General features: G+C 46.8%; 1 pseudogene; it reads right to left on the bottom strand.

The window, feature by feature from the left end:
* Nucleotides 1-16,561: 16,561 nt before the first annotated feature.
* Nucleotides 16,562-44,589, bottom strand: LOC122899211 (annotated as a pseudogene).
* Nucleotides 44,590-72,089: the final 27,500 nt, after the last annotated feature.

Below are 72,089 nucleotides of genomic sequence, written 5' to 3'. Positions count from 1 at the left end.
AGTAGCAGGCTGAGACTACATCAGCTAGCAGGAGATCAGCTAGAGAGCTTATCTAAAGATTGCAAACACCTGCAAATACATCGGCAGATCGAAGAGAAGAAGAACAGCAATTCTAGAAACAGAAAAACAACCACTTTCTGAAAGGTAGGACTGGTGGAGAAGTGAATCCAAAGCGACGGGAAGATAGACCCCGGGGAGAGGGGCCGGCTCCCGGCAAGCGGCGGAGCAATGGAGCACAAAATCAGGACTTTTAAAAGTCTGTTCCACTGAGGGACATCGCTCCGGAGGCTAAACTGGGGCGAAGCCCACACGGGGTCGGCGTGACCTCAGGTCCCGCAGGGTCACAGAAGGATCGGGGGGTGTCTGAGTGTCGCAGAGCTTGCGGATATTGGAACGGGAAAGCCGGCTGCAGAGACAGAGCCGACAGTAAGCTCACAGCTCGGTGTTGCCTTGAACCAGTCGCGGGCTCAGTGAGCTCGGAGCGCGGCCAGAGGTTAGGCAGACGCGAGTTACTAGGAGCTGTTCGCTGAGGGCGCACAGGGGAGTGGGGCCCTGGGCTCTTGGCTCCTCCGGGCCGGAGACCAGGAGGCTGCCATTTGTATTCCCATCCTCTGGAACTCTACGGAAAGCGCTCAGGGAACAAAAGCTCCTGAAAGCAAAGCCGAGCAGATCACTCAGCCAGGCCCCTGGTAAGAGCGGTGTAATTCCGCCTGGGGCAAAGACACTTGAGAATCACTACACCAGGCCCCTCCCCCAGAAGATCAACAAGAAATGCAGGCAAGACCAAGTTCACCTACCAAGGAGTGCAGTTTCAATACCAAGGAGAACAGCAGAATTCCAGAGGAGGAGAAAACCAACCACGGAACTCATGGCTTTCTGCCTGTGATTTTTTAGTCTTGCAGTTAATTTAATTTTTTTCTTTTTCATTTTTTTTTCTCTTCTTCTGCTAAAATTTTTTATAATTTTACCCTTTTCTTTTTTAACGTTTTTTAACTAGATTATCTAATATATATATATTTTTCTTTTTTATACTTTTGTTTATTCATTTTCTTTTTTTTAATTCTTTTTTTTATTTTTTTCTTTCTTTCTTTTTGAACCTCTTTTTATCTCCAAATTAGAAGAGATCCTAATCTCTTCAATCTTTTTTTTCTTAATTATTTTTTAAATTCTTGATTGAATTTTTAATTCAATCTCTTTTTTAAATTCTTTTTTTTTTCTTTTTTTTCTTTCTTTCTTTTTGAACCTCTTTTTATCCCCAAATCAGAAGAGATCCCAATCAGAAGAGATTGGGAGATCCCAATCAAAGGAGATCCCAATCAGAGGAGATCCCTCACACAATAGTGAGGGGGGAGAAATCCCCCCTCACGATTTGGGATCTCTTCTGATTTGGTTAAAGCATATTTTCCTGGGATTGTTGCCACCCTTTTAGTATTTTACTTGCTCCTTCATATACTCTTAGCTGGACAAAATGACAAGGCGGAAAAATTCACAACAAAAAAAAAGAACAAGAGGCAGTACCGAAGGCTACGGACCTAATCAATACAGACATTGGTAATATGTCAGATCTAGAGTTCAAAATGACAATTCTCAAGGTTATAGCTGGGCTTGATAAAGGCATGGAAGATATTAGAGAAACCCTCTCCAGAGATATAAAAGCCCTTTCTGGAGAAATAAAAGAACTAAAATCTAACCAAGTTGAAATCAAAAAAGCTATTAATGAAGTTCAATCAAAAATGGAGGCTCTCACTGCTAGGATAAATGAGGCAGAAGAAAGAATTAGCGATATAGAAGACCAAATGACAGAGAATAAAGAAGCTGAGCAAAAGAGAGACAAACAGCTGGACCATGAGGGGAGAATTCGAGAGATAAGTGACACCATAAGACGAAACAACATTAGAATAATTGGGATTCCAGAAGAAGAAGAAAGAGAGAGGGGAGCAGAAGGTATACTGGAGAGAATTATTGGGGAGAATTTCCCCAATATGGCAAAGGGAACGAGCATCAAAATTCAGGAGGTTCAGAGAACACCCCTCAAAATCAATAAGAATAGGCCCACAACCCGTCACCTAATAGTAAAATTTACAAGCCTTAGTGACAAAGAGAAAATCCTGAAAGCAGCCCGGGAAAAGAAGTCTGTAACATACAATGGTAAAAGTATTAGATTGGCAGCTGACTTATCCACAGAGACCTGGCAGGCCAGAAAGAGCTGGCATGATATTTTCAGAGCACTAAACGAGAAAAACATGCAGCCAAGAATACTATATCCAGCTAGGCTATCATTGAAAATAGAAGGAGAGATTAAAAGCTTCCAGGACAAACAAAAACTGAAAGAATTTGCAAACACCAAACCAGCTCTACAGGAAATACTGAAAGGGGTCCTCTAAGCAAAGAGAGAGCCTACAAGTGGTAGATCAGAAAGGAACAGAGACAATATACAGTAACAGTCACCTTACAGGCAATACAATGGCACTAAAATCATATCTCTCAATAGTTAGCCTTAATGTTAATGGGCTAAATGCCCCAATCAAAAGACACAGGGTATCAGAATGGATAAAAAAACAAAACCCATCTATATGTTGCCTCCAAGAAACTCATTTTAAACCCGAAGACACCTCCAGACTTAAAGTGAGGGGGTGGAAAAGAATTTACCATGCTAATGGACATCAGAAAAAATGCAGGAGTGGCAATCCTTATATCAGATCAATTAGATTTTAAGCCAAAGACTATAATAAGAGATGAGGAAGGACACTATATCATACTCAAAGGGTCTGTCCAACAAGAAGATCTAACAATATTAAATATCTATGCCCCCAACGTGGGCACAGCAAACTATATAAACCAATTAATAACAAAATCAAAGAAACACATCAACAATAATACAATAATAGTAGGGGACTTTAACACTCCCCTCACTGAAATGGGCAGATCATCCAAGCAAAAGATCAACAGGGAAATAAAAGCCTTAAATGATACACTACATGAGATGGACATCACAGATATATTCAGAACATTTCATCCCAAAGCAACAGAATACACATTCTTCTCTAGTGCACATGGAACATTCTCCAGAATAGATCACATCCTCGGTCCTAAATCAGGACTCAACCAGTATCAAAAGATTGGGATCATTCCCTGCATATTTTCAGACCACAATGCTCTGAAGCTAGAACTCAACCACAAGAGGAAGTTTGGAAAGAACACAAATACATGGAGACTAAACAACATCCTTCTAAAGAATGAATGGGTCAACCGGGAAATTAAAGAAGAATTGAAAAAAATCATGGAAACAAATAATAATGAAAATAAAACGGTTCAAAATCTGTGGGACACAACAAAGGCAGTCCTGAGAGGAAAATATATAGCGGTACAAGCTTTTCTCAAGAAACAAGAAAGGTCTCAGGTACACAACCTAACGCTACACCTAAAGGAGCTGGAGAAAGAACAAGAAAGAAACCCTAAGCCCAGCAGGAGAAGAGAAATCATAAAGATCAGAGTAGAAATCAATGAACTAGAAACCAAAAAAACAATAGAAGAAATCAACCAAACTAGGAGCTGGTTCTTTGAAAGAATTAATAAAATTGATAAACCCTTGGCCAGACTTATCAAAAAGAAAATAGAAAGGACCCAAATAAATAAAATCATGAATGAAAGAGGAGAGATCACAACTAATACCAAAGAAATACAAACTATTATAAGAACATACTATGAGCAACTCTACGCCAACAAATTTGACAATCTGGAAGAAATGGACGCATTCCTAGAAACATATAAACTACCAAAATTGAACCAGGAAGAAATAGAAAGCCTGAACAGACCCATAACCAGTAAGGAGATTGAAACAGTCATTAAAAATCTCCAAACAAACAAAAGTCCAGGGCCAGATGGCTTCCTGGGGGAATTCTACCAAACATTTAAAGAAGAACTAATTCCTATTCTCCTGAAACTGTTCCAAAAAATAGAAATGGAAGGAAAACTCCCAAACTCATTTTATGAGGCCAGCATCACCTTGATCCCAAAACCAGACAAGGATCCCATCAAAAAAGAGAGCTATAGGCCAATATCCTTGAAGAACACAGATGCAAAAATTCTCACCAAAATACTAGCCAATAGGATTCAACAGTACATTAAAAGGATTATTCACCACGACCAAGTGGGATTTATCCCAGGGCTGCAAGGTTGGTTCAACATCCGCAAATCAGTCAATGTGATACAACACATCAATAAAAGAAAGAACAAGAACCATATGATACTCTCAATAAATGCTGAAAAAGCATTTGACAAAGTACAGCATCCCTTCCTGATCAAAACCCTTCAAAGTGCAGGGATAGAGGGCACATACCTCAATATCATCAAAGCCATCTATGAAAAACCCACTGCAAATATCACTCTCAATGGAGAAAAACTGAAAGCTTTTCCACTAAGGTCAGGAACACGGCAGGGATGTCCATTATCACCACTGCTATTCAACATAGTACTAGAAGTCCTAGCCTCAGCAATCAGACAACAAAAGGAAATTAAAGGCATCCAAATCGGCAAAGAAGAAGTCAAATTATCACTCTTCGCAGATGATATGATACTCTATGTGGAAAACCCAAAAGACTCCACTCCAAAACTGCTAGAACTTATACAGGAATTCAGTAAAGTGTCAGGATATAAAATCAATGCACAGAAGTCAGTTGCATTTCTCTACACCAACAACAAGAAAGAAGAAAGAGAAATTAAGGAGTCAATCCCATTTACAATTGCACCCCAAACCATAAGATACCTAGGAATAAACCTAACCAAAGAGGCTAAGAATCTATACTCAGAAAACTATAAAGTACTCATGAAAGAAATTGAGGAAGACACAAAGAAATGGAAAAAAGTTCCATGCTCCTGGATTGGAAGAATAAATATTGTGAAAATGTCTATGCTACCTAGAGCAATCTACACATTTAATGCAATTCCTATCAAAGTACCATCCATCTTTTTCAAAGAAATGGAACAAATAATTTTAAAATTTATATGAAACTAGAAAAGACCTCGAATAGCCAAAGGGATATTGAAAAACAAAGCCAAAGTTGGTGGCATCACAAGTCCGGACTTCAAGCTCTATTACAAAGCTGTCTTCATCAAGACAGCATGGTACTGGCACAAAAACAGACACATAGACCAATGGAACAGAATAGAGAGCCCAGAAATAGACCCTCAACTCTATGGTCAACTAATCTTCGACAAAGCAGGAAAGAATGTCCAATGGAAAAAAGACAGCCTCTTCAATAAATGGTGTTGGGAAAATTGGACAGCCACGTGCAGAAAAATGAAATTGGACCATTTCCTTACACCACACACAAAAATAGATTCAAAATGGATGAAGGACCTCAATGTGAGAAAGGAATCCATCAAAATCCTTGAGGAGAACATAGGCAGCAACCTCTTCGACCTCAGCCGCAGCAACATCTTCCTAGGAACATCGCCAAAGGCAAGGGTAGCAAGGGCAAAAATGAACTTTTGGGATTTCATCAAAATCAAAAGCTTTTGCACAGCAAAGGAAACAGTTAACAAAACCAAAAGACAACTGACAGAATGGGAGAAGATATTTGCAAACGACATATCAGATAAAGGACTAGTGTCCAAAATCTATAAAGGACTTAGCAAACTCAACACCCAAAGAACAAATAATCCAATCAAGAAATGGGCAGATGACATGAACAGACGTTTCTTCAAAGAAGACATCCAGATGGCCAACAGACACATGAAAAAGTGCTCCATATCACTCGGCATCAGGGAAATACAAATCAAAACCACAATGAGATATCACCTCACACCAGTCAGAATGGCTAAAATCAACAAGTCAGGAAATGACAGATGCTGGCGAGGATGCGGAGAAAGGGGAACCCTCGTACACTGTTGGTGGGAATGCAAGCTGGTGCAACCACTCTGGAAAACAGCATGGAGGTTCCTCAAAATGTTGAAACTAGAACTGCCCTATGACCCAGCAAATGCACTACTGGGAATTTACCCTAAAGATACAAACGTAGTGATCCAAAGGGGCACATGCACCCGAATGTTTATAGCAGCAATGTCCACAATAGCCAAACTATGGAAAGAACCTAGATGTCCATCAACAGATGAATGGATCAAGAAGAAGTGGTATATATACACAATGGAATACTATGCAGCCATCAAAAGAAACGAAATCTTGCCATTTGCGACAACATGGATGGAACTAGAGCGTACCATGCTTAGCGAATTAATTCAAGCGGAGAAAGACAACTATCATATGATCTCCCTGATATGAGGAAGTGGTGATGCAACATGGGGGCTTAAGTGGGTAGGAGAAGAATCCATGAAACCAGATGGGATAGGGAGGGAGACAAACCATAAGTGACTCTTAATCTCACGAAACAAACTGTGGGTTGCTGGGGGGAGGGGGTTTGGGAGAAGGGGGGTAGTGTTATGGACATTGGGGAGGATATGTGCTTTTGGGTAAATTGGAAGGGGAGATGAACCATGAGAGACTTTGGACTCTGAAAAACAATCTGAGGGGTTTGAAGTGTCGGGGGGGTGGGAGGTTGGGGTACCAGGTGGTGGGTATTATGGAGGTTACGGCTTGCATGGAGCACTGGCTGTGGTGAAAAAAAAATGAATACTGTTTTTCTGAAAATAAATAAATTGGAAGAAAAAAAATAAAGGCATATTGGTTTCAAAAAAAAAAAAAGACATTTTCTGGGGCTCCTGGGGGACTCAGCTGATTCAGTGTCTGACTTGATTTCAGCTCAGGTCCTGACCTCGGGGTCTTGTGGTCAAAGTTGAGCTGCACACTCAGGGGAGAGTCTGATTGTCCCTCTCCCTGCCCCTCCCCCCTGCTCTCTCTCTCTCCCTTGCTCTCGCTTTCTCAAATAAATAAATAAAATCTTAGAGAGAGAGACGTTTTCTTATTTGGCCGTGATGGCATTTTGACACCTATGAAAATTTACCACAGTTTCTTTGTATCAGTTTGTGCCTATTTCAAAACAAAACTTGCCATATTGTCTGAAAAAGAAAAATGTTCTTTCATGGTTGGTTTTATTCCCATCGGGACTCAGACATGGAGTACACACTGTATTTTGTTCCTGTGTCTGCTAACCCTCTTCTTTACCACAGCCCTCTCTCTCCACCCACCCTCTGTGGGAGTGGACGGATCCGGCTTGTCCCTGCCACGTCTGGTGGCTGAGCCATTTTTCCGCAACTGGTGAGTTCAGACTGTGCCTCCAGCCCCGTGGACTGCTGTTCCATTCATCCTTCTGCCATTTGTTTCCTGCACAGTAGAAGTTAGCTCTAAGTGTTTGACTAGAGGCAGGAACCATTTTAAAAAAAAATATTTAAATCACTAAATATTTTTAAAAATAAACAAAAAGAATGGTACTTCTGATGGTGAATTTTGCACCAACTTCACTAGGCCTTTCTGTGAAGGCACATGTGAGATGTGATTAACATTTAAATCGTTAGACTTTGAGTAAAGCAGGTGACACTCTCTAGGGTGATGAAGGTCTTTGTGGAGATGAGCCTGACCTTCCTGGGAAAGAAAGATTTCTGAGAGAAGATGGCCTTCAGTCTCGAACTCTGGCATGAGTCTCCTGGGTCTCCAGCCTGTGGGAAAGAGGACACTAATCCACGTATGCGGATCTTGATGTCCAGAATAAAGATACAGGAGATGTAGGTCGGTGTAGAAATAGAGAGATGATAGAGGTACAGGCACAGAAATCCTATTGGTTTTGCTTCTTGGGAGAATCCTGAAAAATACAGTACTTTTTAAGGGAGAATATTTCAACAAATATAGCTCCCCAAAATATGAAAAGGGCAACATGAAACATCAAACTAATAAGAAATAAGGCGGAAATATTGAGGTTATGCTTGTCTCTATTTTCCTTCTTCTGTGTTCAGACTGAACTTTGATGAATTTTGGAGGTGAGTGATTGTCCTTCGATGGAAAAGAGAGTAGACTGCTGAAGGCTCCGGTGTGTTTTCCCAGGGAGTTATTTATTTTGGAAATCATTTAATATTAATTATGTTCTAGCACATTAAAAAAACAAATACTCTTATTCCGGTTAAGGCTTCACTCAAACTCTACTTTTATGTGTTTTTGAACATGTAGCCCATTTCCGTTTTGTAAACTTGGCTGTCTTACCTCCTTCAAGATGCTGCATAAGTCATAACCCCCATAAATGTCCATGGTCATCGTTATCACCAGCATCACCACAACCGATTCACTCTGAGTACGTGCGGAGCTCCTCGCACGGCAGAAAACACTTTCACTTCCCAAGTGAGTTTATGAACTACCATTTCATAATGAGTTTTTAAAACGGGACTCATTGCCCAGGCCACACTTAACAGTACCCTCAGCTGATGTGGCCAGTCTTCCCAAGAGCCAACCCTTTGCTTTCCCCAGAGGTCGCGGTTCCTCCTGCATTACTCACGGCCCTCTGGGCTGGGTACAGTGGAGCAGAACAGCTCCAACAAGATCCATGCATTAGGGAGAAAGCAAGGGCTGCAGAGCAATGAAGAAGGCAGCCCATCCCCAGCCCCTCCCAGCCCACAAGGGGCCTTCCCTTCACACACCCGAAATCACCATCTGTCACGCCAGTGCCTGTCACAACAATGGGGTTGTAGAAGAGGGTTAGTGAGGCTCTCATGGATCTATGAGTACCCGAGTTCCTGAGTGTGAATGCGGCTGACTCCAACAAAGAAAGCTTGACAAAGGCAGATGAATAGACAGACGGATGCATGGGCAAGACAGAGGGTTGGGTGGACAAGTGGACAGATGAATGGTTGGATGGAGTGTATCCCTTGCCTTGCAGATTCCCATGCATTTCCATATACCTGACCCTCAGCACACCCTCGTGACATGGGCAGGGAACATGAAGTCCTCTTGAAAATAAGACAACCGTCCCAAGCCTCTGGCAGGAATGGAAGGGGCTGAGGGTTTTCACAGTAAAGTGGACTGTATCCTGCTTACCTCTCACCATGTCGCCAAGCTGAGGACATGTGTCTTGTGTCAGGTCAGTATTTCTTGCATGGATAATGTATGGACAATTTCTAAAGAAAAAAAAATTCTATCTCACTATGTCAACCTAAATTATCTTTATCGTGTAACTTAAAGGTTTGTCGATACTAACTTGGAACACAAGCCTGTTGAATACCAGTAACATGCAGTCCCCGGGCCTCCGGGTTGCCTCGAGCTGCAGGGGAGGGTTCTGGAGATGAGCTGTTCAGCTCCGAGGTTCTTCCCTCCTTGCTCAGGACCAGGTCAGGACTACCAGGCCTTTGTAGGGGCTTCACTCTGTGTGTTCTCACTTCCTGCGAAAGTGGAGTGGCCACAGTCACAGGCTGGACGCCAGGACATGGCGTCTGTCCCAGACGGGCTTCTCTCAACGCGCTGGGTCATCACAAAGATGATGTCGTGATCTCAACTTCCCAGGAGAGAGCTATGGACAGGTGCAGGTAGTGTCTAACCCAAGAGCCACCCTGGCCCAGCCCAGCCCTCATGAGGGCAGAGCCCTGCGGACACCCTCTGACTTTCCTCCCCTACAACTGTCCTCCCACCTGCCCCTTCTCATTCCTGGGGAGGGGTGCTTCCTTAAGTCTCCTCCTCCCACGCAGCCAGGCAAAGGGTGCACACAGGCCCTCCTCAGGGCATCAGCCATGCCATGCCCACTGGGGGCTCCCACCGAGCCTGTGCCTGTTGGGATGCAGGTGTGGGGGAAGAGCTGAGCCTCACCAGAAAGGGCTGCTGAGTTCCTCCGGCTGGGCCAGTTTCAACCAGCAAGGTGCTTTGCACTTGTCCTCTCCCACTGCAGGCTGACATGTGGGGACGGCACCAGTAGTCCCTGGTCCTCAGCTTCGAGTGTCTGGACACCAGCTCTGTTTTTCTCTCCTGCGTGGCCCCACAGCTGCTTGTAAGTTTCCTTATGGACTCTCCACAGGACCCTCTTTGTAGAGACCACAGTGTTTGCTTGGGTCACAGTCCAGGGAACCCAGGACCTAGACGCCCTCCTCTCCTCTCACCAGCTGCTGGCGCGAATGTCAGCCTTGGCAGGGAGAAAGGCCAGAGTTCACTGGCTCTCCTCACTTTGGGGGAGGAATATAAACCCTAAGGGGCCCAGCCCGATGAAGCCTGAGGAGCACTCGAAGCAGTGTCCCAAAGGGGGGAGCTGAGGAAGCACCTCTGGGCCCACCAGATAAGGTTGCATGCCCATCCTGGTGGCACACAGGGCTAGAGCCCCTCAGCCATGGCTCCCTGTTCCAGTCCCTGCCATCCACAGCCCAGGGTGACCCCGCTCAGGTGGGGATACTGGGCTGAAGGCCACAAATTCCACTCCCCCAAAAAAGCCCATGAAAGAGGAGGTCCACGCAGGGTCAGTGTGAGTAAAAGAAGGGCCCTAGTTTGCATGGGAGGGTTGGTCAACATTTTATCTGCTCTTCCTACTTAAATTGCTCCAAAGAGACTGGGCACAGCTGATGGACACAGAGACCTGTAGGCCAGGGAGCACAGCAGTTGCCCTGAGACACGAAGAGCATCCGAGGGCCATGGAATTCCAGGCAATAAGGCCAACAGCATTTGAGGCACAGTTGAGAGTGGGAGAGTGACACAAAGTTGGACTTGACGCGAGTGACCTCTAAGTCTCCTTCCAGGCTCTACACATTGAAGGAATCTCCAAGAGCCTCCTACTTAAAGGAAAACTGCACCAGGTACTTCCACGGGTGGACAACCCACTGGCTCTAACAGGTGGCAAGAGAGCCACACAATGTACCAGAGTGAGGTTGTCTATGGTCCCTGTCCTCTGCTGATAAACAGAGGCTCTGGGTCCCCCAGAGGTTGGTCCTCAGGTCCCCCTGCTTTGGCACCAACCATCTTCCATACTCAGGTGATGCCTGTGCTGCCCCAGGACCCACCTCAGCTGCTTAGTGGGGAGGGAGTCCCTGCCCCTGGTGCTGGCTGGGGGTGGGGAGCGACTCTTGTGGACGACTCAGCCCCACAGAGCTGAAAACCCCAGTGAGACATGGGGCCTCTCGTGCCCCATGCTGAGCAGGACTGTCCACACCCAGAGAACCTGTAGTGCACGGATCGGCCAGAATGAGGCAAACCCTCAGAGGGCTGCAGCCCAGGCCCAAGACAGGACTTGTGACCCCCCCAGCCAGCGTCGGCCCAAGGCAAGGCAGAGCCGAGAACCTTAATGGCCGTGCAGAGAGCACCTGCTGGCTGGTGGTCCTGCAGCCTGGGGTCTCGTCTGCACTCACGCGGATGCACACGCATTAGCCAGCTCCCCGCTGGATGACAGGCTGCCGGCGCAGTTGGCAGCTGAGTTCCAGAGCAAGAAGCCCACACGCACGGTCTAAACCCCTGGGGCGCCATCTGCAGGTGCACAGAACAGGTTTGTAAAGAACTGGCCAAACACATCTCGCACGAGTTCCTCCTGTCACAGCACTGAGGCAGCTCTGCAGCCTCAAGGGTCTGATGCTCACAGCAGTCAGCTTGCGGAGGCAGAGGACTTGGGGAGGCAGGGAACCAGGACCAGTGGGCAGACAAGTATTCCTACACACAACCCTGCCCCAAGCAAAGGCCAGCTGCTTGTCTGCTTAGCTTCAGAGCCAGAAGGGACTCCAGAGGAGGGCTGGGAATCAGAGCATTGGAAAGCTATTCACACTCTGACCAACAAAGGATGGAACTTTTAAATTTTCGTCTGTAGCTGGAGACTTCAAGGGGCTGAGGTGGGAAAGGCACCAGGAGGATGGGTGCCCAGAGGCTGCCAGATGCCTCCACCCCAGGGCCTTTGCTGCTACCCTTTGCCTGCAGTGCTCTCTTTCCTCAGGACACCTCCTCAAAACACCTCTTCTAACACCCTCTGTGAACTGCACCCAGACTGACAGCTTCTGTTGCTCTTGTGTGTGTGTGTATTTGCCTTTTTTCCTTTTTTTAACATCTTAATTTTATTTTTTTTTCAGTATTCCAGCAATCATTGTTGATGCACTACACCCAGTGTTCCATGCAATCCACGTCCACCTTAATACCCACCACCAGGCTCACCCGTCCCCTCCAAAACCCTGTTTGCTTCTCAGAGTCCCCAGTTTTTTATGGTTTATCTCCCCCTCCAATTTCCCACAACTCACTTTTCCTTTCCTTCTCCTAATGTTCTCCATGTTATTCCTTATGCTCCACAAATAAATGAAACCATATAACTGACTTTCTCTGCTTGATTTAATTCACTCAGCATAAACTCTTCCAGTCCCATCCACGTTGCTACAAAAGTTAGATATCCATCCTTTCTGATGGAGGCATACTACTCCATAGTGTATATGGACCACATCTTCCTTATCTATTCATCCATTGAAGGGCATCTTGGTTCTTTCCACAGTTTGAGAACTGTGGCCATTGCTGCTATGAACACTGGGGTACAGATGTCCCTTCTTTTCACTGCATCTGTATCTTTGGGGCAAATACCCAGTAGTGGAACTGAAGGGTCATAGGGAAGCTCTATTTTTATTTTCTTCAAAGTGGCTGTACCAATGTGCATTCCCACCAACCATGTAAGAAGATTCCCCTTTCTCCACATCCTCTCCAACACATGTTGTCTCCTGCCATGTTAATTTTGGCCATTCTAACTAGTATAAGATGGTATCTCCATGTGGTTTTGATTTGAATCTCCCTGATGACCAGTGATGATGAACACTTTTTCATGTGTCTGTTACCCATTTGTAGGCCTTCATTAGAGAAGTGTCTGTAAATGTCTTCTGCCCATTTTTTGACATGATTATTTGTTTTTTGGGTGTTGAGTTTGAGGAGTTCTTTATAGATTATGGACATCAGCCCTTTGTCTGTAGTGTCATTTGCCTAATCAAAGAGGTAAAGGATCTGTACTCATGGAACACTCATGAGAGAAATTGAAGAAGACACAAAAAGATGAGAAAGTATTCCAAGCTCATGGATCAGAAGAATAAACATTGTTAAAATGTCTATACTGCCCAGAGCAATCTCCACTTTCAATGCCATCCCGATTAAAATTCCGCCAGCGTTTTTCAAATTGCTGGAACAAACAATCCTAAGATTTCTTTGGAACTAGAAAAGACCCTGAATTACTAGAAAATGTTGGGGAAAAAACAATAACAACAAAGCTGGGGGCATCACGCTACCTGATGTCAAGCTTTACTACAAAGCTGTGATCACCAAGACACCATGGTACTGGCATAAAAACAGACACATAGACCAGTGGAACAGAGTAGAGAGCCCAGATATGGACCCTTAACTCTATGGTCAATTAATCTTCGACAAAATAGGAAAAAATATACAGTGGGAAAAAAAAAACAGTCTCTTCAATAAATGGTGCTGGGAAAATTGGTCAGCTATATGTAGAAGAATAAATTTGACCATTTGCTTACACTGTATGCAAAGATAAGCTCAAAATGGATGAAAGACCTCAATGTGAGGCAGGAATCCATCAGAGTCCTAGAGGAGAACAGAGGCAGTAACCTCTTCACATCAACCACAGCAACTTCTTTCAAGACATGTCTCCAAAGGGAACGGAAACAAAAGTGAAAATGAACTTTTGGGACTTCGTCAAGATAAAAGCTTCTGCACAGCAAAGGAAACAGTCCATAAAACGAAGAGGCAACCCACGGAACAGGAGATGTTGCTCTTGATATAAGCATACAGAACATTCTCTTCACAGCTCTACCATCACCCAACCTTCCGGGTTTGTTGATTTTCTTCTCCCAGAGTGCAGAAGTCCTCTTACAGTTGCTTTATTTTCTCAGTAGATATGGAAAGCACAGTCATCTGATGAGAGTAGGGGCTTCAGGGAGGAAAGGTGTACAAGGTGACCACCATGTTCTGAGGCTTTGGACACCGCTGAGGGGTCCCAGCCTAACTGTGACAGAAGGACACAGAAACGTGTTTGGTGTGGGCTACCATGATTCTAGACACATTTGAAAATCCAACTTTGTATAAAATGAGTATCTCTTCTAAGTCTTTTTTTAATTTCATTTTTAGAAATCAAATATTTAGAAATCAAATATTTCATCTATTATTGTCTAATTAAAACATATTATACCCATACATGTGTTCCATCCTCACCTTTAGGATCATAAATATTTACACACGTTCCCATTGAAGACAAAAAGGTCATTTTAAATCTAGATAAGCAGTAACATTTTTAACCAAAGAAGGAGGGGTGTTTCATTTGGCTACTTTTCCAAGGCCTGTGAGGAGAGCTCCACAGGTTTTCCACATCACTGCCAGATGCACTGCAGAGAGACCCCGGCTGGATTCCTGATGTGCTGCAGAGAGAGAGAGAGAGAGCCCCAGCTGCACTCCAGATGTGCTGCAGAGTGAGTGAGTCCTGGCTGGACTCCAGATGTGCTACAGAGAGAGGGTTCCCCTTCTGGACAGCAGATGTGCTACAGAAAGTGAGCCCCAGCTGGACTTTGATGTACTGCAGAGAAAGTGAGCCCCAAGCTGGACTCTAGATGTGTTGCAGAGAGAGAGAGAGAGAGCCCTGGCTGGATTCCAGATGTGCTGCAGAATGAGTGAGTCCTGGCTGGACTCCAGATGTGCTACAGAGAAAAACCCTGGCTGGACTCCAGATGGGCTTCAGAGAGGGAGTCCCTTCTGGAATGAAGATGTGCTACAGAGAGAGAGCCCCAGGCTGGACTCCAGATGTCCTGGAGAGAGAGTGAGCCCCTGGCTGGACTCCAGATGTACCACAGAGGGTGAGCCCCAGTATGAGAAGGGATATCCAGGTTTACAGAGCCCCCTTGCATCCAGCCTGGGCTTCTGCCTGGCACAGAGCCTGCATAGTCTGTGCCCCTGGGAGCAAGGGCTTCTGGTGAGCACTGCCCCTGCTCTAGCATCTTCAGTGAGATGGAGACCTTGAGTCATGGGACCAGCCAGAGAGACACTCTTTCCAAGTTTCCCCAGCACTTCAGACCCATTGCTGTCCATTTAGGTGCCGGATGTGGGGAGGGTCAGGTGGTGAGAGAGGGACTCCTGATTCCATGTTGCCATGGCCAGCTCTCTGGTAAACCAGCTGAAAACATAGCTGCGCCCCTCCCTGCAAGGCATGGGGCAGGGGTCACTGCTCTGGAGCCGGACCCTCTAGGCTTCCCCACAGGACAGACATACCCCAGCCTGACATCGCGGACGGCCTCTGTGGGGACAGGGACTGAGTTACGACCCAAGGCGGCAGCAGCTCCTGAACACGGCACAGATTCCGGGCAGGGGAGTGCAGCTGGCACTGGTGGCTCAGAGCACACACAGCCAGGCCCAGACCCCTCATTCCTTGTGACAGCCCCACACATCCCCAAAGTCCCCTGCTTGATCACTGAGCCTCCAGTGCTGGAGTCCCCGTTTCTGCAGCTCAACAAGTCGTCATTCCCATGCAAGCCCAGTGGAAGGTGAGCGGGACAGCCGTAACATCGGAGAGACACAGTCACACTCCCAAGCTCCTCAGGTCTTACCGGCTCAGACAGCTTGGCCTGACCACCCACTGACGCCTCAGCCCCACACCTGGCATGCAGCCCACGGTCCCACTTACCGGCCCACCCTCCCTCCTGCCTCAACCACTGGAAGGGTCTCTCTCCACCCTCACAGAGCGCCCGTCCTGTGTATGCACCCTGCAAGCCTACACCGCCTGTGTGTGGACGCACTGGGGGAAGACCACCTGGGCACACGACCGTACCCTGCTTGACTGCCATGGTCCTACCCTCACCGCGCATCTGTGCTCGTGGGACCTGGATGGAAAGCTGGCCAGAGTCCCAGCCCTGCTTCCTCCATAGGACACTCAGGGCGCACAGCCCCTCGCCTCTGCCCCCACATTCCAGAAGGGCATCTGGGATCCTCCTGGGCTCACTGCCATAGCTGGCATCTAACCAGGTGTTGCCACAACCCTCCCTGGCCCAGATAAGTTACCGAACAGGACAAGAAAAACACCAGAGGGAGGCAGCATCCACACAGGGGCTGCTGTCGACCACTGAAGCTTCCCAGTGTGTCGAGCAAGTGAGTGGCATCACGTTACTGTGTGAAAAGTTGTCTCAAGGGGCACCTGCGGGGCTCAGTATGTGAAGCCTCTGCCTTCGGCTCAGGTCATTGTCCCATGGACCTGGGATTGAGTCCCACATTGGGCTCCCTGGCCCAGTGGGGAGCCTGCTTCCTCCCTCTGGCTGTCACTCCCCCTGCTTGTGCTTTCTCTGACAAATAAATAAATAAAATCTCTTTTTAAGAAATTGTCTCAAGAAGCACTGACTTTCCCCTGGACAGTCGGAGTGGAAAGCCTCTAGAGCTCTATGAGACCATGGGACGCTAAAGCAGCTTCCAAGGCCAAGACCAAGTCTGTTCCTCCTAGTCATGCAGGGGTCAGAGGGCAGCTCAGGGGAGCCCAGCACAGGGATGGGTGGGGCCCAGCCCTGACTTGCCCACCCAAGGCCCGCACACCATGCTCCACGGCCCAGGACTGCTGGGTCTTGGCCAGAGGGCTGACCACCCAAAGGCAGGCCAGCCACGTCAGCTCCTCCTGGGGCTGCTTGTGGGGCCCCCGCAGGAGACATACACTCACGGGTGGAAGGGGCCTATGCGCAACACCAGGTGGGGCTTGTCCTCCTCCAGACTCTGGAACCGCATGCTGAACCAGGCCATGAACCCGTGCAGCACGCAGGCTTTCCTGATCTCGAAGTGCAGCTCGCCTTTCAGCGACTGATCAAGCGGATGGTAAGAAGGGGACACAGGTTTTGTAAGCATAGGACTGGGCCACGAGGGTCTCCCCGAGCAAGAACTAGCAACTGTCGGCCCGGGCCTGCCCCACAAATCCCACCACCCTGCACTGCCCTCAGAACCATCTAGTTCAGCAACGGTGAACAGGACTTGCTGGTTTTGCTGAACACCTCCAACACCACGTAAAATTTCCTCCTCCTGAAACTACTAAAACTGGCATCATAAATCCAAATGCTGCAGATAATGACAAAAGGTTTCAAGCAATCTGGGCCTCATCCACCCACACATGAGTGGAACCGAATTTCCTCTCAATTCTTTACATAAATGAAGTTCCAGGCCCAGTCTCTATTCTGGAAAGCTACATGCAGAGTCAAGAGTTCAGTCTCCACGTTGTTCTGCCCATCGGAACCCCATAGGGGCTGCCCAGGACCCCCACAATCGCTCGCTGCTCCTGCACCTACCCACACACCACCAAATGAGGTCCCGTGGCCACACGCACCACCTCGTGGCAACAGGGGGAAGTAAAAGTAAGAACTAAGAATTCTGTCATCAATGGTAGTGAAAACAATTTTAATTCAGTCCTTGGAGAAACTGGATATGATGTATTAGAATCCAAAGATGCTGAAAATATTAAACATAAATCTGAAAAGAACGGATGATGTTGAAGAAGCCAGCAGTAAAGAAAATAACTTAAAAATATAAAATGCAAAACCAAACATAAAGAAGCAAAGACTCTGGGAAAATCAAAGCAAGGTTCATGATATCCGCAGAGAAGTCTCGGTGTGCGAGCGCCGCTGACAACATGAGAGGGAAGTGCGCATCTGGTCTCACCTCCTGGTCGGTGATCTGCACAGTCCTCATGTCCAGCTGTAATATGGTGCATGGCTCTGAGAGATAGTCTTCTGATTTCAAAATGTGGTTATACTTGGGCTTCGAAAAAAACTCCTTAATTGCTAAAGATCTAGGGAAAAAGTCAAAGATATTGCTCAGAGGCGTCAGACTGACATCTTGGGCTCTGACACATGCACACATGCACGACCACAGCACTCGTGGCATCTCTCCAACATTCGAAGGAGTTTCAAGCCATGGCCTGCGGCACAAGGACACCAAGACGGGCTGGAGGTCCCCACAGGCGGCCTGGGGAGACCACAGTGCAAGCGCCTCCCACCTCCACCCTCTGTGCAGGGCCTAAGCTCCTGGAAACCAACCATTCCCTCACAGGCAGCGCCCAGAGTCATCCTACCGCCCTCTTCCTGTCACGTGGACAGAGACCATGGGAGCCCAGTGGGGCTCCCTCGCCTGACCCAAACTCATCCCGTGGACACGTCCTCTTACAGCACAAGAAGGGCGAGTACAGGACAGTAAGTATTCACAGTAAATAAGACACTCCTGTTCTAGGTGACTCTCTCTGACCCGCATCAGCCCGACTCTCAGGAGGGGTCCCCACACACAGGGGCTGAGCCCCCGCACCATCCCTCCTCATCACTGTGCCTGACCCCACTGCGGAACGTGGTGTTTGCCCAGTCGCAACGTACCCCGGGAAATTGTTCAAAAACTGAGCACAGCACTAACTTCTAAAATAACAATTGAAAGTCAACATTTTAATGATGCCACGATATGGTCACATTTTTAAAAATATTTTTCTGATACAAATAATTATGCACATATAAAGAATTTGGAAAATATAGAAAAGTCCAAAGAAAAACCTTGAGTCTCCCATGCCCTTGCCTCAGCACTCTGCTACAGTCATTTTCTCCCCTGGAGCTCTATTTGTGTGTTTTTATGCAAGCAGAAGCCATTCTGCGTATGTGGTCTGTGTCCCCCAGGTGTCACCATCTCGTAATCCATTGGACGGGTGTACAGCCATCCAGCCACGCTCTACGGGACCGTCTGTTCCTTGTGCTGTGTGTTTGGGAGCAGGCCGTGGCGGCACCAATGGGGAAGGGGGTGGATGTCCCCCGCACCCACAGCTCTGGACACACGGGCGCGTCTCCTCCACCTCACCTATAGCTCAGAGAGCACCAACTGCCATTTTAATGTGATCTTCATCCATCCAATTGGCAAAAATGGCATTTAATTTGCATTTCAATCACTAATAATGCTGGGATTTCTTTCAAATATTTATTGGTGACTTTAGTTTTTGTGACTTGATTATTCCTATAAGCAAGGAATAAGGCTATAATTTCACTGGACACTCAGCTTTTCCTAACTGACTCTAAAGTCTGCCAGCTGGCACCTCCCTCCAAGCCGCGGCTGCCTTTTAAACCATGTTCAGCTGCCGACACACAGAGGCTGTCCGTTTGTACAGACTCAAGTCCAGCAGTGCTTTTCTTCTTTCTGTTCACTTTCTTTCCATCCAAAACCTGACACATGGTCCCCCACTGATTCTGAGAGTTAATGCAGATGCTTTAACACAAAGCTCTTAAATCCATGTGAAATTAAATTTCAGTGCACAGTATGAGAGAAGGAAAGTAGTTTCAAGGTGCTCATCCGTGGCCCAGAACACTCTGCCACCTGTGCCCTTCATGCACCACGTCTCCCACACACACTGCGTGGGCCCATCCTGTGCCACTGCTCTGTCCTTTCCTTTCTCAGGAACACTCTGCATTCATCACTGGGCCCCCAGCTTAGAACTCACACCTGGCCCTAGCTGAATTATGGGCCAGCTCTGTCGGGGACCTCTCCTCCCCATCCTCTTTATGGTTTGGGTTGAGAGTGCAGTGGTCCAACATGTTAACTGGGGAAGGCGTCTTCCCGTGGCTTTATGGTCTCTTTTTCTGAGTTGCTTAATAAAGGCCAAAAGGGCCCAGAGACTCCCTTCTTCTGTACCCAGCAGACATCCATGCTCACTGGGCCCTCACGGCATACTTGAGACGTCCTGCAGTACTGAGCCGTGGGACCCCCTACTTCCCAGGGCTGATGCTGGCATCCCCAGACAACCAAGGCACACCAGCTTCCATCATCATCTTCTTATGAGCAGCAACAGTGAGAACATGAAGGCCTCATCAGCCAATCATTTTAGATTACAACCTAGTTCAGCTGTGCAAGTGCATCCCTGTCTACAACGAGGAAAGCGAGCACTGTGGGACGTCGCTTCCTCTGCAAACTGCCAAGGATGATTTCACAAATAACATTTTCTGATCCTTTAAAACTGAATAGCTCTTAGTAGGAGCACATATTTGAGTGTTAACAGACCATGTACTGATAAAGGCCTCATCTGTAACCGTGACGACATTTTCCCACTATATTTGAGCCTTGCTAACTCCCGTCACACCTGCTACCAGCATAAAGGCTTGAGGGTCGACCTGCCAAGTTCTCAGGCCTGGCGTGAATCCCCTTCAGTGCCGTGGTGGGCTCCGCACTTGGGGTCTCCCCAGCCCGCGCAGCAGAACACACTGGCACACAGCCCACTGCACTCACTTGAGGGCACTGAGGTTGAATTCGTAGGCATTGTCTCAGAAGAGCACCTTGCTGTGGTAGTCCCGGTCGGCGCTGCAGGGCACCAGGTGCAGTGCGGCTGTGGTTGGCCAGATGACCCTGCCCTCCTTCAGCCACGCGTCCCAGGCATACAGGATCGACTAGATCATGAACTCAAACTGCACAGGAGGGAGACACAGAGGGGACACGGTAGCAGAGGCTGTGTCTGTGACAAGTTGTCTGGGGGGCTGACCTGTACCCACAGCAGCGGTGGTGCTGACCCTTGCCACGGCCTCGGCCAGAGTCCCACCAGCTCCCGTGAGACTGAGTCTACAGCCAGGCAGCCGCCATTCGGGAGACAGCTTCACCCTGTCCCCCGCCACCCCACATCAGCTGCTACCCTGTTTCTAACAGCCCCAAAGGGTCACGGAGTTTTCACTGTCAGACTGTGTAAACTCGGCCTGGGGTATTGTCAAAATTTTCACAATCCTGTAAGTTCACTGAAATCACCTAGTAAAAACACGAGACATTAAAAACAGGCACACCATGGAGGTTCACATGGTACTTAATTCGTTAAGAGCAGCCTAACAGTTCCCGTCACCCTCAGAGCTCCCCCGACAGACAGGAGTGATGCCTCAGCCTGAGACAGCAGTGGCAGGAAGCCAGCCTTTGTGTCAGAACCAGGGAGTGTGAAGAGTGTGCGGGGAGTGTGCGGGGAGCGAGTGGGGACTGTGCCAGGAGTGCGCTGCCAGTATGTGGGGAGCATGTGGGGAGCATGCAGGGAAGGCTAGAGGCACTTCATTCTGTAGCTGAAGGGAAGACACTAAGGGTTTTTTCTCAAATAATTTCAGGCAGTTTTCATTTCAGAAGTAGTGGATGTTCTGTATGGAAACATTCAGAAATGTCAGAAAAGCACAAACCTAAACAAAATCATGAGTAAAGCCAGCACCAAAGGAACCACTGCTCACTTGGAACTTTATCCCAAGGACTTTTCTTCACATACACAGACATGCACGCAGGTGAAAACCATATACAGATAATTTTTTTTTCTTTTTTTTTTTCTTTTTATTTTTTATTTTTTTTTCCCAATTTATTTATTTTCAGAAAAACAGTATTCATTATTTTTTCACCACACCCAGTGCTCCATGCAAGCTGTGCCCTCTATAATACCCACCACCTGGTACCCCAACCTCCCACCCCCCCGCCACTTCAAACCCCTCAGACTGTTTTTCAGAGTCCATAGTCTCTCATGGTTCACCTCCCCTTCCAATTTACCCAAATTCCCTACTACTCTCTAACGCCCCTTGTCCTCCATGCTATTGGTTATGCTCCACAAATGAGTGAAACCATATGATAATTGACTCTCTCTGCTTGACTGATTTCACTCAGCATAATCTCTTCCAGTCCCGTCCATGTTGCTACAAAAGTTGGATATTCGTCCTTTCTGATGGAGGCATAATACTCCATAGTGTATATGGACCACATCTTCCTTATCCATTCATCCGTTGAAGGGCACCTTGGTTCTTTCCATAGTTTGGCGACTGTGGCCATTGCTGCTATAAACATTGGGGTACAGATGGCCCTTCTTTTCACGACATCTGTATCTTTGGGGTAAATACCCAGGAGTGCAATTGCAGGGTCGTAGGGAAGCTCTATTTTTAATTTCTTGAGGAATCTCCACACTGTTCTCCAAAGAGGCTGCACCAACTTGCATTCCCACCAACAGTGTAAGAGGGTTCCCCTTTCTCCACATCCTCTCCAACACATGTTGTTTCCTGTTTTGTTAATTTTGGCCATTCTAACTGGTGTAAGGTGATATCTCAATGTGGTTTTAATTTGAATCTCCCTGAGGGCTAATGATGATGAGCATTTTTTCATGTGTCTGATAGCCATTTGTATTTCTTGATTGGAGAAGTGTCTGTTCATATCTTCTGCCCATTTTTTGATGTGTTTGTCTGTTTCGTGTGGGTTGAGTTTGAGGAGTTCATTATAGATCCTGGATATCAACCTTTTGTCTGTACTGTCATTTGCAAATATCTTCTCCCATTCCGTGGGTTGCCTCTTTGTTTTTTTGACTGTTTCCTTTGCTGTGCAGAAGCTTTTGATTTTGATGAAGTCCCAGAAGTCTATTTTCGCTTTTGTTTCCTTTGCCTTTGGAGACGTATCTTGAAAGAAGTTGCTGTGGCTGATATCGAAGAGATTACTGCCTATGTTCTCCTCTAAGATTCTGATAGATTCCTGTCTCACGTTGAGGTCTTTTATCCATTTTGAGTTGATCTTTGTGTACGGTGTAAGAGAATGGTCGAGTTTCATTCTTCTACATATAGCTGTCCAGTTTTCCCAGCACCATTTATTGAAGAGACTGTCTTTTTTCCACTGTATATTTTTTCCTGTTTTGTCGAAGATTAATTGACCATAGAGTTGAGGGTCCATATCAGGGCTCTCTACTCTGTTCCACTGGTCTATGTGTCTGTTTTTATGCCAGTACCATGCTGTCTTGGTGATCACAGCTTTGTAATAAAGCTTGAAATCAGGTAAGGTGATGCCGCCAGCTTTATTTTTGTTTTTCAACGTTTCCTTAGCGATTCGGGGTCTCTTCTGATTCCATACAAATTTTTGGATTATTTGCTCCAGCTTTTTGAAGAATGCCGGTGGAATTTTGATCGGAATGGCATTAAAAGTATAGATTGCTCTAGGCAGTATAGACATTTTAACGATGTTTATTCTTCCGATCCAAGAGCATGGAATGGTCTTCCATCTTTTTGTGTCTTCTTCAATTTCTTTCATGAGTGTTCTATAGTTCCTCAAGTATAGATCCTTTACCTCTTTAGTTAGGTTTATTCCCAGGTATCTTATGGTTCTTGGTGCTATAGTAAATGGAATCGATTCTCTAATTTCCCTTTCTGTATTTTCATTGTTAGTGTATAAGAAAGCCACTGATTTCTGCACATTGACTTTGTATCCTGCCACGCTGCTGAATTGCTGTATGAGTTCTAGTAGTTTGGGGGTGGAGTCTTTTGGGTTTTCCATATAAATAATCATGTCATCTGTGAAGAGAGAGAGTTTGACTTCTTCATTACCAATTTGGATACCTTTTATTTCTCTCTGTTGTCTGATTGCTGTTGCTAGGACTTCTAATACTATGTTGAACAAGAGTGGTGAAAGTGGGCATCCTTGTCTTGTTCCTGATCTCAACGGGAAGGCTGCAAGCTTTTTCCCATTGAGGATGATATTTGCTGTGGGTCTTTCATAGATAGATTTGATGAGGTTCAGGAATGTTCCCTCTATCCCTATACTTTGAAGCGTTTTAATCAGGAACGGATGTTGGATTTTGTCAAATGCTTTTTCTGCATCAATTGAGAGGACCATGTGGTTCTTCTCTCTTCTCCTATTAATTTGTTGTATCACATTGATTGATTTACGAATGTTGAACCATCCTTGTAGCCCAGGGATGAATCCCACCTGATCATGGTGGATAATCTTTTTAATGTGTTGTTGGATCCTGTTGGCTAGGATCTTGTTGAGAATCTTAGCATCCATATTCATCGGTGATATTGGTCTGAAATTCTCCTTTTTGGTATGGTCCTTGCCTGGTTTGGGGATCAGGGTAATGCTGGCTTCATAGAAAGAGTCTGGAAGTTTTCCTTCTGCTTCAATTTTTTGAAACAGCTTCAGGAGAATAGGTGTTATTTCTTCTTGGAAGGTTTGGTAGAATTCCCCAGGGAATCCGTCAGGTCCTGGGCTCTTGTTTTTTGGGAGATTTTTGATCACTGCTTCAATCTCGTTATTAGATATCGGTCTATTCAGGTTGTTGATTTCTTCCTGGTTCAATTTTGGTAGTTTATATTTTTCCAGGAATGCATCCATTTCATCAAGGTTGCTAAGCTTATTGGCATATAACTGTTCGTAGTAACTTCTGATGATTGTTTCTACTTCCTTGGTGTTAGTTGTGATCTCTCCCCTTTCATTCATAATTTTATGAATTTGGGATTTCTCTCTTTTCTTTTGGATTAGTGTAGCCAGTGGCTTATCGATCTTATTGATTCTTTCAAAAAACCAGCTTCTAGTTTCATTGATACGTTCTACTGTATCTCTGGTTTCTCCCTCATTGATCTCAGCTCTAATCTTGATGATTTCCCTTCTTATGTGTGGAGTTGGTTTGATTTGTTGTTGATCCTCCAGTTCTTTAATGTGTAGAGACAGCTGGTGTGTTCTGGATTTTTCAATTTTTTTGAGCAAGGCTTGGATGGCTATATATTTTCCCCTTAGGACCGCCTTTGCTGTATCCCATAGGTTTTGGACCGAAGTGTCTTCATTCTCATTGGTTTCCATGAATTGTTTCAGTTCTTCTTTGATCTCCTGGTTGATCCAAGCATTCTTAAGCAAGGTGGTCTTTAGCTTCCAGGTGTTTGAGTTCCTTCGGAACTTTTCCTTGTGATTGAGCTCCAGTTTCAAAGCATTGTGATCTGAGAATATGCAGGGAATAATCTCAGTCTTTTGGTATCGGCTGAGTCCTGATTTGTGACCCAGTATGTGGTCTATTCTGGAGAAGGTTCCGTGTGCACTTGAGAAGAATGAGTATTCTGCTGTTTTAGGGTGGAATGTTCTGTATATATCTATGAGGTCCATCTGGTCCAATGTGTCGTTCAATGCTCTTGTTTCTTTATTGATTTTCTGCTTCGATGATCTGTCTAATTCTGAAAGAGGCGTGTTAAGATCACCTACGATTAGTGTATTCATATCAATATGACTCTTTATCTTGATTAACAGTTTTCTTAAGTAATTGGCTGCTCCCATATTGGGAGCATAGATATTTACAATTGTTAGATCATCTTGGTGGATAGTCCCTTTAAGGATTATGTAGTGTCCTTCTGTATCTCTGACTACAGTCTTTAGTTTGAAGTCTAATTTATCTGATATGAGAATCGCTACCCCAGCCTTCTTTTGAGTCCCATTGGCATGAAAGATGCTTCTCCACCCCTTCACTTTCAGTCTGCGTGTATCTTTAGGTTCAAAATGGGTCTCTTGTAGACAGCATATGGATGGGTCCTGTCGTTTTATCCAATCTGCAACCCTGTGCCGTTTTATGGGTGCATTGAGGCCATTCACATTGAGAGTGATTATTGATAGATACGTTTTTATTGACATCGAGTTACCTTTGAAGTCTTTCTTTCTGTAGACTGTCTCTATATTTCTGTTCAATGCTATTCTTTGGATTTTTCCTCTTTTATAGAACCCCCCTTAATATTTCCTGCAGTATCGGCTTGGTGGTTGCATAGTCTTTTAAGTCTTGCCGGTCTTGGAAACTCTTTATCTCTCCATCCATTTTGAATGTCAGTCTTGCTGGATAAAGTATTCTTGGCTGCATGTTCTTCTCATTTAGTGCCCTGAATATATCTTGCCAGCCTCTTCTGGCTTGCCAGGTCTCTGTGGACAGGTCTGACGTTATTCTGATGGGCTTCCCTCTGTAAGTAAGGAGCCTCTTTGCCCTGGCAGCTTTCAAGAGATTATACCTACAATTATAATTTCTCAATTTGACTATCAGGTGTCGTGATGTTTTTTTGGAGTGTATAATCTTGGGTGGAGACCGTTCAGCCTCTAATACATGAACGCTGGTTTCATTCGCGAGATTCGGAAAGTTTTCATGAAGGACTTGTTCCACGACATCTTCTAGACTTCTTTCTTTCTCCTCCCCTTCAGGAATTCCAATAATTCTGACGTTGGAACGCTTCATGGCATCACTTATTTCCCTAATTCTGCTTTCGTGGGATCTAAGCTGTTTGTTCCAGGCTTCCTCCTGATCCTTTCTCTCTATCTGTTTGTCTTCCAGATCACTAATTCTATCTTCTGTCTCAGTTACCCTAGCTTTGAGAGAGTTTAGATTGGATTGGAACTCATTGAGGGCATTGTGGACCTCCTCCCTGGTAGCTTTAAGCTCCGCCCTAACATTGTGAACATCCTGTCTGGTCGCTTTCAGTTCGGCTCTAATCAATTCTGTTTGGTCATCCATGGCTTTCTCCAACCTAGCTATTGCCTGGATAATTGTTAGCCTGAATTCTCTTTCCGACATATTGTCTATGTTGATAGCCGTTAGCTCTGTTGTGGAAGGTCCATCCTCTGTATTTTTCTTCTGTTGGGCATTCCTCCTCCTAGTCATTTTGGTGGGAGAAGACTGAACAGATGTAGCTGGATGTATCAACTCTGGTGCAGTCAAGGTGCACCCTGGAACACTTCCTGATCCCCGTCTCAGAAGCCTCAGTCTGGGTGCAGAAGCTGAATAAATTCCCCCTTGGATGCTGGCAGTGCAGGTTCCAAGTTAAAGACCCTGGGGGCGCAGGATCTTTTGCTCATCCCCAAAGCCAAGGCAGTGGCGGCTGTCTGGGAGCTCCTGACCGCCAGAGAGGTTCCAAGCAGCGATCGCACACTGAGATTTTGCCGCTGGCCGGGGCTGGGAGTGCCCGGCTTGCGCGCACCTCTTTTCAGAGGCGGCTGTGGGTCGGGCGCGCGTCTGGGGCACTGAGAACGGGGCGCTGGTCCGTAAGCCGCAGGCTGGGCTTTTGCGCGCCTCTGTCCGGGGAAGAGTTTCGCGGGCGTGAGGCTTAGACTTTGAAACAATGGCCCGGGTCTAGAAGCGCCCCAGGGCCTTAGAAACCCAGGAGAGCTGGAGCGACGTGCACGCGCATCTCAAGCTTTGTGGTAGGGCTAGCGCGCGTTCTGTAGACCGGCTCCCATCCCCTCACAGGAGCCGGAACCCCGCGCTCTGGGGCACGCTGGCGGCTTAGGGACCAGGAGCCGGTTTCTCCGCCGCACTCTCTCTGCCTCCGCGCCGGGGAGGCCGTCTGGGACCGGGGACTCAAGCCCCTGTCCCTAGCCGCCCCGATTCCCACAGTTTGCCCCCGCGATCCTTTGCTCTTTTGGAGTGCTTTCAACCAGTCTCCGAGTTAATGCTGGTCCCCAGACGTAGGGCACTCTCGCTCGTATCGGGGTATTACTTTCCCACCGGTCGCCTCTGGTGGCTCCCTCCCCCTTTTGTTTATCTTCCGATCTCAGTCCGCTGTTCCCATTCCGCTTTACCTGCTCACTGGCGTCTTCTGCCCCTGTAGAGATCCAGACGTGTATAATTCTGATCTCAGGCTGATTTCATGGGTGATCAGAGTTCTTTGGTAGGTAATCAGCTCACTTTGGGGTACCAGCTGAAAAGACGCCTCTTCCTAGTACCCCGCCATCTTGTCCATACAGATAATTTTTAATTCTATTTTATTAAACTATCTATGGTAAATCAGTCAGTCTACTGATTTTAACATTGTATGGATCTGTGAATCCACAATCGGGACACAGAACAGCTGCATGACCCCAAAACTCTCCTCCCACCACCCCCAACCTCTGGAAACCACTCAGCGGCCTCCCCGCAGCTCTTTTGGAGAATGTCACACAAATGGAATCACACAGTACGTACTTTTGAGACTGGCTTCTTTCCATCATAATAACAACTTTTTTCTACACTAATAGGTTCTGTCCTGTGCTTTCCATCCTGTTCTATGTCTTTCCTTGTTACAGTATCACACTGATTCCGTTACCCTTACTGATGCCACCCAGCTTTCTGGGGTCTGTCCCTGGCATCCAAGTATCAGCCGCTCATCCTTTATCACCCAGCAGTAGCCCTGGTGCGGATATACCCCAGACACGCATCCAGTCACCTGCTGGCAGACATTTGGGTTGTTTCCAGCTTTTTGGCAATTTTAACTGGAGCAGTGTAAGCACGTACAGGTTTCTGTGTGCGCACAGCCAGCGTTTCCGTGTCAGTACCCAGAACTGGAATCACCGGGTCACACAGCAAGTGCACTGGTACCTCCAGAGGACACTGCCCAGTGGCCCCAGAGCAGCTGTGTCAGTGCGGAGAGCCTCGGCAGTCCACAGCACTCAGAATCACAGAAACTCCAGCCATCCCGGCAGGCGTGTGGTGGCACCGCTTACAGCCTCAGTCTGTGCTCCCCTGGTGACTGCTGTGCTTCCTGTCTTTTCACACACTCCCTTCTCAGCCATTTGTATACTCTGGAAAACGCTCTGTTCAAGTCTTTTGCACATTTTTCACCTAGGTTGTTTACTTTCTTCCTGCTGGATTTTGAGAGCTGTTTGTATATTCAGGACACATATTAAATATGTGATTTGCAAATACTTTCTCCCACTATTACCATGTTTTTTTCATTTTCTTTTACAGAGCAGACATTTTTAATTCTGATAAAGTCTGGCCTATGCTCTTTTCCTTTAATGGATCATATTTAAGAATCAACCAAAAACTCTTTGCCTAACCCATGACAATTTTCTCCCAAGATTTCTTTTAGAGTTTTATAGTTTTACAGTCTATGTTATTAGATCTAGAATCAATTTTGAATTTTTTGGAAAAACATATGAGGCTTAAAAATGTTCTTTTTCTTTTTCTCTTTTCTTTTCTTTTTCACATGTGGATGGCCAACTAACTGTGTCAATATCTTCCAATGAAAAGACTATATTTTCTCCCTTAAAATGATCTTGCTCTCCTGTTAAGAGATCAGTTAACCATGTTTTTAGGGATCAATGTCTCTACTTTAGCCATCGACCTATATGTCTGTCCTATCACCAGTACCACACTGTTTTTACCACACAGATTTACACTAAGTTTTAAAGTCAGTTTTAAAGTCAGTAATTCTTCAAATTTTATTCTTCTTTTATTGTATCCACTGGAGTCCCTGGGGGGCTCAGTAGGTTGAGCATCTGCCTTTGGCTCAGGTCATGATCTCGGGGTCCTGGGATCAAGTCCCCCATTGCCTGCTTCTCCCTCTCTCCCTCCTCCTGCAACTCTATCAACCTGTCCCTCCCCCTGCTTGGGCTCATCCACTCTCTCTCCAATAAGTACAATTTTAACAAAACCAAAAGACAACGGACAGAATGGGAGACATATTTGCAAATGACATGTCAAATAAAGGGCTAGTATCCAAAATCCATAAAGAGCTTAGCAAACTCAAAGAACAAATAATACAATCAAGAAATGGGCAGAGGACATGAACAGACATTTCTGCAAAGAAGAGATGCACACAGCCAGCAGACACATGAAAAAGTGCTCAGGGAAATACAAATCAAAACCACAATGAGATCCCACCTCACACCAGTCATAATGGCTAAAATTAACAAGTCAGGAAATGACAGATGTTGGCAAGGATGCGGAGAAAAGGGAGCCTCCTGCACTGTTGGTGGGAATGCAAGCTGGTGCAGCCACTCTGGAAAACAGCATGGAGGTTCCTCAAAAAAGTTGAAAACATAGCTACCCTATGACCCAATGATTGCACTATTGGGTATTTACCCTAAAGATACAAACGTGGTGATCCAAAGGGGCACATGCACCTGAATGTTTATAGCAACAATGTCCACGATAGCCAAGTTATGGAGAGAACCTATATGTCCATCAACAGATGAATGGATAAAAAGATGTGGTATACACAGTGCAATACTATGCAGCCATCAAAAGAAATGAAATCTTTCCATTTGTGATGACGTGAATGGAACTAGAGTGTATTATGCTTAACAAAATAAGTCAATTGGAGAAAGACAAGTATCATATGATCTCCGTGATATGAGGAAGTGGAGATGCAACATAGGGGGTTTAGGGGGTAGGAAAAGAAAAAATTAAAGAAGATGGGACTGGGAGGGAGACAAACCATAAAAGACTCAATCTCAAAAAACAGACTGAGGGTTGCTGGGGGCAGTGGGGACAGGAGAGTGTGGTGGGGATATGGACAGTGGGGAGGGTATGTGCTATGATGAGTTCTGTGAAATGTGTAAACCTGGTGAGTCACAGACCTGTATCCCTGGGGATAAAAATACATTATATGTTTATTAAAAAATTTAAAAATTTAAATAAAAAATGTACCAACTATTCTAGTTTCTGTACTTTCCAAATAAAGTTTACAATGAGCTCGTCTACACACACCAAACAACGCTGGTCTGACCCTGACTGGAACTGCGTTCTGTCTACAGACCAGTGTATGAACATCATTACCAATTTGTCTTCAAGTCCATGAACACTGTATCTCTCCATTTATTTGGGTTTTTTGTGACCTCTTTCATCAGCACCTTATAGATTTTGGCCTATAAAACTTGTATATGTCTTGCCTTTCTAAGTATTTCACATCTAGGGGCTACTGCAAAAGCTACTGTACACTGTTAGTGTATAAAAACCCTCAAACAAAAATTAGCCACCTGAATCCAGCAGTACATTAGAAGGATCCAAATCCTCGATCAGGTGGAATTTACTTCTGGGATGCAAACACAGTTCAACATACAGCAAAACAGTAGATGTGATATACCACATTACCAAAATGAAGGATAAAAATCATATAGTCATTTAAATACGTGCAGAAAAAGCATTTAATAAACTCCAACTATATTCCATGATCAAAATCCAAAAATCTACAAATTAGGAGAATATCCCACAACATAATAAAAGCCACATATGTCAAGCCTAGAGCTAGCACCATAATCGACAGTGAAAAGCAGAAAGCTTTCCTATAAGATCACATGAAAGTCAGGCATGTCCTCTCTCACCATTTTCATTCAACATAGTCCTGAAAGTCCTAGCCACAGCAATCAGGCAAAGAAAAGAAATTTAATAAGCATCCAAAGCAGAAGGGAAGAAGTAAAACTGTCTCTATTTGCAGATGACGTATTATATATAGAAAATTCTAAAGATTCTACCAGAAAAACCATTAGAATAACAAATTCAATAAAGCTGCAGAACATGACATTAATATGCAAAAATCAGTTGTGCTTCTATACACTAACAATAAACTATGAGAAAGAGAAATTAAGAAAATAATCTCATGTACAGTTCCATCAAAAATAATAAAATACCTTGGGGTGCCCGAGTGGCTCAATGGGTTAAAGCCTCTGTCTTCCTCTCAAGTCATGATCCCAGGTTCCTGGGATCAGGCTCTGAGTCCTGAGCATCGGGCTCTCTGCTCAGCAAGGGGCCTGCTTCCCTCTCTCTCTCTCTCTGCCTACCTCTCTGCCTACTTGTGATCTCTCTCTGTCAAATGAATAAATAATATCTTTTAAAATAATAATAATTTCAAAATACCTCAAAATAAATTTAACCAAGGGGAGTAAAAAAGACAATGAAGAAAGAAATTAAAGAAGACACAAATGAACAGAAAGACATCCCCTGCTCATGGACAGGAAGAATCATAATTGTTTACCTTTCTACACTCCTCAATCTACAGATTCAATTCAATCTCTATCGAAATCCTAATGGCATTTCTCACAGAAATAGGAAAAGCGGTCCAAAGACTCCAACTGAACACAGCAATCTTGAGAAAGAAGACTGAAGCCGGAGACATCACATTTCCTGGGTTCAAACTGTATTATAAAGCTGTCGTAATCAAAACAATATGGTACTGCCATAAAAACAGACACATAAGTCAACGGAACAGAACAGAGAGTCCGGAAATTACCCCATGCATATGTGATCAATTAATTTGCAACAAAGAAGCCGAGAACAGACAATGTGGAGAGTAGAAAGTCTTCGAGATGGTGCTGCGAAAACCAGGTTGCTGCTCGCCCAAGAGTGAACAGGAGCACTGTCTTACAATACACACAAAAATCAACTCCAAATGGATTAGAGACTTGATTATAAAATTTAAAACCAAAAGATTCTTAGAAGCAAACACAGGGAATAAGCTCCCTGACGCTGACCGTGCCAGTGGTTTTTTGGATGAGACACTAAAAGCAAAGACAACAAAAGCAAAAATAAACAAGTGGGGCTACATCAAACTGAAAAGCTTCTGCACAGCAAAGGAAATCATCAACAACAAAAAGATAAAGTTTCACACAACAAGGGGTGAAAACCCAAAACATACAAGGAACTCATACAACCCAAGAGAAAAAAAAAATATTTTCATTGGACAATGGGACTTGTTTTCCAAAGTCATATGAAGGGCAACGGACATATGAAAAGGTGCTCAGTGTCACTGAGCATCAGGAAATGCAAATCAAAACCACACTGAGGTGTGACATCATACCCCTTACATCAATTATCAAAAAGACAACAGGAGGAAGGACCGGGTGGTAAAGTCAGTTGAGCATCTGACTCCTAGTTTCGGTTCAGGTCATGATGTCAGGGTCGTGGGCCTGAGTCCCATGTCAGGCTCCGTGCTCAGCGGGGAGTCTGCATCTCTCTCTCTCCCCCTGCCTCTCCCCCCTGTGCTCTCTCTCCCTTATTCTAAAATAAATAAATTAATATTTAAAATAATACAACATATAGCAGATGTTGGCAAGAATATGCAGAAAAGGGCAGGCTCTCGAACCACTGGTGGGAACGTAAACTGGCACAGCCACTGTGGGAACCCGTGTGGAGGATCAGGAAATCAAAACTAGAAACACCATGAGACCCAGCAATCCCACTTCCGGATTATATCCAGAGGAAACAAAACCACTCTCTCAGAGAGTTGTCTGTGCTCCTGTGTTCACAATAAGCAAGACAGGACAACAGTCTGGGGATGCACTGACAGATGAACGGATCAAAGAAAAAGTGGGAGATACATAACTGAGACCATGTGACACACACTCTAGACACAGACAAACACGACGGGGAACCCCTCATCCCTGGGATGAAGGAAAGCCTGCCGTCTGCAGGAACACGGATGATGCTAGAGGGCCTTCTGCTACTGAAGTAAGCCACACAGAGACAGACTGACACTGCATCCTATCACTTACAGATATTCTAAAAATATTTTTTTTAACTGAACCCATAGAAACAGAAAGTAAAAAAGTGGTTACCAGGAGCTCAGGGGTGAGTAAAATAGGGAGACACTGGCAAAAAACTATCAATTATAAAATGAGTGAGGTCTGGGTATATATTATATACACTGGTGACTACAGATGACAACACCATCACGGGGAGGTGACAGACGTGTTAACTCAATGGGGTAGTGGGGCAATGGGAAAGCTGTCGGTAATGTACACAAACACCAAGTGATCAAACTGCACACTTTGCTATCTTACGATTTCCTAATTATACCTCAATGCAAGAGAAGATAGACAACAGATAAACAGATTACAGAAAAAGAAGTGAGCTTCAAAGAGAAATTAGAGAATCAATTCCATTTACTATAGCACCAAGAACCATAAGATACCTGGGAATAAACCTAACCAAATAGGTAAACCTAACCAAAGAGGCAAAGAGGTAAAGTACTCGAGGTACTACAGAACACTCATGAAAGAAATCAAAGAAGACACAAAAAGATGGAAGAGCATTCCATGATCTTGAGTCGGAAGAATAAACATTGTTAAAATGTCTATACTGCCCAGAGCAATCTATACTTTTAATGCCATTCTGATCAAAATTCCACCAGTATTTTTCAAAGAGCTGGAGCAAATAATCCTAAAATTTGTATGGAATCAAAAGAGACCCTGACTTGCTAAAAAAAAAAAATGTTGAAAAGCAAAAATAAAACTGGGGCCATCACGTTACCTGATTTCAAGCTTTACTACAAAGCTGTGATCACCAAGACAGCATGGGACTGGCATAAAAACAGACACATAGACCAGTGGAACAGAGTAAAGAGCCCAGATATGGACCCTCAACTCTATGGTCAAATAATCTTCGACAAAACAGGAAAAAATATACAGTGTAAAAAAGATAGTCTTTTCAGTAAATGGTGCTGGGAAAACTGGACAGCTATATGTCCATTCTCTTCGACCATTCTCTTACACCGTTCACAAAGATAAACTCAAAATGGATAAAAGACCTCAACGTGAGACAGGAATCCATCAGAATCCTAGAGGAGAACATAGGCAGTAATCTCTTCAATATCAGCCACAGCAAGTTCTTTCAAGTTATGTCTCCAAAGGCAAAGGAAACAAAAGCGAAAATAAACTTTTGGGACTTCATCAATATCAAAAGCTTCTGCAAAACAAAGGAAACAGTCATGAAAACAAAGAGGCCACCCACGGAATGGGAGAAGATATTTGCAAATGACAGTACAGAAAAAGGTTGATATCCAGGATCTATAAAGAACTCCTCAAACTCAACACACACAAAACAGATAATCATGTCAGAAAAGGGGCAGAAGACATGAACAGACACTTCTCCAATGAAGACCTACAAATGACTAACAGACACATGAAAAAATGTTCATCATCATTAGCCATCAGGGAGATTCAAATCAAAACCACACTGAGATACCACCTTGCACCAGTTAGAATGGCCAAAATTAGCAAGACAGGAAACTGTGTGTTGGAGAGGATATGGAGAAAGGGGAAACCTCTTACACTATTGGTGGGAAAGCAAGTTGGTGCAGCCTCTTTGGAAAACAGAGTGGAGATTCCTTAAGAATTTAAAAATAGAGTTTCCCTATGACCCTGCAATTGCACTCCTGGGTATTTACCCCAAAGATACAGAAGTAGCAAAAAGAAGGGCCATCTGTACCCCAATGTCCATAGTAGCAATGGCCATGGTCACCACACTGTGGAAAGAACCAAGATGACCTTCAATGAACGAATGGATAAGGAAGATGTGGTCCATATACACTATGGAGTATTACACCTCCATCAAAAAGGATGAATACCCAACTTTTGTAGTGACATGGACAGGACTGGAAGAGATTATGCTGAGTGAAATCAATAAGACAGAGAGAGTCAATTATCATATGGTTTCACTTACTGTGGAGGATAAGGAATAACACAGAGGACATGGGGAGATGGAGAGAAGGGAGTTGAGGAAAATTGGAGGGGGAGACGAACCATGAGAGACTGTGGACTCTGAGTGACAATCTAAAGGTTTTGGAGGGGAGGTGGGTGTGGGCTTGAGTGACCCTGGTGGTGGGGATTAAGGAGGGAACATCATGCATGGAGCACTGGGTATGGTGCATAAACAGTGAATTCTGGTACACTGAAAATAATTTTAAAAATTAAAAATTAAAAAAAGTGAGCTTCAAGAGAGATTACAACTGAGAATTTTTTTTAAAAATCTGTAAATGGTCTACAAAGTGAATATAACATCAATTTATGAAAATATGAATCTTGCTTACATTATCAAGGCATGTTCATGTCAGGTTCTAAACCAACAAGCTTCTGTGGATTAAATTTACTCACCCTTAATTTATGCTAATTATCCCCTTTATTTATTTGCTTAAAAAACATAAAAAGAAAAAGAGTGTAAGAAAAAAACAGGAACAAAGAACAACAAATAGAACACAGTAACAATATGGTGTATAAATTAATTGACTATATTAACAAACACTTTGAATGTCCATGGTTTAAATATACCAATTAAAAGACAGAGATTATCAGAGTGGTTCAAAAACAAAGACCGAGGACATTGGGAGTGTATGTGCTCTGGTGAGTGCTGTGAAGTGTGTAAACCTTGCAATTCACAGACCTGTACCCCTGGGGATAAATATTCATATGTTTATAAAACAATAAAAAATTAAAAATTAAAAAAAAAATCTAAGACTGAACTAGGTGCTATCTCTAAGAAACTCCAAATACACTGACGGGGCACCCGCCTGGCTCAGTCAGAAGAGTGTGCAACTCTAGATCTCAGGGTCATGAGTTCAAGCCCCACATGGGGTATACAGATTACTGAAATATTTTTTAAGTTAATAATAAAATGAACAAATAGATACACTGATATTTAGAATTTAAAATAAATGGACAGAGACAGACATACGATGCTAACACTGATCCAAAAAAAGCAGGAGTAACTTGTTAATTTCAGACAGAGCAGACTTCAGAGGAAGGAAGTTATCAGAGATAAAAAGGGGCATAACCTAATGACGAAGGGGTCAATTCTCCAACAAGACTTTATACACCCTAACAACAGAGCACCATGTGTGAGGGGAAAAAAAGAGAGCTGCAAGGAGAGAGAAGAAGCCGGTGGCCCTGTCCCAGAGAACAGATCCAACAGGCAGAAATTCTGCAAGGACATGGTGAACTCACCACCACCATCTACCGGGATGTGCTGCACATCTACAAACCGCTTCATCCAAGGGCAGAATACACCACCTTCCCAGCCTCCAGGAGCACTCTCTGTAAGATACATTCTGTCCTTCTCAGGCTCCCACAGAGCGCTCTCCAAGAGACATGCTCTCTCCTGCCCGGGCACCCATGGAACATCTCCAAGAGACACGTTCTCTCCTTCTTGCGTCCCCACGGAGAGCTCTCCAAGAGACACACCTTCTGGGCCATAAAACACATCTTCACAAATGTAAAAGAAGAGAAATCATAAAATGTCTGCTCTCAGACCACAGTTTTAACAAAGTTAAACTTGAAATCAAGAACAGAAAGATAGCTGGATAATCAAACAACAGTGGATAAATGAAAAAAGTATTTCTAAAAAAAAACAAATACAGGATCAAAGAAGAAATCTCTGTAGAAATTTTAAAAATATTTTGAATGTCGCCAAACCCTTTGTGCATTAACTGATAGAGTCATGTTTTATCTTGTAAACTGTTCATATGTTAATGTAGATTACACAGATTATTTTTTAATATGACAGAGATAGAGAGACAGAGAGAGGGGGGACACAAGCAGGGGAGTGGGAGAGAGAGAAGCAGGCCTCCCACTGGGCAGGGAGCCCCACAGGACCCTAGGATCATGACCCGAGCTGAAGCCAGATGCCCAACACCTGAGCCACTACCCAGGCATCCCCCACAGATTCATCTTTAAATAGTGAACCAGCCTTCAATTCCAAAGATAACCTCTTCTCTGTTAGAATGTTATTCCATTTTTTAAAATATTTTATTTATTTATTTGACAGAGAGAGATCAAAGGTAAGCAGAGAGGCTGGCAGAGAGAGAGAGAGAGAGAGAGAGAGGGAAACAGGCTCCCTGCTGAGCAGAGAGCCCGATGTGGGACTCGATCCCAGGACCCTGAGATCCTCATTTTATAATGACCTGAGCCGAAGGCAGCGGCTTAACCCACTGAGCCACCCAGGTGCCCCCAGAATGTTATTCCTTTTGTGTACTGCGGGGTTACACTTGCTAGTACTCCTGAGGACTTCTGCATTGATGAACAAGAGTTACTGGGTTGGGTTTTTGGTTAGGATTTGGTATTCAGGTCATGCAGGTCTCACCAAGAGAGCTGGGAAGTCTGTCCTCTTCCATTTTCTGAAAGACACTCTTCAGATACGGTGTTATTCTTTCCTAGAATGTTTTCATACATTTCACCAGTGAAATAATTTAGGGCTACAGATTTCTCTTCAGTAGGTCTTCAACTGTAAGTTCAATATCTTTACTAGTTATTTCATTATTCAGGTTAACTACTTCATAGTGGGTTAATATGGAAGGTTGCAGTTTTCAGAAGAATGGATGTTTTCATCTAAATTTCTGAAGCTGTGTCTGGGGGGAGAGAGCCAGAGGAAGAATAACAATGAACTCAAAACCAGCTCAGTGTACTTCAAACCCTGGTCTTCCTTCACAGCCTTCCTGCTCCTATATGTCGTTCCAAGTCCTGCAACAGCGTCTCCCTGAGCCCTGTCTTGGACCGAAAGCTGCATTACATGGAACAGACAGGGTGGGGTGTGCTTTACTCCATCTTACCAGGAACTAAAGCAAGGTCATGGCTACATATGATTTTCTTTTGTAATTTATGCATTGGAGAGACAGAGAGCCTGAGTGCACAAGGAACAGGGGAAGAGGAGGAGAGAGTCTCAGGCAGACTCCACGCTCAGCAGGGAGGCCAGTGCAGGGCTCGGTCTCGGAACCCTGAGATCACAACACGAGCCCAAACCGAGTCAGACATTTAACCGAGGGCACCAGTATGTATGATTTTTTAAAAACAAAGCTGGATTCATGTTGTAGCTGTTTTTTTGTGCCTTTTTTTTTTATTCCACCAACCTATGGCTTTTCTCTAAGATTATTACAAGTTGAAGGTGTACAGACCAGTGATTTGGTTTACATACATCGTTAAACGATTACAACAGGGTTATCTATCACCTCCTACCGAGACATTGAAAAGATAGAAAAACTTCACCTTGTGATAAAAACTCTTAGATCTCCTGGGATCGAGCCCTGCATCAGGCTCTCTGCTCAGCGGGGAGCCTGCTTCCCCCTCTCTCTCTGCCTCCCTCTCTGCCTACTTGCGATCTCTGTCAAATAAATAAATAAAATCTTAAAAAAATAGTTAAAAACAATCCTTAGATCTATAGCTGACCTTGGGACAAGCAAGGATTAAGACACTGACATCCCACACAGTCAAAAATCCACTCAGAACCTTTGACTCCCTGAAAACTAGATTTCTAATAGGCTACTCTGACCTGAAGCCTTAACAGGAGCATAAACAGTCAACAGACATTTTACGTTATTTGTACTGTGTATTGCGTTCTGACAAAGTAAGCTAGAGAAAAGAAAATGTTAAAATCATAAAACACTGTCCTATATTTATAAAAAAAAATCCCATGTATAACAGAGCCCACAGAGTTCAAACCCATGTTTTTGAAGTTCAACGGTCCTCTGGTAAGACTGTCTCATGCATCTCACAGCAGTGTCACTGGGGTTGCCACACTGTATTTGATGGCCTCAGTGTTCACCTGTGTGGTACCTGAAAGTCTGTACCTTTCAACCACAGTCCTCCAATTTTTTCTCCCCTCACCCTACCTCCTTCCACTAACCACAAATTTGATCTTTTTTCTAGGAGTCTGGTGGGTGAGTTTTGTTTTGCTGGTTTTAGATTCCACGTATAAATGAGACCATAAAATATGTCTCTGTCTGACTTACTTCACTTAGCATAATTCCTTCAAGGTCCGTCCACATCATGGATGGCAGGGCGTCGTGGCTCATGGCCATCTGGCACAAAATAGAAGACAGTACCCTGACAATCACCAGGTGGTTTCATTCAGCACGACAGCCATGGCTTTCCCCAAGATGTTCTGCTCACAACAGCACCTCCAGATCCAGTTCACACCCCTCCATGGAATCTGCACTTCCCTGGCACAATCTACGGCCATCCCACATGGCCCAGCACCCATCCACGGCCATCCTGCATGACCCAGCGGCCATCCACGGCCATCCCCCGTGGCCCGGTGCCCCTTACTAGCAGGCAGGTCCCCATCCACTTGGACAACAGCACGTCCACCATCTCTGGCAGCACCACATCCGCCACCTTCTGCTTGAACACAGTGATGATGTCGGCAAAGCCATTCTGCATGGCCAGCTGCCCTGTGTGCTGGGCCATCTCACTGGCTTCCACTGCATACATCTGCATGTCACAGAAGGACCATCAGCAAGAGTCCCACCCACAGAGCAGGCTGGCATCCACTCTCCCTGGGCCCAAGGCTCCAGCCAAGCCAGAGGCAGCCTCAAAGAAAACAGCAACAGAAGGAAAGAGGTGTGCTGGATAGCAGGGACAGATCTCCAACACGAGCCCAGACAAGGGAGGTACCTCCCATCTTAACTCCACCTTCTGCCTAAAACAGATGGGGACTGCCGGAGGACAGAAGAGTCTGCATGCACACCAGGTACCCGTCGCAGAGGCCCTGTGGGTCAGACACTGTGACCCAGCTCCCATACACACAGCCACATACTCCGGAGTTTCCCACACAACCCTGAGAATGGTCGGACTTTAAGGGTACCAGCGGCTGAGATGGCTTCAAGCCCAGGTTGTCACTGGAAGGTCCTGAGTGTTACGTTTTTGTTCTGATAGCATCTTAATTCCAGTGATCACTGTCCTGCAGTTTCCCATATAAACTAGAATTTCACCCACCTGTGTCAGGGGCATTTCAGAGGCTTCAACTCTGGGGCCTCACACATGCTCTGCAGGGAAGAGGAGAAGGGACCCCAGCATGCATCATGGAGAGAGGTCTGTCCTGTCCCTGCCAGGTGGTCCTTGCTTGGTGCAGGGATAACACATGGATAACACATGGACAGGGATAACACAGGGATAATGCTTGTGACCTACACAAGCGGCCCAGCCCCAGCACACAGACACGTGTTCCTCTAGCTGATAAGCATGTTACAAAAAACATCCGACCGCACGCAACTCTGATATTCTCTGCTCTATTCTACTCTACTCGGTGCTGCTGTTGACTAAGCAGGCCGAGGTCATGACAGCCGACAAGCTCAGCCCACAAGAACACATTGCCCATTTCACCAACATGATGCCTTTGCATGCGAATGACACGTCCCCAGACTCAGCTTGAAGCTACTGAAGGAGAGCTGTTTCTTACTCATGGCTTTAGGCTGCACATAGTGGGCACAAAAGAGGCTGATGATCCCCATTCTTCAGCCGACATCAAGAATCACTTTATTGTTCAGGGATTCTTTATTTTGCATGATAAATTGTGGTATTTAGTTGTCCGCGGCTGGTCTCCCAACATTTCCAAGTGAAGTTTCTAGAGGAAATACACATTAGGAATCACTGCCTATAATATGAACTGTGCTGAGCTCTGGTTTAAGAAGGAATATCAGAGTCTGAGCTAATAATCCCCTTGAGCCCACCACACATGCCTAAAAATACAAGCAAAAAAGAAAAAAAAAACACAAATCCCGAAGACCTAAATATGCTGGCGTATAAAAACACAACAGTGAAGAAATGAAATGGAATTTTCTGGAATCCTTTCAGTTCAGTGTGATGCTACCTACGGCTTCACCCTATATCTCCCCAAGAGCCGGATGAACACACAGGCAGGTAGACCACTCAGGAAGTGGAGCAGACACTGCCCTCCTGACCACTGTTCCCACAGGAGACAGGAGGAACCACCAAATTCCCCACCAGTTATCACTTGGCCAAGTATCCACCAAGAGAGATGCCAGAGGAGGCTCACTGGCCCCTCATGAAACTAGAGCTCTGGAGGGAGCTGACGAACCCACAAGGGTGAGCTCAAGGTCTCCAGCCATGTCCAGAGGGAGGAAAACACATGAAACCCAAGATAACATAACACCCCATGGGAATCACGCCAATCCCCAGAGAAAAAAAAGAAAGGCTCCTCCAAATGGTTCATGAAATCATGGGTGGAAGTCAGAGCCCAGAAGGGCTGCACTCACAACACTGGCCCCCACGCCCAATTTTTCAGGTTTCGAGCTACAGAGCACCCAGTGTAGATATAGTTTGGCTGCAAGGCAGACACTGAAGCTACCCAGACCTTGTCAGCACAGATAGGAAGTCTGCACAGGGCCTTCATGAGCCCATGAGTGTCACAAAGACACTCAGCACTGAGAAACAAAAGACTGAGGGTCAGAGGAGACACAATCAATATTCAGCCATCCCACCTGAATAGTCCACCTTGACAGAAAGTCAGAACTAGGTTGCTAAGGTGTACATATAAGCTGACAAAAATAAAAAGAAAAATGAGCAAATTATATGAAAGTTTACCAAAAAGAAGAAGAAATAGAAAAGGCCAACAAAATATAGAAGATGACCAATCTGACTTTAAAAATGGAAATCAAAATCAAGAAATACCATGTTTCACCTTTAAGATGAGAGATCTGTATTTACTTTAGCGATGTGTGGTTGGGAAACGAGGATTCATGTACACTGGTGGTATACAATTGCCAATCTTTCTGGAGGGGAAACTGGCAAAACCCGCCAAAGTGAAAAAATGCATACACCCTACAAATTTACCCAAGAGAAATTCTAGCAGAAGTTTAGCAAGATTTCTATAAGAGAAAACCCATTAGAGCACTGCTTGTCGTGGGGCAAAGCTGTTATTCAAGCAAACCACCAATAGGGCCTTTTTAAAATCAATAAGATACTCTTGATAGTCTGAAAGCTCTACAGATGCCTGAGTGCCTCAGTTAGGCATCTGCCTTCAGCTCGGATCATGATCCCAGGGTCCTGTGATCGAGTCCCACATCGGGCTCCCTGCTCCACAGGAGTCTGCTTCTTCCTCTGCCCACTGCTCCCCCTGCCTGTGCGTGCTCTCTCTTCCTGACAAATCAGTAAGTAAATAAAATCTTTCAGAAAAATAAGTCTGAAAGCTCTAATCGTATACATACATCAAGGGGTTTTCCTTCACTGTAACACGTTGAACCATGAAATGGGACACACCTACCAAGAACGTACATGAGAAAGGGCCCTGCAGCTTGTGGGTTACACAGAGAACACTCCTGCAATGACAGCAGATGCCTGCCGGCACCCCACACCATCCCAGCCCGGCCCTGCAGCCAGGAAAGCCAATATCACCGAGCGCGGAGAGGGACGCCACAAGTGCTGGGCCGGCTCAGTGCTACTCACTACCAGTCCACCATGGCGGACTCTGAAAGGAAGCAGGTTTACTACCCCCGCAGGAGGAAGATCTTCTCTTGGCCTAGCAACAGTCCAGCCAATGAGAAACTGCCGCACTTTGCCAATGAAAAGCCGCCGCCGCCCTCCAGAGGGCGTTCCTTCCACACAGCCCCACCCACTCCCCCTTCCTAACTAAAAGCCTCCTGGCCTTGGTTCTCCAGACCGGCCTGCAGTTCCCCACGGGGTGCTTGTCCTGCCCTGCGGTTCCTCCACCTCTCCCAAGAAGCCCACTTTGTTGGTACGGCCGTTATTTTTAAGGCTTCTGCCACCAGACGCCTTGGCAACAGGAACCACCATCCTGACTCCCAGAGAACGAGCTCCCTGGTCGCTTCCCTTCATAAACATCTTCCGACACTGCATTTAACTTTACATAACTGAATCAAAAGTTATTCTTTCATGTCTTGCTTCTTTCACCCAACATCCTGTCTGTGATGTTTATTCAGCACGCATCAGTTTTTGTCTAGCTTTAAGATGTAAACAGGGTCTACCTAGACCATACAGTTATGGGTCTTTGTCCTAACTGGGGAAAAACTTTAAAAAAACTAATAAGCTATTTATTTATTTAGAGTTATTATTGTTGGTTTATGTAACATTTTTGTATTTTATTTTTAAAATAAAATGTGTTACTTTATTTTAAATATTAAGAAAAGTTCATCATCTTTGTTCAGATAACATCTCTAAACCACCATGGGACACTCCAGCCCACCACATGATTTTGTAGGGTCTGCCAGCTAAGAATCGCTTTCACATTTTTTAATTGGTTAGGGTAAGGGTTTGCTCATTTCCTCATGGTCTTACAGCCACTCCCGCACCACGATGGCAGAGCCGAGGAGCCACACGCCCTGCTGAGCCAAAGAAAACTTCTGTGCACCCTTTGCTAAGCCATGAAGAGGAGCAGCCCAGCTGAAGCTAACTCGAAAGCTGAGGCAGGAAACTGCCACCTCCATAGCCCCAGCCGTACCAGCGTTCCATAGCTGCCAAAGTACTCCTCGTCCTGCCACGTGTCCTCAGGGTCACAATCCTCCAAGTGCTTCCTGAGGTGGTTTGCAAGTACATACCCACAGCAGCCCGTGTGCTCGTCCCACCATCAATCAGCAGTTGTCTGCCTCAGGATGAGAATTTTTTCTCCTCTCAAAAAGCTGAGCTGGATAAAAACATATAAAGAAGTCAAAATTCAAGAAAAACCTGTAGTTGGTATTTCAATAGTGGCTCAGTGATAACCCCCCCACCATTGGGGCCCAAATCAGCTATTTTAAAAGACTCAATGGGTAATTACACAAACTCACAATTTCTGAAAATGATACCAACATTGAAAGACTTTAGTGGAATATCTACATGAAAGAAAGCACAGCATAACTGATATTTTTTAAAGGAAAGATTAAAAATTTTTGATCAACTTAAGACAGAATTTCTCTATCGCCTCTTTGCTATAACTCGGCTATGTGGCAGCTGATTCACTTACTGGAGTAGAAAAAACTACATTCAAGTCAGTATCTTTTTTAAAGTTCTATTTATTTGAGAGAGAGAGAGTGGGAGTGGGAGGAAGGCCAGAGGGAGTGGGAGAGAGGACCTACAGCAAACTCCCCACTGAGCACTGAGCATGGAGCCCAGTGCTGAACTTGACCTCACAACCCTGAGATCATGACCTGTGCTGAAATCAAGAGGCAGATGCTTATCCATCTGAGCCTCCATCTTCAAGTCGGTATTTTTATTTTATAGCCTTAATGTTTATTAACTAGAATAGGTTCTAAATCAAGGTTTCTAAAAAGAAACTGCAACAGGTGCTTCCTTCCCCCATTCCTCACCCAGGTATCTTTCACCTAAGGCTTGGCATCAGAATCTGTTAGTCTGGGAAAAGAAGGATCACTCACAGATCTCATTTGGCTCTAAACATCTGAATACTTCTTTACTTAACTTTGGTATGACTTATTCAAAATTCTTATCTGATTCTGTCATCTAGCATGCCATTTAGCCAAATCCATAAAACATGAACCCAAGGTCCGAGGCCCCTGCCTGTAAGCAAGTGTGTAGGGTTACCTGCGTCTGGTCAGCGCAGAATAGTCTGCAATGGCCATGAACTCTTCTTGCTGCACACCCTCCTGGAGCTGCTCCCGGTCACCACACTCCACGTGACCTTCTCCCTCCCGCTCAAAAGTAAGGGAAGAACAGAGGATGACTGTGGGGCTTCTCTCCGTGTCCATCCTAACAACCTGTAACCTTTGGTTACCAGGAAGGTTTCAAATGAAGAGCCACGTGACCATAGTTAATCACAAAATTTGGGTCATCTTCACCAGCAGGATCGAGGGATCTCACTCTTACTCCACTTCTCCTTTTCGTCTCTAGTACAAAATTACTTGCATCCTAAGAAGTACATCAAATAAGTAAGAAAAAGGCACTTTTAGTGTCTACTTGGTGACTGATGCTTATCACCAGCAACTCCTTCTGAAAGTGGTGACTGGCCCCAAGAGAAAGAAGACCTGCTTCTAGGCCTCATGCTCTCTGGACCTCTACAGACTGGAGGACAGAACTGGGCAAACTTCCAGAAGGTGCCAGGGGCCAGGCCCAACTCTCATGGTCTGACTTGGACAGCAAGTCTGCTCATATAGACTTCTCAGGACCCAAAAGGGGAGCCTGAGACCACACACTGCCCAGTCTCTACTTTCTGTCAGAAGAGGCTTGTCTGGAAGAAGTCCACTGGAGGTGGCAGAACCTCCAAGCCCGTGTTCCAGTTCAATGCAGCAACTCCGTCCCAATATGTGCATTTTTAAAGAAGTTTCCTAAACAGGGACGCCTGGGTGGCTCAGTTGGTTGGACGACTGCCTTCGGCTCAGGGCGTGATCCTGGAGTCCCGGGATCGAGTCCCACATCAGGCTCCCAGCTCCATGGGGAGTCTGCTTCGCTCTCTGACCTTCTCCTCGCTCATGCTCTCTCTCACTGTCTCTCTCTCTCAAATAAATAAATAAAATCTTTAAAAAAAAAGAAGTTTCCTAAACATACACATAATTCATGTTCCTTGGAAAATATGTGAAGCACAAGTGTACACAGAGGAAAATTAAAACCATCTGTATTCTCACCCACTGTTGAGAAATAATGATGCTTAACAAGTTAACATTTTTATTGTTTTCATGTTTTTTTTTTCCCCAAGATTTTCTTTATTTACTGTCAGAGAGAGATAGTACAAGCAGGAGGAGGGGCAGGCAGAGCATGAAGAGAGGAAGCAGCCTCCCCATCGAGCAAGGAGCCCAACACAGGACTCAGTCCCAGGAACCTCGAATCATGACCTGAGCCGAAGGCAAACACTTAATGGAGTCACCCAGGCATCCCTCGGGCTTTATTTTTAAGTTTTATTTATTTTGAGAGTGATAAAGAGCACTCCTAGGTGGGAGAGGGGCCAGAGAGGGAGCGAGAGAATTTCAAACCAATTCCCTGCTGAGCACAAGCCTGACAGAGGGCTCGACCTCACGACCCTGAGGTCATCACCTGAGCCAAAACCAAGAGTTGGACGTTCAACTGACTGAGCCACCAAGGCACCCCCAGGCCCCCCTTTAAGTGTACACATAGCATGTGCATGCAGAGTGTTTACTGGGATCATGAAATTCTGCCTTGTGATATGTGTCCCACTTATTAAATTATTTTTTTATTAAGTTCTATTTGCCAACATGCTGTACATCATTAGTTTTCTATGTAGCATCCAATGATTCATTAGTTGGGTGTAACACTCACTTATTATATTCCTAACATTTTTCCTCCTTGTTAAATTATTTCTAAATACCTCTTCCTAACATTTGGTAATATTCTGTGAATTATCATAACTAATTTAACTGATTTCCTAGTTTGGTACCCTTAAACTCTTTCCAGTTTATACTTTTACAAATTATGTTAGGATGAACTTTTTTAAAAAAGATTTTTATTTACTTACTTGACAGAGGGAGATCACAAGTAGGCAGAGAGGCAGGCAGAGAGAGAGAGGGAAGCAGCTTCCCCACTGAGCAGAGAGCCCAATGTGGGACTCAATCCCCGGACCCTGAGATCATGACCTGAGCCAAAGACAGAGGCTTAAACCACGGAGACACCCAGGCGCCCCAAAGATGAACTTTCTAAAAAATATCATTTTGTCTGTCATGACAATTTTCTCAAGATAAACTTCGGAGTGGGAAATGGCAGATTAAGATGCCATGTATTTACATGCATGCACACACGCACAGTTGTTCTTTTGACAAAGTTATTTGAGAAGGATGTGACACTCTTTTTTGCCTTTTTTACTAACATAATACATTGTGAGAGACTTCCCAATTCTTAGAATCCTAACTTACAAATTTCAACAACTGTATAATATTCCGCAATAGGAATTATTCCTGATTCCTCAGTCATCCTTGACTAATGGACATTCTCCTGGTGTCCAGCTCTCTATCACGGTGCGGCCACAACATTCATACACATTTACTCTCGTGTGACATTTTATTTCTAGGAGACAGATGACCGAGGCTGGACCATAAACTTTTTATTCACACGTTTGTGAGACTCTTCCGTACAGGGTGTGGCACCCACGCTTCTCCAGCGAAACGGACAGCACCCTCCAGCGACTACTCACAGCAATGGGCGCCATCGTGGTCTTTAATTTTTGCCGGAGCAACAGGTGTAGAGACGCCAGAAAAAGCAAATATGTGGGGAAACAAGACTATTTCTTATACTCCGTAAGAAAGACTTTTAGTAGTATAAGGAGACACTAATTATTTATTGTGGGGTTTATGACAGATGTTACAAGAGCACAAACAGCACAAAACTAGGGGCAAGCAAGTAGAGCTAATGTGGAAGTGTCTTATGCTGTGAAGCGGTCGGACACAAACAGCACTGGGGTGGGTTAAAGATGCGCATCACAGTTTCTTGGTAACCACTAAAATATTAGTAAAAGATACAGGTGCAAAACCAACAGAGGAGACAATGTGGCATTATTAGCAATAATTCTTTAATCCAAACAGAGGTAACACTGGACAAAGGTACCAAAAAGTAAGGGAAAACAGCAAGATGGCCAACTCAACCACATCAGTCACCATGTTCAATGTTCAATATCACTTTGTTCATGCTCTCTAATTAAAGAGCAGAGATTACTGACAGGAAAGAAAGGGACATTTCTACAGCTTTTTACAACAGAAACATTTTAAATATAAGGTTTTCGATTCAAACTATAGGTGTATGTGCACCATGCAAGCTGGTACACCAATATTAATATAAGATAAACTAGATACAAGACCAAAAAAGTACTAGGTAAAAAGAGACTTCATAAAAATAAAAAAGTCAATTAGTTTAGAAAGTAATAACTATCCTGAATGTATATGTCAAATAACAGATTCAAAATACGTGAAGCAAAAAGTGACAGATGCAAAAGGAAGTTAAAAAAAAAAAGACAAACCCACAATCATAGTGGAAATTTCTTTAAAATCGTATTTATTTATTTTAGAGATGGAGAGAGCAGGTGTCTAAGGAAGTGCAGGGAGTGGCAGAGGGAGAGAAACAGAACCCAGAAGGGGAGGGGGGCACTTGACACTACGACCCTGAGATCATGACCAGAGCCAAAACTGTGAGTCAGACACGTAACTCATGAGTGACCCGGCACAGCCATAGTGGGAATTTCTGAAGCTCATCCCGCTTGATAACTACACACATGTGGGTAATAAAGCAGAAAGGACACAAATGTTTGAACAATACTAGTAACACATTTGACCTTAATGACATTTATAGAAAACCACCAACTGCAGAAAACAGATTCTTTGTGGGTGTGTGTGGGGCGCTCACAACAGCCCACCTGACTAGGCCACAAAGCAGGCCTGAATAAATTTCCAAAGACTGAAATTGTACAGAGCATATTTTCTGACCAAACATAAGCAAACCAAAATTAAATAACAAAGAGATAAATAAAAATCCCTAAATCTCCTGAAATAGCACACTTCTGAATAGCCCAGAAACTATCTGATATCCACTGTGACATATTACCAAGTATTTTAACTGAACAAAAATAAAAATACAACATAGTTAAGTGTGTAAGGCAAGAAAACTGAGGGCGAGAGGAAAAGTCATAGCTTTGAACACATGTACTAGAGAAGAAATGTTCAAGTCAGTGTTGCAAATTTCCATCAAAGATGCTACAAGATATCGCGTTCACTCTGCCCGCAGAGAGACAGGACACGTAGTTAAGGAGAGCTCTTTTATTCTTGCATGCTAGCTTCTTACACTCCGGAGGATGCTTCTTCCCTGCTGGCCGGCGCGGGGCTTGCCCTAGGGCGCTCTCCGAGGACAGGGAGCCGGCGGCGAGGAGGAGGCACAGCGGGGCGGCGGCCCGGGTCCCCTTGGCTCTGGCACGGCGGCGCCGGCGGCGGTGGCTCCGGCGGCGGCGGCGGCTCCTTGCGCTTTTCTTTCTCCAGGCTGCTGTGGCCCCTGCTCATACTGCTGGTCCTGTCGCATGTGGGCTGCCTTCCCCCCAGTCGCAGGTGGCCAGGCAGCATGTGCCGCTCCTGCCCGCCCCGTGAGGTTTCCGGCACGCAGCCCCGAGCTGCCGGCTGGCTGTCCTGCTGCAGCTGCGGCCACCGCTCACTCACACCGGTCCTCCCGGCCCCTCCCAGTTATATAATCATGGTCAGCCAATCACAGCAGGTTACATGAGTTAGGAACATGGACACTGCACTAAAGCATAGAGGGCATGCAGAGATCACGCAGAGAGCATGCAGGCGCCCGGTCCAATGAGGATTGCTTCCTCATTCTGATGAAGCTTGTTCATTCTAAAGCCCGAGTGCACTGGCTCATCACCAGCCACCATCCCGTCTGGCCTGCCTTGTGGGGTCCCGGACACCCTGACAACAAGAAGAGAAAATTAAACCCAAAGGGTGAAAGAAATAAAGATAAAAGCAGAAATCAATAAAACAGAAATCAGATGAACAAATAAAGTCAAAGACAAAACCAGTTCTTTGAAAAGATAAAACTGTTTAAACTCTAACCCTAACCCTAAACCTAACACTAACCCTAACCGTACACTAGTAAGACTGCCACAGGCCTGCACACAATGGTGACAGTCACACAGGGGCGATCCACCGAACGTGACAGTCACACGGGCAGGTGTGATCCATGAACATGACGGTCACACATGGGGGCATTCTGCGGGACATGACAGTCACATGGGGTGGGGGATGCTGTGAGATGTGAGGGTCACGCAGGGAGCACACGAGAGAAGCGTCTCATAGGGCTAATTTAGCTCTACACACACATCAAGGGCAAACCCCCAAAGTAACACTGGGAAAAGTCAAGTTGCAGATGAATAAATAGGGATTGACTCGAGGGCCAAGCAGATTGATCCTCATGTGGGGTTTCTGGCCAGACTCCCAGGCATTTGTTCATTCGGTGGGGAAGGCAGAATGCTGTGTTGTGGCTCCAGATTTCCCTATCAAGAGGGCTTGGGGACCAGTCGGTTGAGGATGGAATTGTAAACACAAGCTATGGTTCAATTCATTGCCAAGCAGAAGGCAGTTCCAATGTGCAGCGACTTATTCAATACATCCAGCACTGGAATAAGGGTGGAAGTCACATGTTTGCTCACACTAGAGTTTATGTGTATGATGACCAACCAATAGAGGGTTGTAGTCAAGAGGCCATGGATGAGTTCACATGCTGAGACCTGAGAACTGCCGCAGAAAATAACATTTCCTTGTACTGGGCAGGTGAAGTCTGGTTTGTTTGCTCTAGGTTCCCCCATGTGGAAAGATTGTGAAGAAGAGCTCTCTGGCATGGATGCGGGAAAGCACACCTCCATTGACCATTGCAGCTGAGGAACATGGCAGGTTCATTCTGGTGGCTCTGGGGCGAAGTACCAAGGCCTTGAGTTGACATGGACTCTCATGCAGATGGGCCACAATGCTGGTTTGTTACCAAGGAGATCTTAGAATGTGCTGGTTGCTAAGGTGCCATGCAGGATTCTCCTACCCTGAGGGTTTGGCACAGGTCGAAGAGCACGGTATCCCCCTGGGGACAGGAGATGTTCTGTCATGTGGCTCAGGGACCACATGATGTGTCATAAATTGGTATTCCAGAACAGGTCCCTGAGGACCTGAAAACCTAATTGGGTTCCATTGAGGGCCTAGGGGCATTTCAGGTTCAATCTTCTATCTCACGATCTTTGACTGGGCTATCTCCCTGGATGTAGGTGATCAGGGTGTTTCAGACAGCGCATTTGCGTCCAGAGTGGCCAGCAATAAGGGGTGGGCTCAGGGCCCTTGCAGGTTTCTGCTAATCTAGAGTTTTAGGGCAACTATGACTGGCAGTTTCCTTGGTGATGGCAGGGACAGTCCTGTGGTGTGGATCCAGAGACCCCATCCTGGAGGCCTTGTGTGCCATATTTTTGTTAGAGAAGACTGCAAACACAAATTCGGATTAGAGTGAGTGGTGAGGTGATCTCAGGCCCAATGCATAGACCTGGAGTGCAGCTCATTTGGAACTGTAATTAGGATGACTGGAAGGCAGTAGAACAGGCTTTTCTCTCTGGATTGTGTGTCCAGGATGGCCTCAGAATGCAGGTGTGTTCTCATCGGTCCATGGGGGACTTTTCCTCTCTATGGATCCTGGTGGCTCCCCATAGTTTTGTGGCTTTTTCGGGAAAGGGAAGAGTGCTGTTTTCCATCTTAGGGGTGCCCCAAAACAGCGATTCCAGAGACAGGCTCTGGGTCTTGGCACCTGGAAAATCCGACCAAGGGTTATTATTTGGGCCTAGGGGCTTACCAGGCATCCAATGCCAGTCCTGGAGGTACAACTGAGAGCTTTGTTTGAAAGCATGCTCAGGTGAGGGTCACTATGCCAGATTTTGCTCAGGGCGGCCCTCAAGTGTGGGCGTGGTCTCAATGGCCATGCAGTAGTTTACCACTCTGAATGTTGGACACCCTTCCCAACTTCCAGGAATCCTGCCATGGGGAAGGAGGATTTCTCTATTGTGATTCAGGTTCCCCCATTGGTAGGGATTCCAAGAAAGGTCTGGGGACAGTTCCCTGAGTACCAAGGATGGGTAGAGATGACGGGCCTGGTCCTTGGCCTGTCTCACATGCTGGATATGGGCCCCGATCTCTGGGTGGCTGACACGAGGCCAGGGCTCAGACTCTGTCAGACACAGAACTAGGGGCCAGGGCTGTCCAGAATTCGGGGTTCCCTTGAGGGCCGAGTAGATTGATCCTCATGTGGAGTTTTTGGGCAAACTCACCAGGCACTTCTTCTTTCTATGGGGAAGGCAGAATGCTGCGTTGTGGCTGCAGAATTCCCTATCATGAGGGCTTGCAGACCAGTAGTGTGAGGATGGAATTGTAAACCCAAGCTATGGATAAATTCAGAGGCAAGCGAATGGCATTTCCAGTGTGCAGCGGCTGATTTGAATATCCAGCTCCAGAGTAAGGGCAGACGTCAGATGTTTGCTCATGGTGGTTTGTGTCTATGATGACTGACAAATGTAGGGGAGATGACAAGCTGCCATGGAGGATTTCCCACACTAGGGCTTGTGAGATGCTCCAAACAGCATGGTTTCCTTCAACCAGGCAGGGGCAGTCTGGTTTGTTTGCTCGAGAGTCCCCCATGTGGAAAGATTGGGTAGCAGAGCACTCCCACATGGATGCCTGGAAAGCACAGCTCCATTGACAATTGCAGCTGAGGAACATGGCAGGTTCGTTCTGGAGGCTCTGGGGCGAACTACCAAGGCCTTGAGGTGACATGGAATCCCATGAAGATGGGTCACAATGCTGGCTTGTTGCCGGTGAGATCTTAGAATCTGCTGGTGGCTACGGGCCGAGTAGGATTCATCTACCCTGAGGGTTTGACACAGGTCCAAGAGCATGCCTTTCATCTGGGGCCAGGAGATGTTCTTTTGTGGGGCTAAGGGACCATATGTTGTATCATAAGTTGGTACTCCAGAACAGGACTCTGAGGACATATGCCTGAAAACCTAATCTAGGGTTCCAATGAGGTCATAGGGGCATATCAAGTTCTTCTTCTGACTCAGGACCATTGACTTGACTTGGGTGTCTGCCTGGGTTCAGGTGATCAGGATGTTTCAGACTTCACATTTGTGTCCAGAGCAGCCTCCAATATTGGGGTCGACTCAGGGGCCTTGCAGGTTTCTCCTTATCTCAAGGGTTTGGGCAGCTGTGATGGACACATTTTCCTTTGGGATGGCAGGCACAGTCCTGTGGTGTGGTTCCAGAGACCCCATCCTGGAGGACATATGATCCATGGTTTTGGGAGAGAAGTCTGCAAACACAAACTCTGGTTAAGGTTAACGGTGTGGTGATCGCAGGAACAATGTATAGACCTGGAGGGCAGCTCGTCAGGACCTGTAAATCAGTTGCCTCGAAGGCAGTAGCACAGGCTTTTTTATCTGGCTTGTGTCCAGGATGGCCACGGAATGCAGGTGTGGTCTCATGGATGCATGGGAGATTTTTCCTCTCAAGAATCCTGGTGGCTCCCAATACTATTGTGGCTTTCTCGGTGAAGGGAAGAGTGCTATTTTCCATCTTAGGGGTGCCCAAAACAGGGTTTCCAGAGACGCCCTGTGGTTCTGTGCACCTGAAAACTCCCACCAGGTGTTAGGATTTGGGCTTAGGAGCATACCAGGCCTGCAATGCTGGATCCTGGAGATGCAACTGAGAGCGTTTGTTTGAAAGCATGCTCAGGTTGGGGGTCACAATGCCTGCTTTCCAGGGCGGGCCTCATGAGTGGGCGGGGTCTCCTTGGCCATTCATCTTTCTACCACACTGAGGTTTGGACACCGATCCCACCAGCCAGGATTCCTGCCATGGGGAAGGAGGATTTCTCTATTGTGCTTCAGGTTCCCCCATTGGCAGGGATTCCAGCAAAAGTCTGGGGTCAGATGCCTGTCCCAAGAATGGGTAGAGATGACAGCCCTGGGCCATGGCCAGTCTCACATTCTGGAGATGGAGCCCGCCATCTGGGTCCTGACACGAGGTCGGAGATGTGGTTCTGTCAGACATAGCAATAGTGGCCAGGGCAACCTAAAAATCGGGGTTCCCTCGAGGCCCTATTTATTACTATGGGGAAGGCAGAATGCTGTGTTGTGACTTCAGAATTCCCTATCAAGAGGGCTTACTGAACAGTAGGGTGAGGATGGAATTGTGAACCAAGCTACTTTTAAATTCAGTGCCAAGCAAAAGGCAATTCCAGTGTGTAGCAGCTGATTCAAATATCCAGCGCTTGAGTAAGCGTGAATGTCAGTTGATTGCTCACGCTGGAGTTTGTGTCTATGATAACCAACAAATGGATGGGTGGCCTCAAGAGGCCATGGAGGATTAGCCACTCTCGGGCTTGTGAGATACTCCATACAGCAAGGTTTCCTTTTAACATTCAGGGGAGTCTGGTTTGTTTTCTCCAGGGTTCCCCATGTGTTAAGTTGGTATCAGAGCACTCCTGCTGGATGCCTGGAAAGTACACCTACATCGACCATGGCAGCTGAGGAACATGGAAATTTCATTCTAGTGGCTCTGGGGCAAAGTACCAAGGCCTTGAGTTGTCATGGAGTCTCATGAAGATGGGTCACAATGCTGGTTTGTTGTCAGGGAGATCATAGAATGTGCTGGTTTCCAGGAAGCCTTGCAGGATTCATCTACCCAGAGTGTTTGACACAGGTCCAAGAGCAAGGCTTCCTTCTGGGGTCAGGAGATGTTCTGTTTTTTGGCTCAGGGATCATGTTGTATCATAAGTTGATATTTACAACAGCCCTCTGCGTACAGATACCTGAAAATATAATCTAGTGTTCCAATGAATCCTAGGGGCATGTCAGGTACAATCTTCTGTCTCAGGACCATTGACTTGGCTATCAGGCTGGATGTAGGTGATAGGGTGTGTCAGACTGTGCATTTGCGTCCAGAGAGGACTCCAGTATTGGGGTGGGCTCTGGGGCCTTGCAGGTTTCTCCTAATCTAGAGGGTTTGTGCAATAGTGACAGGCACAGTATCCTTGGGGAAGACAGGTACACTCCCATGGTGTGGCTCTAGATACCACAACCTGGAGGGCATGTGAGCCATGGTTTTGGGAGGGAAGTCTGCAAACACAAACTCGGGTTAGTGTTAGTGGCAAGGTGATCGCAGGTCCAATGTATAGCCATGGAGGGCAGTTTGTCAGGAACTGTTAATCAGGTGACTCAAAGGCGGTAGCACAGGCTTTTCTCTCTGGCTTGTGTGTCCAGGATGGCCTCGGAATGCAGGTGTGGTCTCATGGGTCCATGGGATATTTTTCTTCTCTAAGGATCCTGGCGGCTTTCAATAGTTGGTGGCTTTCTCGGGGAAGGGAAGAATGTTTTTTTTCCATGATAGTGGTGCCCGAAAATAGATTCCAGGCAAGGTCTCTGGGTCTGGTCCCCTGGAAAATCCCACCAAGGGTTAGGATTTGGGCCTAGTGGCTTACCAGGTTTGCATGCAGGATCCTGGAGGTGCAACTGAGAGGGCTTGTTTGAAATCATGCTCAGGCTGAGGGTCACAAAGCCTGCTTGTGCCCAGGGTGACCCTCATGAGTGGGCGTGGTCTCCTTGTCTATGCAGCTGGCTCCCACCTTGAGGGTTGGACACCCATTTCAACAGCCAGAATCCTGCCATGGGGAAAGAGGAGTTCTCTATTGTGCTTCAGGTTCCAGAATTAACAGGGATTCCAGCAAAGTTCTGGGGACAGATGCCTGAATACCAAGGATGGGTAGAGATGATGGCCCAGGGCCATGGCTGATCTCTCATGCTGTATATGGGCCCCATCCTCTGGGGACCATATACAGCATGAGACACAGCACTAGTGGCCATGGAAAACTATTAATCGGTGTTGCCTCATGGGGCGAGTAGTTTGATCCTCATGTGCAGTTTCTGGGAAGACTTAACAGGTCCTTCTTCCTTCTATGTGGAAGGCAGAATACTGCGTTGTGGCTCCAGAATTCCCTTTTAATAGATATTGCAGACTAGTAGGTGAGGATGGAATAGTAATACAAAGCTATGATTAAATTCAGTGCGAACGAAAGGCAGTTCCAGTGTGCAGCTGCTGTTTCGAATATCCAGCACCTGAGTAAGGGCGGATGTCAGATGTTTGCTCACGCTGGAGTTTGTGTCTATTATCACCCACAGATGGAGGTGTGGTGTCAAGAAACCATGGAAGATTTCCCATGCTGGGGCTTGTGAGATGCTCCAAATAGCCAAGTTTCTTTCTACTGGACAGGGGGAGTCTGGTTTGTTTTCTCTGGTTTCTCCATGTGGAAAGTTTGTGTAGCAGAGCACCACACATGGATGCCTCAAAACACCCCTCCATTGACCATTGCAGCTGAGGAACATGGAAGGTTTGGTCTGGTGGCTCTGGGGCATTGTATCGAGGCCTTGAGTTGACATGGAGTCTCATGAAGATGGGTCACAATGCAGGTTTGTTACCAAGGAGATTATAGAATGTGCTGGTTGCTAAGGGACCATGCAGGGTTCAACTACCCTGAGGGTTTGGCACAGGTCCAAGAACACGGTTTCCTTCTCGGGGAGGATATGTTCTGTTCTGTGGCTCAGGGACCGTATGTTGTATCATAAGTTGGTATTCCAGAACAGGCCTCTGAGGACAGATACCTGAAAAACTAATCTAGTGTGCCAATGAAGTCCTCGGGGCATGTCAGGTTCAATCTACTGACTCAGGACCATTGACCTGGGTGTCTACCTGGATGGAGCTGATCAGGGTGTTTCAGACTGTGCATTTGCGTCCAGAGCGGCCTCCATTATTGTGCTGGGCTCAGGGGCCTTGCAGGTTTCTCCTAATCTAGAGGTAATGGGCAAAAGTAATGGGCACAGTTTCCTTTAGGATTGCAGGCACAGTCCTGTGTTGTGCCTTCAGATACCAGATCCTGGAGGTCATGTGAGCCATGGTGTTAGGAGGGAAGTCTGCAAACACAAACTCAGATTAGGGTTAATGGCGAGGTGATTGCAGGCCAAATACATAAACCTGGAAGGCAGCTCATCAGGAACTGTAAATTGGATGAATCGAAGGTGGAAGCACATGATTTGTATCTGGATTGTATGTCCAGGATGGCCTCGGAATGCAGGTGTGGTCTCATGGGTCCATGGCAGATTTTTCCTCTCAAGGATCCTGGTGGCTCCTAATAGTTTAGTGGCTTTCTCAGAGAAGGGAAAAGTGCTGTTTTCCATCTTAAGTGTGCCCCAAATTAGGGATTCCAGAGACAGGCTCTGTGTTTGGGCCCCTGGAAAATCCCACCAAGGGTTAGGATTTGGGCCTAGGTGTATACCAGGACTGCAATGCAGGATCCTGGTGGTGCAACTGAGAGCGTTTGTTTGAAAGCATGCTCAGGCTGAAGGTCACAATGCCTGCTTGTGCCCAGGGCAGCCCTTATGAGTGGGTGTGGTCTCCATGGCCATGCAGCTGGCTCCAATGCTGAGGGTTGAAAACCCATCCCAACAGCCAGGATTCATGCCGTGGTGAAGGAGGAGTTCTCCTTTGTACTTCAGGTTTCCCCATTGGCAGGGATTCCAGCAAAGTCTGGGGACAGATGCCTGAATACCAAGGATAGGAAGAGATGACAGACTTGGGCCATAGCCGGTCTCTCATGCTGGATATGGGCCCCGATCTCTGGGTGGCTGCCAATAGGTCTTGGCTCAGGCTCTGTCAAAAACATCACTAGTGTACAGGGCAGCCTATAAATCGGGGTTCCCTCGATCGCTGAGCACATCCATCCTCATGTGGAGTCTGGGCAGTCTCACCAGGCCCTTCTTCTTTCTATGGGGAAGGCAGAATGTTGTGCTGTAGCTCCAGAATTCCCTCTCAAGTGGGCTAGCTGACCAGGAGATTGAGGATGGAATTTTAAACCCAAGCTACGGTTAAACTCAGTCAACTGAAAGGCAGTTCCTGTCTATAGTGACTGAATCGAAAATCCAGCACCTAAGTAAGGGCGGATGTCAGATTTTGCTCATGCTGGAGTTTGTGTCTATGATGACTGACAAATGGAGGGGAGTCAAGAGGCCATGGAGGATTTCCCATGCTGGGGATGTGAGATGCTCTCCAAACAGCAACGTTTCCTTCTACCGGACAGGGGCATTCTGGTTTGTTGTCTCCAGGGTCCCCCATGTGGAAAGTTTGTGTAGCAGAGCACTCCCATATGGATGCCTGGTAACCACACCTCCACTGACCATTGCAGCTTAGGAACATGGCAGGTTCATTCTGGTGGCTATGGGGCGAAGGACCAAGGACTTATGAATCTCATGAACATGGGTAACAATGTTGGTTTGTTCCAGGGAGATCTTAGAAACGCTGGTGGCTAAGTGGCCGTGCAGGATTCATCTACCCTGAGGGTTTGACACAGGTCCAAGAGCACGTATTCCGTTTGTGTCAGGAGATATTTCATTGTGGGACTCAGGGACCATGTGTTGTATCATATTGGTATTCCAGAACAGGCGTCTCAGGCCAGATACCTGAAAATATAATATAGGGTTCCAATGAGGTTGTAGGGGCATGACAGCTTGAATCTTCTGACTCAGGACCATCGACTCGGCATCTTCCTGGAAGAAGGTGATCAGGGTGTTTCAGACTCTGCATTTGGCTCCAGAATTCCCTATCAAGAGGGCTTGCAGACCAGTAGGGTGAGGATGGCATTTTAAACACAAGCTACGGTTCAATTCAGGGCCAAGCGGAAGGCAGTTCCAGTGTGCAGCGCCTTATTCGAGATATCCAGAACCTGAGTAAGGGCGGATGTCAGATATTTTCTCATGCTGGGCTTTGTTCCTATGATGACTGTCAAATGGAGGGGTGGTGTCAAGAGGCCATGAAGGATTTCCCCTGATGAGGCTTGTGAGATGCTTCAAACAGTAAGGTGTCCTTCTACTGAACAGGTGGAGTCTGATTTGTTTGCTGCAGGTTCCCTCATGTGGAAAGTCTGGATAGCAGAACTCTTCGGCATGGATGCCTGGAAAAAACACATCCGTTGATCACTGCATCTGAGGAACATGGCAGGTTCGTTCTTGTGGCTCTGCGGCGAAGTATCAAGGCCATGAGTTGACATGGAGTCTCATAAAGATGTGTCACAATGCTGGTTTGTTACCAGGGAGATCTTAGAATGTTCTGGTGGCTAAGGGGTTGTGCAGGATTCATATACCCTGAGGGTTTGACAAAGGTCCTGAGCATGGCTTTCATCTGGGGAAAGGAGATGCTCTGTTGTGGGGCTCAGGGACCATATGTTGTATCATAAGTTGGTATTCCAGAAGAGGCCTCTGTGGACAGATGCCTGAAAAACTAATCTAGGCTTCCAATGAGGTCCTAACTGCATGTCAGGTACAATCATATGACGAAGGACCATTGACTTGGGTGTCTGCCTGGATGGAGATGATCAGGATGTTTTAGACTGCCCAATTGTGTCCAGAGTGGCTTCCAATATTGGGGTAGCCTCAGGGGCCTTGCAGGTTTATCCTAATCTGGAGGATTTGGGCAACTGTGACGGGCACAGTTTTCTTGGGGATGACAGGCACAGTCATGTGGTGTGACTCCAGAGACCCCATCCTGAAAGGCATGTGAGCCATGGTTTTGGGAGAGAAGTGTGCAAATATAAACTCGGGTTAGGGTTAGTGGTGAGGTGATCGCAGGCCCAATGCATAGACCTGTATTGCAGCACGTCAGGAACGTTAAATCAGGTGACTTGAAGGCAGTAGCACAGGGTATTGTACCTGGATTTTGTATCCACGATGGCCTCAGAATTCAGATGTTGTTTCATGCATCCATGGGAGATTTTTTCTCTGAAGGAACCTGGTGGCTCTCAATAGTTTGGTTGCTTTCTAAGGGAAGCAAAGAGTGCTGTTTTCCATCTTAGGGGTGCCCCAAAACAGGGATTCCAGTGACGGACTCTGGGATGGGCGCATTCAAAATCCCACCAAGAATTAGTATTTGGGCCAAGGTGCGTACCAGTCATTCAATGCCGGATCCTGGAGTTGCAACTGAGAGTGTCTGTTTGAAAACATGCTCAGAGTAGGGTCACAATGCCTGTTTGTGTTTAGGGCGGCCCTCAGGATTAGGTGTGATCTCCTTGACCATGCAGCTGGTTCCCTTTCTGATGGTTTGACACCTATCGCAACAGTCAGGATTCCTGCCATATGGAACAAGTTCTCTATTGTGCTTCAGGTTCCTGCATTGGTAGGGATTTCAGCAAAGGTCTGGGGCAGTTGCCTGAATACCAAGGATGGGTAGAGATGACGGCCTTGGGCCATGGCTGGTCTCACATGCTGGATATGGATCCCGCACTCTGGGTCGCTGACACGAAGTCAGGGCTCAGGCACTGTCAGACACAGCACTAGTAGCCAGGGCAAAGTATAAATCCTGGTTCCCTCGAGGGCTGAGTAGATTGATCTTCATGGGAAGTTTCTGGGCAGACTCACCAGGCCCTCCTTCATGCTTTCAAACAAGCCCTCTCAGTTACACCACCAGGATCCTGCATTGCCGTTCCTTTACACCCCTAGGCCCAAATCCTAACACTTAGTGGGTTTTCCAGGCTCCCAGACCCAGAGACCATCTCTGGAATCCCTGTATTGGGGTGCCCCTAAGATGGAAAAGTGCATTCTTCCCTTCCCTGAAAATGCCATCAAACTATGGGGAGCCGCCAAAATACTTAGAGAGGAAAAGTTTCCATGGTCCCATGAGAACACACCTGCATTCCGAGGCCATCCTGGACACACAATCCTGATAGAAAAGTCTGTGCTACCGCCTTCCTGTCACCTCAATTACAGCTCCTGACGAGCTGCCTTCCTGGTCTACGCATTAGGCCTGCGACCACTACGCCACTAACCCTAACCTGAATTTGTGTTTGCAGATTTCTCTCCAAAAATAATGGATCACATTCCCAACAGGATTGGGTCTCTGGAGCCACACTATAGGACTGTGCTGCTATCACCAAGGAAACTGTGCCCGTCACAGTTGCCTAAACCTTCCAGATTAGGAGAAACCTGCAAGGCCCTTGAGCCAACCCCAATATTGATGCCCACTCTGGATGCAAATGCACAGTCTGAAACAACCTGATCACCTACACCCAGGAAGATAGCCAAGTCAATGATCCTGAGTCAGAAAATTGAACCTAACATGCCCCTAGCACTGTATTGTAACCCTAGATTAGGATTTTAGGCATCTGTTCTCACGAGCCTGTTCTGGAATACCAAGTAAGGATATATCACGTTGTCCCTGGGCCACACAACAGAACATCTCCTGTCCCAGGAAGGAAACCGTGCTCTTTGACCTGTGCCAAACCCTCCGTGTACGAGAATCCTGCATGGCACATTAGCCACCAGCACATTCTAAGATCTCTCTCATAACAAACCAGCATTGTTACCAAACTGCAAGAGATTTCTGTCAATTCAAGGCCTGGGTACTTTGTCCCAGAGCCAGCAGGACGAACCTGTCATGTTCCTAAGCTTCAAATGTCAATGGAGTTGTGCTTTCCAGGCGTCCAAGTGGGAGAGCTTTGCTACCCATACTTTCCACATGAGAGACCCTGGAGCAAACAAACCAGACTCCAACTTTATCCAGCATGTGAGGAGGGCCATGGCACAAATCTGTCATCTCTATGCATCCTTGGTATTTAGGCATCTGTTTCCAGACCTTTGCTGGAATCCCTGCCAATGGGGGAACCTGAATCACAATAGAGAATTCCTACTTCCCCATGGCTGGAAACCTGGCTATTGGAATGGGTGTCCATCCCTCAGGGTGGGAGCCAGCACATGGATAATGAGACCACGTCCACTCCTGAGGGCCGCCCTGGGCACAAACGGTCATTGTGACGTTCAGCATGAGCATGCTTTCAAACAAGTCCTCTCAGTTGCACCACCAGGATCCCACATTGTAGGCCTGGTATACCCATAGGCCTAAATCCTAACCCTTAGTGGGATTTTCCAGGTGCCCAGACCCAGAGACCGTCTCTGGAATCCCTGTTTTGGGGCATCCCTTAGATAGATAATAGCACTCTTCCCATCCCGATAAGCCATCAAACTATTGGGAGCCGCCAGTATCCTTAGAGAGAAAAAATCTCCCATGGACCCATGAGACCACAGTTGCATTCCGAGGCCATCCTGGACACACAATCCAGATATAAAAGCCTGTGCTTCCGCCATCAAGTCACTCGAATTACTGTTCCTGACGAGTAGCCCTTCAGGTCTGTGCATTGCCCTGCGATAACCTCGCCACTAACCCTGACCCACGTTTGTGCTTACAGACTTCTCTCCCAAGACCATGGCTCACATGCCCCCCAGGATGGGGTCTCTGGAGCCACACCACAGGACTGTGCCTGCCATCCTCATCGAAACTGTGCCTGTCACAGTTACCCTAACCCTCCAGAGTAGGTTGAAACATGAAAGGCCCCTGAGGCTACCCCAGTATTGGAGGCTACTCTGGACACATGTACACAGTCTGAAACACCCTGATCACCTACATCCAGGCAGACACCAAAGTCAAGTGTCCTGAGTCAGAAGATTGAACCTCTCATGTCCCTGGGACCTCACTGAAACTCTAGATTAGGTTGTCAGGCATCTGTCTTCAGAGATCTGTTCTGGATTACGAACTTGTGATACAACATGTGGTCCCTGAGCCACACAACACTACATCTCTTCTCCCTAGAAGGAAACCATGCTCTTTGACCTGTGTTAAACCTTTACGGTAGGAGAATCCTGCATGGCACCTTAGCCACCAACACATTCTAAGATCTACCAGGTAACAAACCAGCATTGTGGCCCATCTGCAAGAGATTCCATGTAAACTCAAGACCTTTGGTACTTCACCCCAGAGCCACCCTAAAGAACTTGCCATGTTCCTCAGCTGCATTGGTAAATGGAGGTGTGCTTTCCAGACATCCAAGCAGAAGAGCTCTGCTACCCATAATTTTCACATGGGGGACCCTGGAGCAAACAAATCAGACTCCACCTGTCCAGTAGAAAAAGCAACCTTGCTGTTTGTAGCATCTCACATGCATCAGCGTGAGGAACCCTCCATGGCCTCTTGATGCCACTCTTCCATTTCTCGGTCATCATAGACACAAACTCCAGTGTGAGCAAACATCTGACATCCACCTTACTCTGGTGGTGGACATTTCGTTTGTTGGCCATCTTAATACAAACTCCATCGTGAGCAGACATCTGACCCTCGCCCGTACATAGGCGCTGGAGATCTCGAAACAACCACTGCAAATTGGAACGGCCATGTGCTTGGCACTGAGATTAACCGTAGCTTGTGTTTTCAGCCCTCTGTTCTCACACTCCTCGCCTTCAAGCCCTCCATATAGGGAATTTGGGAGCCATAATGCAGCCTTCTGTCTACCAGAAATTAGAAGCGCTCTACGGATCTGCATGAAACCCCACATGAGGATCCACCTGCACGGCCCTCTATGGCACCCAAATATCATAGGCCACCCTGTGCACTAATGCTCTGTCTGACACAGCCCGAGCCCCAGTCTCCTGAAAGCCACCCAGATAGCGGGTCCCATATCCGGCAGGTGTGACCTGCCTTGACCTGAGTCCTTATCTCAAACCAACCTGGGTATTCATGTACCTGTCCCAGAACATAGCTCAAATTCCTGCGCATGGGGGAACCTGAAGCACAAAAGAACACTCCTACTTCCCCATGGAAGGAAAACAAAATGTTGAAATGGTGGTCCAACCCTCAGATTGGGATCCTGGTGCATGTTAACAAGAGACAACGCCCAGTCAGGATGGGCAGCTGGGCAAAAAACAGGCATTGTGACCCTCACCCTGAGATCCATTTCCAACAAGTCCCCGTGGGAGCTGGACCAGGGCCCCACAGAGCGGGCCTGTCATGCCCATAGGCCCAAATCCCAAGTCATTTTGGGGTTATCCAGGCACAAGAAACCCAGAACCATCTCTGGAATCCCTGTTTTGACAGGAAACACGGTAAACTGCACTCTCTCCTTCCCCCAGTAAGACACCAAACTCTTGGGTGCTGGGCAAAATCCCCAGAGAAGTAGAATATCCCATGGACACATGAGGACACCCCACCATTCCAAGGCCATATTAGACACAATACAGACAGAAAAGCCTTTCCTCCTGCCTCCCAGCAGCACAAATTTCAAATCCCGTGGAGCTGCCCTCAGGGTCTGCAGATCGGGCCTGCCATCACCTCGCACCTAACTCTTACCCAATTTTGTGTCTGAAGACTTTGGTACCAGAGCCTTTAAACACATGCCTTCCAGGATGGGACCTCGAGAACCACAGCACATCACTGGGCCTGCTCTCTGGAGGAAACTCTGCCCTCTGAGTTGTACAAACCCTCCAGATTAGGAGAAACCTGCAAGGCCCCTGAGCCCACCCCAATTTCATAGGCCGCTCTGGAAAAAATGCAGTCTGAAACAGTCTCAGCGTGTACCTCCAGGAAGACACGCAGGTCAAAGGCCCTGAGTCCGAAGGTTGAACTTGACATGCCCCTACAACCTCATCAGAACCCTAGCCTAGGTATTCAGGCCTCTGTGCCCAGAGGCCTATTCTGGAAATTCAACATGTGATCCGACATGTTGTCCCTGAGCCATACAAGAGAACCCCTCCTGTCCCGAGAAGGAACCTGGCTCCTGGGAACTAGTCTAACCCTCAGGTAGGAGAATCCTGCATGGCCATAGACCCACCACCACATTCTAAGGTCTCCCTGGACACCAAGGAGCATTGTGACTCGTTAGACTGAGAACATCCGTCAACTTAGATCACTTGGAACTTGGAAACAGAGCCAGCAGATCAAGCCTTCCATGTTCCTCAGCTGCAATGGTAATGCAAGGAAGGCTTCCGAGGCCTCCATTCAGAGAGCCCTGCTATCGAATCTTTCCATATGGGGGATCCTAGAACTCTCTAAGCGGACTTCCCCTGTCCCGCAGTAGGACACATTGCTGTTTGGAGCAGCTCACAAGGTCCTGCTTGGGAAAACATCCAAGAAATCTTGAGGCTACCCCACAATTCGTTGACCATCAAGGATACAAACTCCAGCGTGAGCAGACATCTGACACTCACCCAGGTGCTGGAAATCTCGAAACAACTGCTGTACATTGGAACGGACATGTGCTCGGCACTGAGCTTAACCATATCTTGTGTTTTTAGACTTCTGTCCTCACACTCCTCGCCTGCAAGCCCTCCATCTTGGGTATTCTGGAGCCACAGTAAAGCCATCTGCCTGCTCACCAGAAAGAAGAAATGCCCTAAGGGTCTGCACAGAAACCCACATGAGGATTCAGTTGCATAGCTCTCAACAGCACCCCAATATCATAGGCCTCACTCTGCACAAATTCTCTGTCTAACACAGCTCGATCCTGACCTCCTGTCAGTCACCCAGACAGCGGGCCCAATTTTCTGCAAGTGGGTCCTGCCTAGGCCCGAGGACCTCATCTCGAAGCAACCTGGTTATTCAGGTACCTGTCCCAGAACTTAGCTCAAATTCCTGCCCATGGGGGACACTGAAGCACAAAAAAGTACACCTCCTTCTCCATGGCAAGAAAAGTGAATTTTGAGATGGCTGTCCAACCCTCAGAGTGGGATCCAAGTGCATGGCCCGTAAGACCATGCCCACTCAACATGGGCATCTGGATACAAACAGGCAATATAACCCTCAGTCTGGGACCCATTTCCAACACGCCACCTCAGGAGCTGTACCAGGAGAACACAGAGGGGGCCTCTCATGCCCCTAGGCCAAAATCCTAAGCCTTGTTGGGGTGATCCAGGCTCCTGGACCCAGAATCCATCTCTGGAATGCCTGTTTAGACAGGGCCCCTGACACAGAAAACCGCGCTCCCCCAATCCCCCAGAAAGAAACCAAACTCTTGGGTGCCGGGGAGAATTCCGGTAGAATCTCACATGGACCCATGAGGCCACCCCTCCATTTCGTGGCCATCTTAGACAAACAAATCAGACAGAAAAAACTGTGCTCCTGCCTCCCAGGTGTCCGAATTTCAAATCCTGAGGAGCTGCCTTCAGGGTCTGCAGATCGGGTCTGCCATTACCTTGCCCGTAACTTTAACCCGAGTTTGTGTCTGAAGACCTTGGACCCAAAGTCCTGACCCATATGCCCTCTAGAATGGGGCCTCCAGGACCACACCACATCACTGGGCCTGCTCTCCCGAGGAATCTCAGCCTGTCTCAGTCTCCCAAACCCACAAGATTAGGAGAGAGCTGCAAGGCCCCAAAGCCCACCCCAATTTCATAGGCCACTCTGGAAAAAATGCACAGTCTGACATAGCCTCTGAAATACCTCCAGGAATGCATGCAGGTCAATGGGAAGGGATGAATGCTCTAAGACCATGGTGGGTCCAAGGTGCTGGGTGTGTGGCCAGCTGTCTCGGTGGCTGTTGGAATGTCTGGACTCAGGCTATGTAAGACAGAGCATTAGTGCTTAGGGTAGCCTATGCAATTTGGGTGTTTCGGAGGGCAGAGCAGGTTGATTTTTATTTGGGGTTTCTGGGCAATGCCATAGACAATATTTTTCTTCTGGGGGGGGGGCCGTCAGAGTACTTTCTTGTGGTCCCAGAATCCCCAGTCAGTAGGTCTTGTGGGCCAGGAGTGTGAGGACGGAAGTCTGAAAACACAAGCTAGGGTGAGGTTTGGAGCCAAAGACATGGCAGGCCCACTCTGCAGAGGCTGAATTGAAATCTCCTACATATGAAGTCAGGGTGAAGATCAGACGTTGTCTGAGGCTGGAGTTTGTGTCCATGATGACACCTTCATGAAGCGGGGGCTTCATGAGTCCAAGGAATTTTTCCCATGCTGAGTTTGGAGGTTTCTCCAAACCACAATGTTTCCTTCTGCAGGATAGTCGAGTCCTATTGGATGGTTCCAGGACGTCCCATATGGAAAGACTGGAGAGCAGGGTTTGAAGGATAAATCCCTGTACAGCATGCCTCGCATTCCCATTGGCCATTAGCGACAACACATGTTTGATCTGCTGGCTCTGGGGCAAGCTACCCAGGGGGCTGAGTTGAAATGGACTCTCCTGAGGATGCGTGATAATGTGGGTTTGTGTCCATGGAGACCTTGGAATGTGCTGGTGGTTCAGGGACCCTGCGGAATTCACCTACCTGAAGGGTTTGATATAGCTCCAATAAGAAAGATCCTCATGTGGAGATGAGAGAGTTTCAGTTTGGTGCCTCAGAAAATCCCCATATGCTGATCTTCGAAACCAGTCCTCTGAGGAGGGACACCTGGAAACAAATCTAGTGTTCAGATTAGGGCCTAGGGGCCTGTCCGTTTCAATCTTCTGTCTCTGGGGACACTGAGTATCTAAGTGGAGATAGTTGCTCAGCTGGTGTCAGAGTGCCCCTCTTAGTCCAGGGCAGCCTACACTATCAGGATGGCCTCAGGGGCCTTGAAGGTTTTTTCTGTCCTGTAGGGTTGTGGTCAATGGATTGGGCACAGTTTCCTTGGAGTGAACAGGCACAGTCTTTAGGTGTGGCTCCAGAGGCCCTAGCCTGGAGGTTGTGTAGGTCCAGGCTTTGGGCACAGAAGTCTGAAAACACAAACTCGGCTTAGGTGTGGTGCCAAGGGTATGGCAGGCTGGATCTACAGACCTTGACTTATGAAAGAAGGGCGAGTGAAAGGCAGTCCCTCATGCTTTTGTCTCTGTATATTGTGCCCAGAATAGCCATGAATTGTAGGGGTGGCCTCAGGGACTATGGACGAGTTTCCCTCTCCGGGGATTTGTCCCAGCTCCCAAGTGTTTGGGGTCATTTTGTGGGAAGGGTGGAGTCCTTCTGTCTGGCTCAGGTGTCTCTCCAATAGAGGGATTCCATTGCAGAGTCCCAGGTACGGGCAACTGGTAAACTCTAACTCTGGTGAGGATTGGGAACATAGGGGCTTGACAAGTCCCATATGCGGACTCTTGGTCCAGGCCCTGAGAGGCCTTGCTTCGACATGGGGCTCACGCTGAGGGTCACAATGCGATTTCGTGCCCAAGTGGGCACTCAAGGCTGGGTGTGGGTTCAGGAGCTATGAAGGTTTGACTCACCCTGAAGGTGTGACTCCATGTCAACAGCAAGATTTACAGCCATGGAAAAGGAGGAGTTCTGATTGGTGCTTCAGGTACCCACCTGTGCGGGGATTTGATATAATGTCTAGGTTCAGATGTCTGAAAACTCAGGTTGGGAATAGATGTCGGCCTAAGGCCATGGCGTGTCCGATGTGCTGGATGTGCAGCCATCTGTCTCCTTGTCTGTCGGGACGTCTGGTCTCAGGCTGTGTCAGACAGAGCATTAGTTCCCAGGGCAGCCTATCCAATTGGGGTGTGTTCAAGGCCCGAGCAGATTGATCCTCATTTAGGGTTTCTGGAGAGCTCCATAGGGCAACATTTTTATTCTGGTGGGCAGGCAGAGGGCTGCATTGTGGTTCCGGAATTCCCAGTCTGGAGGGCTTGTTTGCCAGGAGTGTGCAGAAGGAAGTAAAAAAAACAGAAGCTAGCATTAGGTTTGGGGCCAAGGGCACGGCAGGCCCACTCTGCAGAAGCTGAATAGAGATCTCCTGCATCTGAGGTCATGGTGAGTATGAGACGTTACTTCAGTCTAGAGTTTGCGTCCATTATGGCCCCTTCCTGAAGGGGGTGGTGGCTTCATGAGGCCAGGGAAGTTTTCCTACGATGGGATTTGTGAGCTACTCCAAACCTCAAGGTTTCCTTCTGCAGGACAGTCGAGTCCTATTGGATGGTTCCAGGATGCCCCATACGGAAAGACTCGAGAGCAGGGGTCTAAGCATTGATGCCTGGAAACACCACCTCACATTCCCACTGGCTGGTTGGTGCAAGGCAGGCTCAATCTGCGGGCTCTTGGGCGAGCTACCCAAAGGGCTGAGTTGAAAGGGACTCTCCTGAGGATGGGTCATAATGTGGGTTGATGGCCATGGAGACCTTGGAATGTGGCGGTGGCTCAGGGAATATGCAGGATTCTCCAAGCAAGAGTTCAGATTAGGGCCTAGGGGCCTGTCCGGCTCAATCTTATGTCTCTGTGGACATCTGACTGCATGCCTGCATGGAGGTAGTTGCTCAGCTTTTGTCAGAATGCCCCTGTGTGTCCAGGGCGTCTTACAATAGTGGGATGTCCTGGGGGACCTTGAGGTTTCTCCTATTCTGTAGGGTTGTGGCCAATGGAATGGGCACTGTTTCCTAGGAGAGAGCAGGGACAGTCCTGTGGTATGGCTCCAGAGGCTCCAGCCTGGAGGCTGTGTTTGCCAGGGCTGTGGGGACAGATGTCCGAAAACACAAACTCGGCTCAGGTTTGCGACCGAGGTTATGGCAGGAGTGATCTACAGTCCTTGAGGGGAGCTCCTCTGGATATGAAAGGAGGGAGAGTGGGAGGCGGTCGCTCAGGCTTTTGTCTCTGGGTGTTGTGTCCACAATGGCCATTTAATGTAGGGGTTGCCTCATGGGGCATCGGAGAGTATCCCTCTCTGGGGATTGACCAAGCTCCCAAGAGTTTGGGTTCATTCTGTGGGAAGGGAAGAGTACTGTTTTCTGCCACAGGTGTCCCCTCAGTAGAGGGATTCTAGAGCAGAGCAGTGGGTACTGACAACTGGAATCCCCGCCATCTGATTAAGCTTGAGTGCCTATGGGCATGGCAAGCCCCATATGCAGGCTCTTGGTCCAGCCACTGAGAGGCGTTACTTGAATAAGGGACTCACGCTGAGGGTCACAATGCGTGTTTGTGCCCAAGGTGACCCTCAAGCAAGGGTGTAGCCTCGTAGGGCATGCAGGTTTCTCTTACAATGAAGGTTTGACTCACTGCCAACAGCAAGGTTACTTGCCATGGGGAAGGAGGAGTTCTGACATGTGCGTCAGTTTCCCCCCTGTGCAGGGATTGGATATAAGGTCTAGATTCCGAAGCCTGAAAACCCAGGCTGGGAAGGGATAATGGCCTAAGGCCATGGTGGGTCCAATGTGCTGGGTGTGCAGCCAGCTGTCTCGGTGTCTGTTGGAAGGTCTGGGCTCAGGCTATGTAATACAGAGCATTAGTGCTTGGGGTAGCCTAGGCAATTGGAGTGTTACCAAGGGCCAAGCAGTTTGATCCTCATTTGGGGTTTCTGGGCAATGGTATAGACAATGTTTTTCTTCTGGAGGACAGGTAGAGTGCTTCGTTGTGGCCCCAGAATTCCCAATTGGGAGGGCTTGTGGGCCAAGATTGTGAGGACAGAAGTCTGAAAACACAAGCTAGGATGAGGTTTGGAGCCAATGACACAGCAGGCCCACTCTGCAAAGGCAGAATCGGGATCTCCTGCATCTGGATTCAGGGTGATGATCAGACGTTGGATGATGCTGGAGATTGTGTCCGTGATGGCCCCTTCATGAAGCGGGGGCTTCATGAGGCCAAGGCAGTTTTCCCACTCTGAGTTTGTGAGTTGCTCCAAACCACAATGTTTCCTGCTGCAGGACAGCTGAGTGCTTTTGGATGGCTAAAAGGACGTCCCATACGGAAGGACTGGAGAGCAGTGTTGGAAGGATGGATGCCTGTACAACATACCTCGGATTCCCATTGGCTATTTGCGACAAGACATGTTTGATCTGCTGGCTCTGATAAAAGCTACCCAGGGTGATGAGTTGAAATGTTCTCTCCTGAGGATGGGTTGTTATGTGGGTTTGTGTTCATGGAGACCTTAGAATGTGCTGGTGTTTCAGGGGCCCTACAGAATTTGCCTACCTGAAGGGTATGTTACAGCTCCAATAAGAAAGCTCCCCATGTGGAGATGAAAGAAGTTCTGTTTGGTGACTCAGTAAAGCCCCATATGCTGTTCTTCGAACCCAGGCCTCAGAGGAGTGACACCTGGAAATAAAAGGAAGAGTTCAGATTAAGCGTAGGGTCCTGTTCAGTTCAATCTTCTGTCTCTGAGGACATCTGTCTGTGTGTCTGCATGGATGTAGTTACTCAGCTTGTGTCAGAATGTTCCTGTTTGTCCAGGGTGACTTACAGTAGTGGGATGTCCTTAGGGGCCTGTACGATTCAGTCTTTTCTATTTGCACATCTGTCTATGGGTCTGAGTCGAGGTAGTTGCTCAGCTGTTGTCATATCTCCTCTGTTTGTCCTGGGTGGCCTACACTATTGGGATTGCTTGGGTGACTTTGGAGGTTCTCTTAATTTCCAAGGTTGTGGCCAATGGAATGGGAAGAATTCCATTGGAAAGGGAAGGCACAGTTTTGAGGTGTGGCTCCAAGAACCCAAGCATGGAGCGGGTGTGGGTCAGCGCTGTCAGGACAGAAGTCTGAAAACACAAACTTGGCTTAGGTTTGGGGACGTAGGTATGGCAAACCCAATCTACAGACCGTGAGAAATCTTCGGGATATGAAAAAATGGTGAGTGTGAGGCGTTTGCTCAGGCTTTTGTCCCTGGATTTTGTGTCAACGATGGCCATGGAATATCGGGGAGGCCTCGTGGGCCATGGACGAGTCCCTCTCTGTGTATTTTGCCCGTTCACAAGAGTTTTGGGTCAATCTGTGGGATGGGATGAGTCATTTCTGTTTTGTTACCTCAGGTGTCCTATCAAAAGAGGGATTCCAGAGCACAGCCCTGGTGAGGGGCGACTGGACCAGCCGACTTCTGGTTAAAGATTGGGGCCTAGGGGGATGGCAAGACCAATATGCCATCTCTTGGTCCAGCCTCTAAAAGGCCTTACTTCAGGACAGGTTCCACGCTGAGGGTCCCAATGAGTGTTTGTGCCCATGCAGCACTCAAGCAACCAAGCCTCAGGTAACCCCCATATGCTGATAGTGGAAACCAGGCCTCTGAGGAGAGATACCTGGAAACCAAAGCAATAGATCCGATTAGGGCCTAGGGGTCTGTCCGCTTCAATCTTCTTCTCTGGTACATGCATCTACGGTATGAGTGGAGGTAGATGCTCAGCCGGTATGAGACCGCCCCTGTTTGTCCCGGGCAGCCTACACTATTGGGATGGCCTCAAGGACTTTGGAGTTTTCTCCTAATTTGTACTATTGTGGACAATGGAATGGGCAGAACTCCCGTGGAAGGGGCAGGCACAGTCCTGATGTGTGGCTCCAGGGGCCCCATCCTGGAGGGTGTGTTGGCCAGGACTGTGGGGACAGAAGTCTGAAAACACAAACTTGGCTTAGGTTTGGGGACGGAGGTATGGTAGGCCCGACCTACAGACCGTGAGGAGAACTCTTTGGGATATGAAGAAAGAGCGAGGATGAGGCACTTATTCAAGCTTTTGTCTCTGGATTTTGTATCAAAGATGGCCGTGGAATGTCGAGGAGGCCTCATGAGCCATGGATGAGTCTTCGTCTCTGTGGATTTGGCCTGATCCCAATTGTTCTGGGTCAATCTGTGGGATGGGAGGAGTCATTTCAGTTTTGTTACCTCTGGTGTCCCACCAAAAGAGGGATTCCAAAGCAGAGCCCTGGGGAGGGGCGAATGGACAACCCGAACTATAGTTAAAAATTGGGGCCTAGTGGCATAGCAAGCCCAATATGCCGTCTCTAGGTCCAGCCACTGAGAGGCCTTACTTAAGGACTGGCCTACGCTGAGGGTCACAATGCATGTTTGTGACCATCACGGCCCTCAAGCATGGACGGGGCCTCATGGGCAACACTGGTTTCAACTACACTGAACGTTGGACAACATGCCAACCACAAGGTTCCTTGCCCTGGGGAAGGAGTTTTGATTTCTGCATCATATCCATCCCTGAGCAGTGATTGGAGATAAGGTC

Source organism: Neovison vison, chromosome 2 (assembly GCF_020171115.1).
Source record: "Neovison vison isolate M4711 chromosome 2, ASM_NN_V1, whole genome shotgun sequence".
In the NCBI taxonomy this organism is placed as follows: domain Eukaryota; kingdom Metazoa; phylum Chordata; class Mammalia; order Carnivora; family Mustelidae; genus Neogale; species Neogale vison.
This window is presented reverse-complemented; position numbering and strand designations above follow the sequence as displayed.